The sequence below is a fragment of the Dermacentor andersoni genome, chromosome 4, assembly GCF_023375885.2.
Source record: "Dermacentor andersoni chromosome 4, qqDerAnde1_hic_scaffold, whole genome shotgun sequence".
NCBI lineage: Eukaryota > Metazoa > Arthropoda > Arachnida > Ixodida > Ixodidae > Dermacentor > Dermacentor andersoni.
In genome coordinates, this window is record NC_092817.1 from 30,255,552 (window position 1) to 30,312,582 (window position 57,031).

The 57,031-nt window shown below is 46.7% G+C and overlaps 1 protein-coding gene across 1 annotated transcript; it reads right to left on the minus strand.

Moving 5' to 3' along the window:
• Positions 1 to 351: 351 nt before the first annotated feature.
• LOC126536621 (beta-galactosidase-like) lies at positions 352 to 32,535 on the minus strand. Its single transcript, XM_055074112.1, has 15 exons — positions 32,264 to 32,535; positions 31,264 to 31,427; positions 24,833 to 24,983; positions 21,770 to 21,833; positions 19,025 to 19,119; positions 16,482 to 16,620; positions 15,138 to 15,318; positions 11,884 to 11,927; positions 10,589 to 10,704; positions 10,058 to 10,135; positions 9,888 to 10,013; positions 7,899 to 8,006; positions 6,674 to 6,805; positions 2,462 to 2,701; positions 352 to 723 (listed from the first exon to the last, which is right to left on the minus strand). The coding sequence occupies exons 1-15, from the start codon at positions 32,423 to 32,425 to the stop codon at positions 508 to 510; spliced, it is 2,016 nt and encodes a 671-aa protein (XP_054930087.1). The 5' UTR covers positions 32,426 to 32,535; the 3' UTR covers positions 352 to 507.
• Between the last annotated feature and the right edge of the window lie 24,496 nt (positions 32,536 to 57,031).

Here is a 57,031-nt window from a genome sequence, read left to right on the forward strand (position 1 = left end):
CGCAAGTTGCATCATGAGATTGGAGGTTGTGCTCACGTGCTATATCACAAACCACTGGCCAGCGCGCCTGCAATGACGGTACACGCAACAGGCCAAACTGTTATTTTGTCGCCGAAAACTGAACTCGCCGCCAAATTTCCTAGATCCCCCCCCCTTCCCTCCTGCCCCTATTTCTTCTCTCAATTAGCTTAGCTTTCAGAGATACGATCCTGCAGGGTGTGGCTTGCGTCGACAACACAGATCTGTTCAGTACGCACCAGCGACACGTAAATACCATTAAACGACCGCCGAGAATGATATTGTCATGACACTGGCACCATAGGCAAAGTTCTGGTCTTCAGCTGTTTGAGAAACGTTGTTATAATTTATTGCGTGTTATACAATGACCGGCTAGGTGTCAGTGTTGGCCGAGGTCCTAAGTTTTCTTGTCGCCCTCCGTAGATGCGCTGTTAACGTTGCTCCAATAAATATACGTTGCCGATACACAGATGAAGGGTATATGTATCACTAAACAGGCCAGCGCACGGGCGCGTTCATCCTAGGTTCGGAAACGAACTCGACGCTGCCGTATCCCGTAGACTCTGAGTGAACGGCCTCCAACTCCACCAGGACGAGCAGGTTTCCCTCATTCTTGAAGATCTGCGCAGGCACGTACAGTGTCGTTTGCGGACCGGCGGCAGTCCAGTAGCGACCCAGGTTGAAGCCGTTGAGGAACGCGACGCCCTGGAAAGCGTACACGACAAAAGTCACTGCTCAGTGCTAGCCACACCCATACTGTTTTAACTGTCACTTATTTCAGGGATGCAGAAGTGGGCATTGCAGCGGCTCTAGTGGCAACGAGCACATCATGCTCGTTGCTTTAAACACAAACAAAAAGTCGGCAGCCACAACACCAACTGAGCGCTACGTAATGCAAAGCATTGTTGCTTGGTAATAGAAGGGCACTATCGAACCGTGGTGATTTTCTGAAGCGAAATGTGCTCCGCAGGTTCCATAGCTGAAATGTTTATGTGGCACTGACTTGCTAGAGATAATGATTATGATGTTAGAGATGAGATGATGGCATATGCACATCACCTGACACAAGTGCTCAATGCCCATCGGTTCACAGATTGTGGTTTCGACCGTATCTTGTCCGGTTACATTACTGGTGGTCTCACTAGTGAAGTTATGTAGCATATAAGCTTCGTCTTGGAGTTTCACGCACGATTAGTCTGCAAGAGGATAATTCGCGATATCTGAAAACGGCGATGACCACACGTGCGCCAGTGCGTGGTGCACCGACGACGTAGTCTTAGTTCGCCAGTTATGCTTTCTCCTGATTCCTGCGAAATGGCTACTCCGACGCTTCCAGCTCTATACTGCAGCAACTCCGGGAACCTTGGCGCAGGCAGAACAGGCCATGGTACCTGAGAGTTCGAAGCAGCACTGTCGCAGAAGAAGATCAACGAGTTAGCAAGTTAGTTTCGGGCCTCAAAGCTTGAGTTGGTGCTCATCCGGCATTGACAAGATCATTGAAATAGTATTCTCAGTGCTCGAACTTGGGAGGGGACGGGTGGTGCCTTCCTATATCCAATTGTCACCCCTTGTGCGGGGATATCGCGTGAGATGCTTTCAACTTATTTCTATACCTGATTCAGAGGCAAAAGACCATCCAATACCACTGACGTAGAGGACGCCACAACACAGTGTCACGAACTAGTCAGAATAGTGAGAAAGGGCACCACGCAAAATTCCGTACTCTCCGGCACTAAGATCACGTCTCGTCATCACACTTACGCTGTGCAACAAACCCGAAGAACTTCAACGACGACAGTGTTAGGTGATATTCGAGGGTGCACGCGTGGCAAAGGTAAAAGATTATAAGGTGTATAAGATAATGATGCATGTCACTACGAAAATACGAGGGTGATGTTGCTAGCGATACTGTATTAACTAATCCTATAATCAAGAGTAATGACAGCCTACTGCTAGCACGCGGACTTAGAAGGTACGGCTGACTATATCGGCCACTTGATGTAGACATATTGCGATATTATAACGGAGGCATTCAACCTGTGGCGCTGGACGCATGGGTGCGCAATAATTGCGCAAACTGCAAGAAAAAAAGAAAACAAAGAGAAATTCGACCCAAGAGTGTGGCTGTGGACAACCATATTCGCTTAAATGTCCTTCACAGCTGCATTTTATCGAAGACAAACCTCAGTTTTTCTGTAAACATTCACCCGCTGCACGCAATGCTAGACGACTTCCGGTCACACGTCCCTCACGCTCTTGGCTAAGAGTTTATTTCTAATGTACAAAATGATACGTAATACGCATCGTGCTTAGAGCATATTATTTGCACACCAAAATAAGGCTTCTTTGCCAAATAAACGAGGCTAGCTGAGGCTGCGACACTAGAAGTCTATCGGGGATGATCTTTAAGCGATGAAGGGCACACGCCAGCTCAACCCGTCACCTTGGTCCACTGGTCCAGCAGCAAGAAGCTGTCGTACAAGCGTTGGCTCTCATTCAGCGCGAAGGTGGTCGCGTACACCGAAAGCCCGCGCGCAGCAGATTCGGGCGGGTCACGGTCCAGTCTGCGAAGTAGGTCGAGAGCACCGGGCTCCCGCAGCCAAGCGGCGTTGGAAAGGCGGATGGGCCGCATCTCCCAGTCCTCCAGAAGCCTATGGTTCAGGGTCACGTTCTTCACGATGCCCTGTCATCGAGCGGCAGTTTCAGAAGTACGCTAAGTCAGGCTCAGTGAGTGGTCCATGAACGAAGGAACATGCAAGGGCGAGAAGATAAACAGAAAACAAAGAGGCTGACTCCGACGGTATTAGCTTCTCGCCCTTAGTTCATTAACACACGGGACAATGAAAAGCCCTATGCGCAAGAAATAACGCGCGTTTGGGCCTTTTGTGCTGCGCGAGGTTGCAAGCACGCAGGAGGAGGTGTCCAGTTTGCTGTATTCAGCTCGCGAACCATTTTATTGAAACAGCGATTTTACGGACACGCAACCCGACGCTCCTGTTACGCGTCAGCCCTCGTTCTTCGAGCGTCCACATCATTGCTGTCGCAACAGAAACGCGCGCGTGTGCGTGCGTGTGTGTTTGTGTGCGCGTGTGCGTGTGCGTGCGTGCGTAGGCGCGCGCGCGCGCGCGCGCGTGTGTGTGTGTGTGTGTGTGTGTGTGTGTGTGTGTGTGTGTGTGTGTGTGTGTGTGTGTGTGTGTGTGTGTGTGTGTGTGTGTGTGTGTGTGTGTGTGTGTGTGTGTGTGTGTGTGTGTGTGTGTGTGTGTGTGTGTGTGTGTGTGTCTGCGCGCGCGTCTGTGTGTGTTTCCTGCTCCATGGGCGGCAGGCCTAAGGGCGAGCATGGAAGGGCGAGTCGAGAAACTGATAGCTTCACGGGCGCAGTCTTCTCGCATGCCCAATGCAGGAGGTCACGTTAAATGGTGAAGGGAACGGCAGCGCGGAACGTTCCCTTGGTGCGCTCCCTGTAGTCATACATGCGCCTTCCTATATAGCTCCGGAGCTCCTCATCACGCCAGCATTCCTTCCTTCCCACAAATTGAACACTAAGAAAAGTGTTCTTTTTTTCCTTTTTTAAACAATGTTTCACCAACCAGCCCAAGCAGCCGCTCTAGTGGTACAAGAATCGGAGCGCTGAGAAACCGAGTGAAGTCATCGCTGCGACAAAGGTATTTATTTATTTATTTATTTATTTATTTATTTATTTATTTATTTATTTACACATAGCGCTGAACAATATTTTGGTCTAAGCAGGAGGGGCAAAAGAAACCGTTTTTAATATACCAGCCGACAACTTGAGAAAGTTGTTCGGCTATGAACCGTGGCTTCTTTGAGCCCGTATGGTACGTACAGATAGTATGTTGCAGACTGTATTGCTAGCTAGCACATGACATGAGCTAACTTGCTCTAAAGTCAAAGAAATAAATAAATAAATAAGAAAGCGGTTGCTCAATGAAAAGAATCGCGCAATGTTACCGTATTGTTTAGTCAGCGCCTATTTTCTGACTGAGGTCCTCAAGTCTGAGACAATCTGACATTTTGCTTGTTAGAGTAGCAACATTTCGAAAACTTAGATGTCTTTTCTTCTGCTGCTACGTTTTGATCGTATTCTCTTTACAATATTTCCAGACATAAATGCAACCGACTTATTTAAATTTCATTCTTTAACATTTGCTCGCAAATCAAAGGAAACTATCCGCAAGCATATAGACCTGTACAAAATGCAGGAGACTTCTCCAGTAAAATATAGGATGACATGGCCTGAATACACCGTCGATGTATCTATCACTTACTATATACAGTGCAAAGCGGAGGAGAAGCGCACGCGATGCACCGTTGCCGTCTATGCACTGTGCATCTGTTTTTGGTGTGGTGTCTAGCTTCCCTGCTTCGGTTGTCTGCCACGCATTTGCTATTCCACCTCCACGAAATCGATCCCAAGTTAAATAAAAGTAAAGACGTTGGTTACACTTGTGATAATCTCATATTCAATAAAGTAAATGTCGCATAACTCGAGCCGAGTTGGACGTGTATAACCATTGTATGATTTGCGGCATAATTTACAAGAAATTGACACTTTGAGTCTGTTACGTGTTTCACGCGCAACGAAAAGTGCTGCTTTCAGTCCATCAGGCGATTTGCATCATCGTCGCACAGCAACTCCCGTCACCTTTAAACACGTGTGCATACCCTGTGCCGTTCAAAAGCAAACCTGCCAACTGATTAGAGCGGAATCGACATCTGTTGAGCAGAATCCACCTGTTTGGAGGGGTTGGTGGTGATATGCAAGTCTTCAATATGCAAATATTGTAGTAGCCTCAATATGCAAATACTTACGTTACTTCGAGAAACACTTGCCACAGCTGTCCGTTTTGCGCAGCTTGTTTTTTGGGCGCAGGCGACGCTACTCGGCTGGGATCGAGCGAGTATAACGCTCATTTTCATGCAATTTGGACAAAGCAGCTATCGGTTTGCAGACACCTGAAAAAGCGTCCCCGCGGCGTCTGCGTGTGCGAAAATCCGAGTACTGCGCTTTCGCTGCGCTCGTCCTACATTATACATGATGAAAGCATCGGCTTCGCGCCACAAGAGGTGCATACCACTGTGTCGATGCGTAGACTGTGTATAGGCTTAGGTGTCTCTTAGTGACACTCGCACCTCGCCGTTCGTGTTCTTCAGGTTAACTTTAGGCGAACGCAACGCACGAACTGAACTCGGTGGCAACTGTTTCCCATTAATTAGCCTGTTAAATATCATGCCACCATGTGTATGTGGCGTCATTAGTGACGTCATTACTTCCGCTTTCTACTTACAAGTTTCCAGCAATTTCGCCAAAGTCATGCTCACGTGGCGGGTCTCTAAAGTCTACGATTCTGTGCTTTGTTGTGCGGTAATCAGTGAATTCCAATTATTCCAGACCCTTCAGTAATTCAACTTGTAACTAAACGTATGCTTTGATATCATATATGTAATGAAACCCATGAATTTTGTACTGTTATGTTTTCTTTTTCTGATTTATTTAGAACTTTGTCCCCGGCCACCTCAGTGATTTCTATTTAATTCTAATTATTCCAGACATTTCAGTACCTTAACTTGCAACTACACCTATCCTCTGATATTATGTCTATAATGAAACCCATGGATTTTGTACTGTACTGCTTTTTTTTCTTTTTACTTATATTAAATTTCATCCCCGGTCGTCTCAGTAATTTCTAATTATTTCTTATTATTCCAGACACTTCAGTAACTCAACCTGTAATTAAACTTATGCTCTGATATCACATCTATAATGAAACCTATGAATTTTGTACTGTACCATTCTATTTCGATCTTTTCCTGATTTATTTTGAATTTCGTCCCTGGTCGTCTTAGGAGGTGAAGCGGAAGTGCCGCGCAAGAAACAAGAGTGTCATTCAGTGCTCCTGCCACCAAAAAAAAGCATACTGCCTCCCAGAGTGTGACCTTTGAAACGACCGATTAGAGACGCCGCGGGACATTAGTCTGCATTAATATACGTAGGAGGCAATTAACAACTTCCGGCTCCACAGCCTCACCACGTAACTTGTCCTTGTAGTTGTGCAACAATATCCTTAAAGGGGTGATATTAGGTTACTCGAGAAGCACATAGTCTGCATTCCGGTTCAGCCAACCTAGACAATTTTTAAAGCTAGAAATACTACATACAAGAATCTCCTCTGAAAGAATAAAATACCAAACAGCGACAAACTGAAATAATGACGACGTAAAACCTCTGAATAAATTTCCTGCACATTCATTTTGTCCTGTTAAACGCAGTTCTTGCCAGTAATTTTTTAATAGCAATATTCAGTATTTTGATGCTTGTGCGAAGCTGAAAGCAAATTAAGAAAGCTTAATTGTGGGGCTTTTACGTGCCAAAACTACGATCAGTTTACATGGCACGCCGTAATGGTGGACTCCACGTTAATTTTTGCCACCTGGGGTTCTTTAACGTGCACACAATGCGCGGTACACGACTACACGGGCACTTCTGCATTTCACCCCCATCAAAGTGCGGTCGCCCTCGTCGCAATTTGATACCACGACCTCGTGCTCGTGTTTATAGTAGCTAAGCCACCACGACGGGCGAAGCTGGAAGCACTGCCACCGCGGTTGACGGTTTGGGATTCTGCGCGCGACTGACCTTGCTGTCACTTATGAAGTTTCCGAAGTTTACTCGTCCTTGGTTTTCCACGAGTATTGAGAGGGTCTGGTTGAGCTTGGCATCAATAAAAGTATCAAGTACTTTCGATCGCGAAACAATTCCTGCGAAGGCCTACATGAGGAGAAAGAAAGAAAATACTATCAATGAAGTAGGATCTTGTGAGACCAATGTCGGTTTGTGCAATACACATAATTCAATGAATGAATGAATGAATGAATGAATGAATGAATGAATGAATGAATGAATGTGGGATACAAAGGCGGGAAACTGCAACTTTACAGCTTTTTTCTCATTTTCTTTCGCTTAAATAGTTGAACCGCGCTTCGTGGTCAAAGGGCTTCTGGAATAGATGCTGCCGAGGGTTCAGGAGTGGGACTAAAGGGACTAAAGGGACTAAAGGACTAAAGTGGGATCGAAATATTTATCGTCAATGTGGGGTATGATTTTAAGATCGCAAATTAGAAGGATGTATTTAATAATCTGGATTAAAATCTGTTTGCGCAAGGCAAAGGTGGATAGGGTCAAGTGCCCCTCACTATGTGAGTTTCAAATTACAAGCATGCTGTCCCTTAAGCTTTTGTGCGTTGCTAGATCCGAACCTCAAAGAACAACATCGTTTGTCTTGGGTCGGTGCTCATCGCAAACTGTCTTTACACCTGGGAATTTCCACACGAGGTCATGCACATTTAGAGGCACCTCATTGGCGCCGGAAATGTGGTCGGTGATCCCAAAATACAAAAATTTACTGACGATTACGATACTCCCTAATGCGAAATTTGAGCGCAGCTCTATACGTGTTTTCACTTTGCGATGTACTGGCTGGCGTGGACAGTCTGTCTCGTGCGGCACGTTGCAAACGGAGCGAAGTGCGGCGCGACTGCCTCGCTAATCTCGAGATCGCGAGAGCCAGCGCGGGGGTGACGCGTGGTCGCGATTCACAGCAGCCGCCGCCGACGGACCGACCAGACGAAGCGCGCTACTCTGGCGCCATATCGTAGCCGTCGTCACCGCAGTATACGCTTTTCTTCTCACCCTTTCGCCATATCCTCCCCCTCCGCTTTCCTCCTCGCGTCTTTCGTCCCCCGCTGCGCTCCGCGTTCGCTTTCATCTTTCGCTGCGCTCGTTCGCTCGGTTACGCCGACGCTCGCCGCAGGAACGGGCGCCTAAGAGCTGCGCTTAAAAAAAAAAACAAATAGCTGCTTACGCCGTCCAAGTAGACGTAGCCGCGATCTCGTACACCGCGTACATTCAAATGCGAAGGCACAGTTGGCTGGAAATCGATTCGAGTTTCGTACAACATGAAGCCGTAGTCCTGTAAGAGAAGAAATGTCTGCTTTTGTGAGCGCCACAAATACACGGTAATATTAAATAACCGTCATCAGCCGATACTTTAAGTCCGCTGGCTTCTCCCAGCAATCTTCAATTACCCCCGGCATCTAGCTCTATCCAATACCTGCGAATTTCCCAACGCATCATAACATCTAGCGCCCTCTGTCGTTCTCTACTGCGGGACACCTTTCCTTCGGGGTTTCCCCTTTCTGTGGAAACACCTTATTACACTAATAGGCTATCGTTCTTGTTTACTTTATGTGCTCTACGTATTACTGTTTTCAGTTTGTTCAGTTTTTCTTCTTAATCTCGACTATAATGTCAGCTACAGCAGCTTGCTCTGAATGCATTCAGTTTGTTCAGTTTTCCCTCTTAATCTCGACTAGGATGTCAGCTACAGCAGTTTGCTCTAAATGCATATCTGTCGTGTTTCTGTCACTTAACATGACACCTATAACTTATAAGGGTAGGCGAATATTCGAAGTTGCGAATACGAATGAAATACTACACACTAATTATCCGAATTCATATTCGAAAACTAGCTATTCAGTATTGTCGAATATTACAAGCTAACCAAATATTTCGCATTAACCGAATGTTCCTCGTCTGCTAAACAAAGCATAGCAATTCGTCAGAAGTTCGACGACAAAACTTTTGGAAGCAATGCAGAAGCAAATTGGGTAATGCAAGCTTCGTTTTCGGTTTCAAGGCGGATGTCTATTTAGCAACCTGTTACTTTTGCTTGTTGTCTGTCATTCAGTGTTTTGGCAGTCTAGTCTGTAGCAGGTTTATCTTTTGCGCTACAATCTGCTACGCTTCCTTTGCAATGAGTCCTTTTTCATGCGTCCACGGCACACAAATGATTCAGCAGCTTTTGTTGTTGTTGTCAGAACTTTTTGTCTTTCTGCAAGCATTTGTTTAGCTTTTGGAAATCTAGTGATACAGCAGCCACTCTTTTTTTTTTTGGAACGCTTGTTTGCAACCAGGCTCTAAAGTTGTTGAGCGACAGTTTGCGCAGTTTCTCTCTCTCTCTCTCTTCTTTTTTAGCAGTCACTTATTTTGTGTTTAAGACGGTTGCTTGAATTTGTCGCTAGATCGCCGTCTTTTTTGCGCTATTCAATGTTCGATTCGACATTCGATGCGATATTCGATATGATATTCGATACTTAATATTCGTCTTCGATTCGTATTCGATGCGATATTCGATATGATATTCGATACTTAATATTCATCTTCGATTCGTATTCGATTCGTAGTCGAAAAAGTTGCCGTTCACCCACCTTTAATCATTTATCGTTTCATCGTACCCTGTGCGGGTCCCAGATCAGATGCTTCGCAGGCCCCAAATAATCGGGACCAAGATTCACTTGCGACACTCAGGAGGTTGCGGCCAATTACTGCGCTAGGGAGGCCACGCACTTCCTTTCTGGCGAGGGGGTACCTGTTCCTCGTTAGTTAGGCCTCCCTAATGTGGCTGCGCCTGTGCTAGTATAGCTGAACTGCTCTCGGCAGTTCATCTTTCAGTTGGTGCAGCGCTCACAAAGACTGGGACACGTCTTTGTGGGCGCTCCACTAACTGAAAGATGAACGCGAACCAGCTTGCTGAATTTACAGTTTTAATGCAGTTTATCTTGGTATTTTCTTTCACTTTATGTCTGATTCAAGGCCCCGTTCTTGAACGATCAAGTGGCTTGAACGGGGAATCAGACCTAAGACCTTGAGTGCAGTAATTCGATGCTCTAGCTCCACTCGCCGCCACGACAATTTACCAGGCTACGAATTACACTTAAACTGTCAAAAAGTAGTTACAGAACGATCCCATTCATTGTGCCGAAGCTGTGCCTCTGTCTGAATAGTTTCTTACGTGGCCAACTTGCTCGAAGGTCAATGGGTAGCGCGACGTCACGGAGGCATTCGACGTCATCCGTCGCAACTCCTTCAGGCCGAAAATCTGCAAGAGCACGCACATCTTCGCTCGTGGAACTGTACTCTACACCAGAGAATTAGAGTTGAAGAAGGAAGAGTTTCACTTACGCATTTCAAGACGAGTTTTCCGAGAGCCATCTTCTTCTTCGGCGGAGGGATATCTCTCATCACTCGGTGAGGGAAAAACTGTAACACAGACAGCAGCCACAGGCGGGAATCAGGCAGCGCCAAATTACAGCCTGGTGGCGCAGACTGTCGTGCAGCAAATAACCAGTAATACTGTCTGAAAGCCTACGGGAGTGGTGCAGCGGCAAGGGAGCAGAATGCGACGGCAACACGACGCAGCCTTGTGTCGTGTTTGCTCGGCTCGTGATGTTGTAATTACACTCTGGGGTGTCGGCTGGGTCGATATGCACCAACTATAGATCGAAGCAGCCGTTTTTGCGCTGGCCATGACCCTATAGTGCTCATTATGAAATCTCCGAGGCAGCGAACAAGACGCGACCAGTGTCCCCATGCCAATAAGAATTTGGGTATGCACGCATTAGGTCACAATGTTCTTGCAGAGCACCATGTGTTTGTACCACTAGAATGAGCTAGAATGAGTGTTGTGACGCGGCAATGGAACGTTGGCCTTACCTCAGCAATGACGTCACGAATAGCCTTAAACTTTTCGGTGGCATCGCCGGCCTCGTTGATAGGCGCATCGTAGTCGTAGCTGGTCAGCTGTGGTTGGAAACCTTTCTCGGTGTTGGCTGCGCACATCCGGTGAGACGGAGTTAATGAGCATTGTGTAATCAAGCAAATTGACCCACGCCATAACCAGGAATTAGGGACAGTGCAGTGGAGCTTAATTGGCCGCAACGCTACCCGGCGTTCGTGGGCTCTAATATTCGAAATTCCCGTGATGACGCAAGCAGTAACTTGAAAATTGTGCTCCCTCGTGTCTTGTGTTCCTTCATGTCCTGTGTATTCGCGCTGCATAAACTCAGTTTCAAGACCAGCTAGCCCGTGAATTAATTATTTTGGAACAAGCAGTGATGCACAACACCCTGCGCAACCAATCACTATAAGCTGATCCGACTTGAGGCGAAAAAATACGTATAGCGCGTCGGAGCACACTCATGTTGATCTTATAAGCGAGTTCGGTCTTCGATCGTCGAAAACACTCTGTGAAGTCTCCAATATAAGCACTGGCTCACTAGCAGGCTTATATCTATCATGTTTAGTTTGGTATCGTGATTGTGTTATGAAGATAGCAACTTTGAATGACCTTTTTTGGTCATTTCGAGACATGCGGTCACGACGAACTGAAACGAGAGCCTTTGAAGTTGTAAAACCTCTGCAATAATCTAGCCAACGCCGTAGGTTCTTCGCAAATTGCGCTTTACATCTGTTATCCTGTTAATACACTGTTAGATAACTCTTAGTACAACTGTTATCCTGCACGCCCATTAAAATGGCACTATTGACGAATACAATGTGGGCATAACACACGCAGCTACTCCCCGAATGTCAAGCGTTTTTAATAGGCAGTTTCAAAAAGAAAGGGACGTGCGTGCGTGCGTGCGTGCGCGCGCGTGTGCGTGTGGAGTATTCGAACGAATCAAATATTCCACCATTTTGTTAGTGAATCCGCGAATCAAATAGAAATTTTATAGCAACTACGATTCAATTCGCATTCGAAAATTTCGATATTCGTACATCCCTACAATTAACCGAAGAACTAAGTAACCGTACAAGTATTAAGGCGAGTAAAAACGGAAACGAAGAGACGCACATAAACAGGAAAAGCACCAATTATGTGTGTTTTTCAGTTCCGTTTTTTAGCACCTTAATACTTATACCAGTATGTCTGGCCAACTAACTCAAACAAACGCTAGGCTAAGTACAGCTGAACTACAAAAGAAAGACGACGTTAAAAGCAATCTTACCGCCTGCTTTGAATCCAAAATTTGTTCCACCGTGAAACATGTACCTGTAATGGCAATGGGCGTACATACATATGAATACGAGGGAAATACACTTCTAAACACAGACACACGCACAAAGTAGATATTCTATGATTGCTTAAGAAATCGTGCTTATATAACATGTTTCTCATTTCAATGCAGGTTGCTATTTTACTGCGCTATCAATTATAGGGCCACTCTAGAGGAATTTTCGACGTCGCCGTCACCGTGAGGTTACGTATAAAGTCCAGGCGCGATAAGATCATATCGCGCATCGCGCCGTTTGCTGTAGGTGCGAGGAAAAAAAGTGTGCGAGGGTGAGCCGAGAAGTATGTTGGGTTGGTGTGCGGCGTCTGCCCGCTCGCCTTGTGTTGTGCGCACAAGGCAGGGGGAGGGGGGGGGCAGGTGAGAGCGCGTCTCCTCTTTTAGCCGGATCGTTGCTGCCCATGACTCGGCTCCGCGCACCGTACGTTGGAGGTAATCTGCGACGAGCTGGAAGGCTAGCTGAACTGAGATGGCTTTTGGCTTCGTCTGCGCTGTGTTCTCCCGCTCTTAGTATTGACGATCGAGCAGTATGATGTCTCGGAGACTCCTTAGAGCGATAAAGACCGCACGAAGCTTTCGCTCGCCGCTGCTGCCGCTCTTCATCACATTAGCGTTGTGACAGCGAGTGTCCGCGGTCATCGAGTGGGATCTGTTTGTTTACCTATGCACGAGTGAAACCATACTAGCAATTTTTTAGAAGAAGGGCAGGTGCATCTATATGAACGGACAACAGCAAGAACATCCGAGGATATTCTTGCTGCACTATATTTCAAGAGTCTTTTTTTTTTTTACATATACGTTTACAGAGTGGAACGCCCTGCCTGTTACTGTTGTCTCCATGCCTTGCGACATGCATACGGCTGCGCTCTGGTAGCACTTGCACATAATCTCAAGGTGAGTTGGAACTCTGTAGATTGAGTGTTTGTATACTGCGGTAATCGCACTATGCATTGTACCTATATCTTTCTGCCTCCTCTTGGCGTTGTTCTAGTTGTCTCCTCGTGCGTTGCTCCTGCGTTTTTTTTTTCTTTTCAAATTACGATGTTCCTTTGTTTTGCGCATTTTTCTGTCGAACAGCCTCCTGTGCAAGAAGGCTTTATGACGAATGTAGGTACTACTAAATAAAGTAAAATAAATTAATTTATGCGAACGTTTGCTGCAATTGGATGTTCAATGTATAATTATATTTTATTAAGTCTATAAATTGGTGTATTGTGCTCCTACTTTAAATACTGTACAGAGCCCCCCTCCCAGCCTTACTCAATGATCCCATCGCGGAGTCTGTAAGGTGCTGTAACTTATAAATAAATAAATTTATACGGTCGATAAGACTAGGACTCTTATTTCGGGCAGTTATCTAATACTTTACTATCGCAATCAATACTTCGCCTTTCGGGCGAAAGTGTGAAATTTTCTTACTTGGTTTTTTTTTTACTTAACCTTACCGCATCCATTATTTTCTCTAAAGCCTCCCAGGCATTTTCTAGACATTATTACTTTAGGCGATCTTGTTTGTCCTCGCCACCGCCAACAGTGATCTCGCTCACATTTTTTTTATAAGTTGGCACAACACCGCTCCAGATTTGCGCCACCGTTCATCCTAACTCACTCGCGAGGCAGTAAGCCTCTGAGAAACTTGAACAGGCGCACAATGAGAGGCACCGTAAAGTGGAGGTGCCCGGATTAATATGACCGATCGTGGTAGTCCGACAAGAGGCTGTTCCTGCTGTCCGACGGCGGACAAATGTCCTTATACGCTGTGGCAGTCGGCATGGTCGCCCGCCCTCCGAGCATAATAATAATAATAATAATAATAATAATAATAATAATAATAATAATAATAATAATAATAATAATAATAATAAAAATAAATGAACATGTTGAATTCTAGAGGAACCCATCAGTATTGTTCACTGCAGTTCGTTGTCATTCATCGATTCCTCGAGTACGAGTGATACAGCAGATGCAGAACAAACGTATTGCAGCCGCGACGCGCGCTATGCAAGAGCGTACTGCTTTAACACCACCGCATTACTTGTTACTGAAAAGCTTGCGACATGTTCATTCATTCATTCATTCGTTCATTCATTCCACTCTCCAAGTCAAAGGACATAATGAGGGCGGTGATCAGGTGAAAAAGATCCAAATGTTGAAGAATTATTCTTTTTTTCTCGAAGGAAACTGCCGTTGGAAACCCGTTGGAAGCGCGTTGGAATTAGTAGATACATAAAGAAATATAGAGTTCAAATAGAAGCACAACGAATAAAATGTGAAGTGCACTCAACGCCCCACGCTCAGTTACCACGTTTCTCTCGCTGCTGAAAGAATTGACCGTATACATGCAGCAAGGAATCAGCGAGCAAGCAGTTAAACCTGTATAAGCGGTAATATACTTGTTCTCAATATGGTGATATTAGTACGCCTGGGGATCACAACTTGTAGATAGGCTAGTTGGTGGATGTTATATGCAATAATCTCAGCGCGAAGGAAACCACCGTATGCACGGACGCACGCACACAAGTACAAAGAGACACTGTGCAAGCGTGTGTGGTGCTTTGCATCCCGCAAAATTTGCGTATGTTGAATAATAATGTATATGCTGACGCGGGTTGTTAGGGTCCTAAGCGCACACATGCACACTGTGTGTGCGAGCGCTCTCACTTAACATTTTTAATAAATTGTGTAATTTTCGGACGAAAGATAATCGTGAGTCGACAGGTTGCCTCGACCTGCCTGATTAGAACCTCTGCAAGACACAAGACTTTATCACAACCTGCTAACTTCCGCTCCGACACCAATTCTGTACGTGCCAATTTCGTTACCTCATCGCTGTGAAAACCTGTTCGACAGCGCCTTCTGTCCTTTGGTGCTCGTTCTGTTACTCTTAGACTGCTAAGCAGCCCCCCCCCCCCCCCTCCCCCCGTCTGGGTCATCCATAAATCCAATCAGTCGGTGAAAGCTTTCACGAAAGGAGTGCGCTTCAAAGGAAGGCACTTAACACGAGAGGAAACACACACACCAACACACGCGCGCACACACACACACACACACACACACACACACACACACACACACACACACACACACACACACACACACACACACACACACACACACACACACACACACAAACGCGCCTCTCCCTCGCATGCACGCGCAGCACGCAAAGGCACACAGCCGCGCGCGCTCACAGGTTAAAGGACGCCTTCATTGCGAGCAACGTACGGATCCTCTGGGCGAGGCGGGTCGCATTCACCAAGTGATGTGGTTTTCCCCAGTGGTCCAGCCAGCCGACGTACAGCTCTGAGTTCATGAGAGGGCCCGACATCTGGTGGCGCGACTTGCGAGCAAACGCATGCCTCGGGTCCGTGCCTGCATTGACCGTTAGGCAGACGAGCCCGCGGGATGCCATTTTGAATCGCACTGCTGCTCTGACAGAAACGCTTCACTTACCCGAAAACCACACGGTTATCCGTAGCCATTTTCTTTATTTTTATAAACCCTTTTGTGCTTGCAGCAAAACAGAAGAAAAACGAACGATTACAAACACTGTGGGTACGCACTACGGTACGTCTTTGATAGCGTAATTTTCATTCACACGCTGCAGCCTTCATTCGTATAGCAGCGATGTGAAATAAGTCGAGAACCAGCATACTGGGTTTCATACAAAGTTGTAAGTCTTGGAACATTACTTGCCAGTGACCTGTTTACTTCTACTCTGCATAAAAATAGCATGCCAGTTTGCACCGAAATGAGTGCAAATGTCAATAATAGTGAGTAACAATGGTTCAGATGTCAAAGGATGCTTTCGACGGCAACATTACAAAAGCAATTTGTATGACCGCCGGGCTTGAGGTGAGTATAGCCGTCGGCAATGTGTTCTTCTGGCAAGCTTATATGTCCTCGATACAAATAGTTTCAGCTCAAGCATGGGTCGAGTCAAATTTAACGCATCGCGGAGTCATTTCATGCCACTTCTGTGCGTGTAGTCTAACAAAGTTACCCCAGTAATGTGAATGGAGTCACATTCCAGGCACCTTATTTATCAAATCTTCAAGTATTGGCGAGCACTGAAGTGTCTTAGGTATTTCGCCGGCACTATACGGCACACGGTCGAATACCGAGACCAAGAGAGGTATGATGTAAGTATCCACGTAGCGGACATGTCCCGTTAAGCTGCAGCAAAAGTGCCGATTGGCTGGGCTGGGTGTAAAAGCGAGAAGGAAACGGACGCCTACACCCAGTTTCATTCTCATTCGTTCAGCTCAAGCCAATCAGCGGTGAACACAAGTGTACACAAGCACACACGTATATGCACACAAGTGAGTGTATACAGGACAACATCTCGTGTTGGGAATTTCCTTGTGTGCGCCTGTAGTTATTCTAAGGCTGCAATTCTCGGGTATAAAAAGAACACTGGTCTAAACCAAGATACACTTGCTAATGCGCTCGCTTCGGAGCTAAGAGTAACCCATAAATGCGAATCATTAAAGCAAACAGCGCATTGACTCTAACAGAGAGCATCGAATTCTCACCGGTGCCGAAATTGACGGTGGTGAGCACACCCCCGACGCTGCCGCACTTGATCATGTTGTCATTGATGCTGTCAATGGTGAAAAGAACCACGTCCCGCCCCAGCTGCGCCCATGCCAGGTCCCGCAGGTGCTCCATGTACTAAGCGTCGCACGCTTTGTGGAAGCCGTATTCATTCTCCACCTGAACGATGAAGTACGGGGCGAAATCACGCGGTTAGGTTTAATCAAGACGAGGAACGTAAGTTGAGCGTTGGCCAATAATTATAGCAGTATCATTGAGGAGGAAGGAAACAGCTGTGAAGAAGAGTGCGTATCAAAACGAATATACAGAAGTTTACTATTACAAACGAGTAACAGGTCAACATGTTCAAATGATCCTCCGAATTATTCGAAAAACACTGCAAGACTATTTTAGCGTTTTCCCGAACAGAGAGCAACATGGTAATTAACATATGCTTCTGTTGTTTGTGGTGACCATTCTTTTTTCAGTATCGCTCACATCGCAGTAACATTCAGGTGCAAGGGAGTCACCATGGCTGCTGTTAAAACACCAAAAATTGCTCTTATTGGAGGCGTGACGGCAGAGATGGAAAGAAGTTTGTGTCTGCAATCAGGAGCGATGATCTCAAATAGAGTGTCATTGAAAAGAAAACAATCAGGAGCCAAGGACAGAATTTTGTGAATAGTGCTCAGCTACGTTAAGCATAATGTGTCATAGAGTTGGGGGAGTATACCTAAAAAAACTAAATTCTGAGATTTCGCGTGCCAAAACCGCGATCTGATTATGAAGCACGCCGTAGTTGTGTACTCCGGATTAGCAGTGGGCAACTATAGGGTTCTTTAACGTGCACACAATGCGCGGTACACGGGCGTTTCTGCATGCATGACATTTTTGCTATCAAAATACATATTTTGAAGCACGTGCAAACAAGGTTTCTTCGCTGTAACCGGCACCGCGTCGAATCCCGCATTTCGAATTTTATAGAAATTCTGCGGTTTTGCGCGCCAAGATTTCATTATCAGGGACGCCGTAGTGGGGGACTCCGGATTAATGTGAACCACCTACGGTTCTTTAATGGGTACCCGATGGACGATACACGGGCGTTCTTGCATTTCACTCCCACCAAAATGCGGCTGCCACTGCCAGGATTCGATCCCACGCCCTCGGGCTCAGCATCGCTACGACAAAGCCGCTACGCCACACCGACGGGTGGGGAGTATATTTTTGTGTTGGGCTAGTTTCACAACAACACCTACAAGAAAGCTTCGCAAAAATAGAAAAAAAAGCGCTATCATGCTGACTTCAATCTGAGCTCAATTAAAAAAAAAAGAAATTCATTTAACAAATTCCGTGAATATATGACGAGAGAAGCTTATACAACGCCATAGCTTTAGGTCAAATTCAGCTTCAGCAAATTTTCTCCAGATCATAGTAAATCGTAAGATTTCCTCATAGTGTGACGTATGGTTACGATATCATAAAAAGTGGCATTGACGTTGCCTACTGCATTAGAACTTCCATTGCGGTGCTCTGTCGCATGCGACAAACAGGACCACTAGCGAGGAAGGATGTACGTAAGCACATTTTACATCCCTGACGCCAGCGAAAAACAAAACCATCCTGCATGCTAATCAATTCAGAGCCTCATTTTAACAGAGCTCGAATCTGCTACGATTCATTGCTTCATTTCACTTGACCTTTATACTATAAGCAAGTCCCACTATCTCTCTTATACACAGTTTTAGGCAATAGCTTTCAAGTGCGCACGAGCACAAACACATTCATTATCAAACAGCCGTTCGGACAAAGCTGGAATATGTGCCGGCCAGCATGGAGGACTCAATCGCTGTATGTCAATTGACGTCACGGAACTTGTCCAAGGTCGAGCACATTGGCACGTACTTATTATCTGCACTTATAGCGTCTCACTACCTTCACCTGTTTCTGTTATATTATCAGCTAGAGAAAAAACTTTTCTTAAAGTCCTCTTTTTCATCTTATGCACCTTATTACCAACAGATACTCTTCATAGCTATCTTAATGGAGGGAAAAAAGATGTCGTCTATCAGAAAGCAGCACAAAGCTGCGAATGAAGAAAAAAGGTATCGTATTTGAAGAAAAATGCATCCTGGTCAGCGAATTGAACCACGGACTAAGCCCTTACAGGGGCGGTCGCTATACCACCGGAGCTAAATTGAAGGCTGCCAGATAACAGGATGAGGATGAACTGATTGAAAACTCAAACCGTAGTATCACTGAATGGGCAAGTCAGTTCTGCAAAAATGAGCAAACTAGAGAAAATTTTATGAAAAGTCGTCTGAAAGATTGTTTATGAAGGTTTATGAAAGATCGTCTCTCAGAAACGACCACGAAGTTGCACAGGAAACTGCACGGGTTTTGTTTAAGTCTCCTTGTCACATGGTATGATTTCTGCGTTTCACATCTACTTCTACAGGAAAATCAGAATCGGCCCCAAGTTAAAGCTTTCCGTTAACAAAAAGTGGTAGCTGGTTCATGCCTACCAAAAGCATGTTGCGCTTACCTGCACCATAATGACCGGTCCTCCGTTGCCGATAAGACGTGGTCGCACTTTTTCGAACACCTTCGTCAGAAAGCGATCCACATAGAAGAGATAGCCTGCGGGCAATGCGACATATAAGGCAGACCTCAACACGCTAATCATGAGACTACAGAGTTGCTGCGGAACTTGTGTCGTTTAAATGGGAACACGGCATCAATGTGCGCACTAATTTAGCTCCGCAGAGATGGTTCTCAAAAGTATTCTCGACATCTTGGGCAGACGTAACCAAAGAACAAGGCGGTGGTCATGAGTCTCCTAACACAGAAGCAAATAAAGCAGCTGAAGCAATACTGAGAATCCAGTGGCTACACATATAGCGTTAAAACGTTGTTGCTGTTGTTGTTGTTGTTGTTGTAACAGAGGTGCATATGGTTGGTTGAGATTTTGGTTGGTAGAAACTTTATTGGGTGTCCTGCAGATTGAGTGTCCTGCAGGCTCAGGTTTCCAACGTCGGGGCGCCCAGGCCTTGCGTAGTCGCCGCTTCGCGGGCCTGCTGGACGGCCTAGGTTTGGTCAGCAAGCGTGGAGCTATGCAGGGCATCGACCAACCTCGCCGAGAGAGCATCGGGATTAATGCCTTTACTCTTTGCTTCACATTCCGAGAGCATGTGTTTTAGTGTAGCAGGTTGTAAACCACAAACCTTGCAGGTGCTGTCGTGATAGATCTCAGGGAAAAATCTATGATATGCTAGCGGGTTCGGATAAGTATCAGTCTGTAGTTGCCGCCAGGTGGCCGCTGGTTTAATTCTTGGCATGTCTGGGAAAACCCAGATATGCCATAAACATTTCAGTGAACAGATGAGAGGGCGCGCGAGTGAGACATGCAACCAAGAGGACGTTGCCGAAGTACTTGAGCGGAACAGGTGGTCGCTGAAGGCAGCTATTTAAATTGACGAAGTCAGCAGCCGATGATGGCGAAACTAGAAGTGATCGCGTGGGCCGGAGATCATGAACGAATGTCACAAGAAAGGCGGCCACAGATATCGAAGCTAATCGACCACAGCTAAGGCTTTAGTCCACGCTTCCAACCCCAGGAATTTGCGTCGCATCTGCTGATACAGAGCTTCCCCTGCACGAAAGTGTGAAAGCTTTCAAGGCTACACGCCTCCATACGTTAAATGTAACATACGCAAAAGTAACATACCTAAAACTTACATAGCATTGGTAATATCTCTACCAGACAGCCTTATACGTGGCCATAACTGTAAATAAAATGCTCCTGCTTATTAAACATTATCGTGGTAAGATTGCACGTTCGCATTCGTATCGCACCTGCTGACGACAGTTCATGCTACGCTTCAGACAGATAGCAAGCGATGCTTAATGAGACACTGTTCAATGTGAACTTAACAATGTGAAGTTCATCTCGGACGCACGTCTCATTTTCTGTCACATATGACATCCTCGGCTGGCCGTTTCGGTGCATACTAGACCGCTTTCGCGAGCGGCGTTGTCTTCGGCTAGATGAAAGAGGATGCGCGCCCTGCGTTCGACTGGTTCGTTCGGCTGGATCGCTCTCCTCCATCTTGGAGCGCTCTGAGACACTCCGAGACTTGTCGCCGGGGCAGTCAAGATTGAGAGCGTTTCCCCGTTTCCCGCAACGTCATAACAACAAAGAGTCACCGCTGTCGGTGACGGTCCACCGTCAACCTAGGCAACCTTGCCCATTGTATGCAGTCGTCTCAACGAACGCTCGTCCCACCGGCGCGTCCGCCTGTTTTACCGGCAGCGTCGAGAGCTTTGGATAGGCGAAACATCAGACGTTGGCTGTAGTCACGTGGTTTCGCATCTGCCATTTCCTCCTCCGAGAGCGTGTCACACGTTCGGCTTGCGCGCTTGTCCTTTACCTCTGAGTTCGGGGAACGCCGGATCTTTCCGACTCTGCTTTGGCGGATGGAGGCGACCAGTCGAAGATGCCAATAGTTAAAGGAAGGCGGGCTAGACAAGCGTGCCATTTAAGACTCAGCTATGAGCTTCGCTAACAAGCTAACGTCCACTTCCCTCAGTTCATGTACCTTAATTCCTCCAAGCCCACAACCTAAGCCAAAGCGGCAGCATTTTCAAAAAAGAAGTATAGGAAATTGAGAGAAGAATGTTACAGAAGCAGTAACGCGAGGGCTCCTGACGTGGTGGGATTTTGTGAGCACGTTACATCTCAAGATGAAAAGGCTGTCGTTTCAAACGCAAACGTGCAATCGGAAAAAGATAAAACATTCATTTCCAATATGAAGCCAGATGCATGCAGCAATGTATGTAAGTGGCTTAATTATATTGCTACGGAACAGTATTGTCACCAACTGTATTTCGGAAAAGAGAAAATTTCTAGAAGACCATTGTATCGTTATCAACGACGAAAAGCCACTCACGAAATGTATTTTAAGTGCCCCGAGATGACTTCGCAATCAAGGATGCAGAAACAAAATAGCTAGACGATGTTACACCTTTATCTGTGAATTTACATAAACAATGTAAACAAAACCGTTTTTCACCACAAAAAAAGAGATGATAACTTTGTCCACATAGATGTAGATTCTGCTTTGCAAATAAAACCGCAGTCTTAGAGCAAACTATAGGTTTATTTTTAGAATTCGTGACATACAAGCTGGTATAATATGTGAACTGAATTGAAGGAGCATTGTACTATTGAAATTTCTTTAAAAAATCATAAGGGCATTTAGTACGCGCAACCACACACACACTAACTCACTTTTGTCAGAAGTTCTAATCCGCATTGAAGATCCATTTCTTAGAAGCCAGTATGGAAATCCACCCTGCAAAAAAAAAAAAAAAAAACACGCCTTCATCAAGCAGAGCCCTCAATTCTGCTAGATATTCTTTCCCTTGACACAACGACATGAGGGGCGTTCAATAAATTTTCGCTTTACGTAGAAGCGAGAGTTTGTGATAAGGAACACACTCTTATTTTTTTCCTTCCGTCCTTCTTCCCTTGAACGTCAACGCACTTGAAATATCGCTTACTAAGCTCTCTTAGACCTGACGAGAAAAAGATTTTGCTGCGCTTACGAAAACACTATTCGATGGCTTCTATGAGTTTGCTCAGGGAAGTCGTTATCATCATCACGAAATCACATTCCTAAAATGTGCTTTTCTAAGTTTAAAAATAAACATTAGTCATGTGGCCAAATGTCCAGAGAACAGGCAGGGTGGTTGCGTTGATTCGAACAAGTATTTCCGTGCAGTGCTTTCTGCAACGCGAGATGTACGGGCTAGAGCTTGCTGATCCAGGACACCTTTATCTTTGGCAGCATTTCTCGGAGATGTTTCTTTGTTTTCGCGAAAGCGTCAAATGGCCCATTGAATGATAAAAGCCAGCATCTGTAAGCCAGCATCTGTAGTCTGTAGCAGCGAAACGGCACCTAAAGTCCGATTGGCTGCGACGCCACGTCACAAGCGCACCTCGAAGGAGCAGAGCGGGTGAAAGGGAAACATGCTGCCTCGATAGCGCGCCAGGTGTTGCCTGAGGGGAGAGGGCAACGCCGCGATGCAACGTCACCCTCGCTCTCGCTCTCGGAACCCGGCACACGGCCGGTATCGCTCTCTCTCAATCCCACTAGGCTTAGCTGTTGCGATTGCTTGCCGGCCTTGGTGGCCGCTGCTGCTTCCTTAGTTTCTTGTCGCGTAGGACGTTGGTGCCATACGGCGTTGGCACCGCAGGCTGCTGCTGCTGCTTGCTGGCTCGGACAGCACATACCCCTATGGTACATTACTCGCAGCGCAAAACTCGAAGGACCACTCAGCGGCGTTCAATTGGACATTAATGTTTTCGCATTCCCAACTCATAAGAAGTGCTTAGGTGTCATTGGATTTTGTTTATATATGACTTGACAGAACTAACTCAGTTTTCGGCATTATGGGCACCTGTTGTAGTTTTGGCTGGCAGATAATCAATGAGCAGAACAAAGAATACTACTCTCATTCTAAAGAAGCTGTTGATATGACTTTTACCGCTGAGGCTTATTTTACAGCCGAAGAATTCCGTGATTCTAGACGGCTCTCTTGACGACACTCGGATTCTCAATGGCAGAGCCACGTTTAATCTCAATTCAACGGTCGGTCAATAAAAAGTGCTCTCATCAGCGTTCGTTGTGGCTAACATTTCACTCGACCTTCGTTTCGGGTGTCAACATTTTCGACACCCAGCTTGAACAGGCCGTGAACATGCATGGTGAAAAACAGCTCAACTTCACAAGGACAAAGAAAAGACACACAGTGGCGCTGACACAAAGTAATTGTAGATATGACATATACAGGGTGTTTCCTGATATTTTTTTTAGACAATACAAGTTTTTTAATAAAAAAATCTCTAAGGGTAGTGAACGTGGTGTTCTTGCAGAAGGGTTCCTAGGCGAAGCGGACATCCTCTGCCGCTAATAACGTGAGCTTCTGAAGACTAATTGACGAAAATTAATCATTAACCTTATTATTTGTGTCTTGTGGGCAGTTGTCTACTTGACAAATTTGGAGGCAGTTACATTTGCCAATTTTCTAAAAATCTTATTTTATATTATATATATATATATATATATATATATATATATAAAATAAGATTTTTAGAAAATTGGCATATATATATATATATATATATACGGCAGCATACAACAATCAAGAAAAAGAAACGTTGTCTGTACGCAGTTGCGCTGTTTTCCAACATACATCAGCACCAACTTGCCCAATTAATTCAGCTAGCAAAGACATCTGACACGACCAAATCTTCGTGCAACGTCGTTCAATACGGGCCCACTGCTCATCAACGGATCTTTATAGTAGCCTGGACAACCTCACGCCCATATTCCGTGTGTCCCAGCTAAGGTTAGCTAAGCTGTTCAATAAAAACGAAAGATTAAAAAAAAACACGGCACAAGATACAATTATAAAACATATGATTTTTGGTTGGCAGAGGTTTGACGACCCAACACCGTAGGTTGTAAAATTGTATGTTGCATGACGTCTATTTCTCTCTTTTTTTTTCGTCGTAATGAATTCTGATTTTCGGCACATGCATTGAGCAGGGACTTCAAATGGGCGACCGGTTCGAGGGTTATCTTCTATGCTGTCTGCCATGCCTAAACAAAGCTGGTCATCTTTCCACAGTCATTTATCATGGTGCGGATCCCTCAGACATTCTTCATGCGCCTACGAATATTTGCCAGCGCTGCTATCTCCTTCATCAAGTTGCAGAAAAATTCATACGCGTCGTCACCTTTGATCATTGACAGGATTGTATGAATTTTTTCACAATCCGTGGAATGGGGGGAGGGTAAGAGCCTCAGGAGTTTAAATGCTACCGCAGTAAAGATGTTCAGAGCTGGTAGGAATCGCTGAAATCTGCTTTTATTTATTTATTTATTTATTTATTTATTTATTTATTTATTTATTTATTTATTTATTTATTTCCCCGTATGTGTGCTATAGCGGGAGAGCATGTTACCTTGTTGAGTAAAAGCTAATGGCGGCTTTCATATTCAACGACGCATTGTTAGAATGGCTATAGATGAGTAAATGTGCCATCCGGCCCGGCAAAGCTCGTGTAGTGCAATACTATTGCACATAATGACTAGAACTTTGTGCTATACTTTCAGTAGTCCAGGCGGCGAGCGTTGGAGAAACGCGAAGTCAGGATTCACAATGCCGAAACGATTATGATGCTGCGGTAGCTAAGAGCGCCGTAAACGCGATGTAAGAGTGACACCGGTGGCCTCCCCAAACTACTGAGCCTATTGCACGTTAGATTCTGAGAAATTCGACTCACAAAATCTCGCTCGGCGCAGATGTACGGACCTGGTCGAAGGATGACCATGAAGCCCAGCTTATGGGCTATCCGCAAGAAACGGACCAGGTCCTGCTGGCCTTCGAAGTCGAAGTGGCCTTCTTCGGGTTCATGGCTGCTCCACTCTACGTAGCTGTGCATTTGGGCAGAACAGCGGTAAGCAACCCCGAATCGGCGATTCGAAATGCTGAAGTGGAGAATGGAATTCTTACTATCCCAAACAGTTGCACCAAAATGCAGACTCAGTCAAGCACGCCTAGGTGTTATACTTGAAGCTCAAGAGGACCAGTGCGTTCAGCTGTTAGCAAAGAATCCGGAAAACAATAATAATCGCATTCAACAATTATAGCTGCATGCCAAAATTGAAGACCAAGAAAAACAAACTGAAGCGGTATAGTGCTTATTATTTTTTTTTTTTGTCTAGGTTTCTTAATGATTGGTTGCGTGCGAAAACAAGTGTCACTGCTTATAGAATTTTCGTTGCGGAAATAAAAACCTTAGTCTGGCGAAGGAGCAATTTGGTTTGTAAACTTCAGCGGCGCGATGATGCTGTTCTGTAAAACATTGCACAGCATCACTCAGTCAGCATTGGTCTTAGAGTGCAGAGATCAAACAGTAGAATTTTATTAAACTTCTTTTAAACAAGTGCGCGTGTGTCCCTCTCCACTTTCTCGTTTTCTTTCCTCCTGACAGCTCGCGCTTTGGAGCGCGCCACGTTAACCCACAATATCTCCGGGATCACCCCCCAACACCCCACTACTTTCCTCATAGCGGCTAACGCTACGTAGAAACTGTGTGACGTTGTACGGACTTCAGAACCAGCCCTAGCTATTAAGCAGACTGGCAAGGACAGCTGCGTATCTTCACAAGAGAGCACGCACACACGTATGCGCCCGCTTCGGAGCTTCCAGTACCGTGCAAGAAGGAACTGAAGATTTTACTCAACCAGTCGACCATGCTAACAATTTTGTTACCGTACCTCTGCTCGGACAAATATATCCCTTTCGGCCCTGGCGTCGTCAATTGATCCCACAAAGTAAAACGTATTTCTCACGTGTAAAACCAAAACTGAAAACAATAATTTTTTTGTGGGTTGTTCCTCCGAGAGCCCTATCGCTACTGCGATCAGCAGCGGAGCATTTTGTGGACGCTCACGTGATGACGACGACGAAGTGTTTGTTCGTACCATGTCTGAGCAGCCTTCGGCTAAGTATCGACTTTCACAATGTATAACTTTTGAAGTCTCGGGTATTTGTGGCTGATATTTTTATACTTATTTCCTACTGTTAGCGTAGGCGGCATGCGAAAAATTGTAGGCCTAACCTGCATACTTCTTCTGTTGTGACCCTTTGTTTACATGTCCACTTTTGACGACATCAGGGCTTAGTGGTTGTAAGTCGTGCGTTCTTCGCTTTAGCCGTATTCTCTTTCATATTTTTTTGGTGCATCAATAATGGCGGCCTTATTTTAGTCGTGCCATGCCAACGCTCACGACGCTTGCAAGAATGCACGGATAGTCTCTTTGAAGAACTGGACGACGGTAAATTATCAGACGTGGAAGGTGAGTGCGACGAGTCTGGCGGCAGCGGTGACGAGGGGGACGACGCGCTTGGAACCACAGCGGAGAGCGAGTGTGACAGTTGAGAGGCTGATTCGGAAGAGGATAGCACACAACCAATGGCAAGCGGCTGGGCGAGAAAGCCTTTCAAGGTGCCAGAGACCATATTCAAAGAGGCCGCTCACGAAGACCTTCACATGGAAGATGAGATATTCTCACCATTTGGTTATTTTAGCCGTTATGTCCCGAAGAGCGTCTTTACTGAGCTTGCTGAGAAAACATATCAGTATTCTGTTTTTCAGTTTGGCACGTGTGTAAGCACTGATGAAGATGAAATCAGCCGCCTGGTGGCTCTCCATCTGATAATGGGTGTCCTGAAATATCCAAGGTTTCACCTATATTGGAATCCTGCAATGAGAATTGCTAACATTGCATCAAGCGAGATCTCGCGCAACCGCTTCGAGAAGCTGCGCAACACTCCTCACATTGTTGATGCGAACAAGCCGGACATCAATGAGAGACTCTGGAAGGTGAGACCTCTGCTCAAGAATATGCAAGCAAGGTGCCATGATCTCGAGGTATAGGAGCATCTGTGCATTGATGAGCAGATTGTCCCTTTCAAGGGCCGTTTGGACATAACGCAATATGTGAAGGGCAAGCGTCACCCTTGGGGTGTCAAAGCCAACTCGCACCAACGCTAGGGCACAGCCGTGTGAAATGGACGGTTGCGCAGGGAAAGTTCGAATTTTTTGTGAAAAGTGCAAAGTGCACCTGTGCTTGACGAAGTCCAGGAATTGCTTCAAGGACTTTCACATAATGAAATAATCAATTTTGTGCTTAGTTTTTGTTGTAATAGCCGCATAAAAATAAAGTAATTTTTTTTTCATTCCTACACCCACTGAGCCCTGATGTCCCTTTTTGAGGACATGAAGCCAAATCGGTAATTACTTCACGCACAAGCTTTATATTTTGTGAGCATGTCCTTTGGACCTTCAAATTGAAGAAAATGCAAGGGGAAAAAATCTGCGGCAAAAACAAAAATTCCAGGGCTGAAAGGGATATTTTGTGTTGTGTCACCAGCAATGCTAACTTATTTCATAATCGCCGCACAGTGCCTTCCATGCACACTGATGTCGCGCGTCGGCTTCAAAATGCAAAGCATTACCGCGCGTAACGCACTGAAGCAAAGTAAAAAGAACGAGCCGTTTGTGTAATTATCTCAATGGTCTGCCCTGCTTAATAATTCAGCGTGAGCTTTTGAGTCAATTACTAGACCCAGTAGAAACTTCAGTACGGAGCTTTTGACATCTTGAAACAAACTCATACGAATGTGAATGTTGTATCAAGAGTAATGCAAGTGTAAGCGAAACCTTACTTGTGTGAACTGGCCCATGAGGCTCAAAAGAAACGTGATAATGTAAGTGACCGTTCCTATATACAAAAGGCATTATTGTCACATTCGTCATAGAAGTTCCGTTACGATCGCTGCCACAGGGGTACCTATTAATATCCTGATAATCACAGACAGATGGAAACGTGAAGTGAGCAACTGTGCACGAAGGAGGGATGTCGCTGGAGCCAACAGTTAAACAAGGGTTGTGTCTTCGTCAGGGCAGCAACTGTTTTCCTTAGCAGAGGTTGCGTGTGCGTAGCTCACTCTAGCCTACACTCAACGCGGGAGGAGGAGAATAGCCTGGTGTGTAGAGTAAGGCGAGGGAAGTTTAGTACTCAAAATAAGGAAGGGGGGAGAGAGAGAGAAACGGAAAGAAAAGCAAAAGGGGGTGGTGACTACCGCGCCCTCCCTTGTTCGACAACATTTAGTAATTATTCGGACGTTCAAGCGCGTTCCCGCTGCTGGCGCAGCCGCCGCCGTGCTGTCGCGCCATAGACGGCGCATGCGCGGCCCGCGCGCGGAGGATTAGACGTTTTCCAGAGACGTGGCTTGCGTTTGGGCGAAAAAAAAACGACCAATCGAAGAGGACACGCTGTCAGTGCTACGCTCTATGGCCTTGGTGGCGGAGCAAGGGCGTAGCGCTCCACCTTCCGCCGCTGGCATAAGCGTTGGGCGCACGCACACCATAAGCACACATGAATAATAATAATTTTTTTTTTAATTATGGGGTCTTACGTGCCAAAACCACTTTCTGATTATGAGCCACGCCGTAGTGGAGGACTCCGGAAATTTCGACCACCTGGGGTTCTTTAACGTGCACCTAAATCTAAGTACACGGGTGTTTTCGCATTTCGCCCCCATCGAAATGCGGGCGCCATGGCCGGGATTCGATCCCGCGACCTCGTGCTCAGCAGCCTAACACCATAGCCACTGAGCAACCACGGCGGGTAAGCACACATGAGTGCTACTGCTGAGAGCTGTTGTCTGTATACAATGATAACGGTTCTCTGCGTAGTCGAATTTCGGCGTTGGAGGTCGATGCCGCCGAAGCACATGGGAAGCACCTTCGTTCGGCACTACGCTAGCAGCGTCGCAGACAGTAAACGTCAAGCAAACGTTATCTAACACCGTCGGTTACTCGGTCTCATCTCGTGCACCAAAGAGGTGCGACTCCTGCAACGCCACCGATAGCGCTCCTCATCACGCCAGCGCAAGGCGCCTCGATAGTGCCACCCCGCTGGTATCGAGGCACCCATGCCAGCGTTGTGAGGCGCCTGCAGCTGCCGGGGCGCTGTTCTTCTTGCATGTTGCATTGCATGGTTGCGTCGCGCCAACATGTCGAAGCCGCGCATAGTTCGAGCACCGTACGACGATCGCGAGTTTAAGTGCAACACTAAACCTTGCTATCGCTGTCAATGAGTCGCCATTCGAAACTGCTTTTCAACGCGAAAGCATTATATGCCCTATTACGCGAAAACATGGTACTAAATATGGCCGACAGCGCAAAGAGTAAAAACACGTCAAAAAATGCTAGGATTGGCGTCGGATTTCTCAGAGAGGTTGCTGTAAACAAAGTAAATTAATGGTTTTGAATAGAAGATTTGGTAAATTTCGGTCTGGGTGGCAATCGAATCCAGCTTTCGGGTTGCGAGACAAGCACGCTTCCCCGAAGCCACGGCGGCTCCTCGAATTTGATTTACTAAAAGTATACCTAGTGCATGCGTCCTTGCACATGTTACGTCGCAGCCACCTGGCCGACTAAAGGTGCGGCCTAGTGCATACGTCATTGGGCACGTGACGGCACAGCCAATGGGGAGGAGGCGGCGCCACGTCACGAGTGTATAACATGAGCGCTTTCATGGCGTTCCGAGGTCTACAAACGGTATAATGATTTCGCATTCCCACACGCAAGCAGTCTTAAGTGTCTCTGCCTTTTTTTTTTTTTGCAATAGCAATTATACGAACGCTACAGGCGCATTCCCGCCATCGCCGTTGATGTCGTGGTAGTGTTGCGGTATCTATACTCCGTTTCATACATCAGGTGCAACACTGTGGAGACTAGAGATACTTGTTGCAGTGGCTTCGTTCGCACTTAGAAAGAGTTCGGTGGTTTTTAACCGACTTTTGTGAAATTGATCTTTATGTAAGGTCAGTTCTGAATGAAAATAACAATATACCGTTAGGAGGAGACAAACAGTGCGCTCATTCGGCTGCTAACACGTTGCTTTATATCAGTTTCCTTTTCGTTGTTTTTTTATCTGCATCCCGTCGCGGCAGCCTCACGTGCATGCTCGCGCGAGCAAACGCCGCTGGCGGCCAGCGCAGCATGGGCGGAACGCCCGGAGTGATAAAATTTGGAGAACGTACTACTTGCATAGCTTCCACAGCGTTGCACCTGATGTGTGATACGGAGTACAAAGCCCCTAAAGGTACCGACGCGCATGCGCGGATCGCGTGTGGAGGGTTAGATTTCCAGAGACGCGATATACGCCCAGTGCATTTGGGTGCAAAAACATGGAAAAAAACGACGAAGCCAAGCCGACGCGCACACTTATTCCGGGGTCCTCACCCTGTTTATGCTCCGCTTAATGGACCCTGGAGGGGAACCAAGGCAGCGTTCCACCCACGATTGCTGGCATGAACGTTGTGCGCACGCTGCTGAGTTTATATGTGCATATATGATGGTACATAAAGTGGTCTGAGCGGAATGGACAGCACACGTCAAGCTAGCTACAAACAGTGGCGCTTTTCCTTCGGTCTAATTTCGTGCACCATTGAGGTGCAACGCCTGCAACGCCGGTGGCGGCGCTCCTCATGATGCCTGCGTTGTGAGACGCTTGGTAGCTGCCAAGACGCTGTTTCTACTACAGAACAGCAGTTGTCTCGCGTGCTGTGTGGAGCTAACATGCCGTCCCTGCGTATTCTACAAACACTGCATGAGGAGCTTCAAAGCAACGCTATGTATACCTTGATCTCGCTGTTAACTCCCGCAATCACGTCCAGCGCCTTGAGCACACAAAAACGTGATCTGTGCAATTCGCTTCCGTTACTTCAGAGAAACCGTTGCGGCGGGGTACGATTTGGACACCTGCTGTCCTGGACGTTCCTCATGTAAGTGTTGCGATAACTTGATCACTGCTGTAGTCGAACGGACAGTGCCACCTCTCGCGAAAAATTTAGTTAAAGTCGCGCTTGCTCTATATCTTCGCCCGCGGCACAACAAATATATTACAAATCATTCGCCTGCAATATGTTAAAATTCCACCACATGCGTAATTTTAAACACCAACGACAACGAATAAAGTTGTGCCTCTTTTGCGCTACTTTTGATACAGCCTTGAGAACTACTCGTTGGCAAAGCTGTCCGCGTTGCTGAAAATGCTGACCAAGAAAGAAGTACGAAAGAAGTGCTAAAAGCAATGGTTCCGCTAGTCCAGCGGCCACAACATCAGAACTGCGTACGTTTCGACCGTGTTCAGGCCGGAGGCTTGCATGGTGATCAGTCTGTCCTCCCACAGCTCCGGAAGTACCCGGAAGTAGTGCATGGCACCGGACATTATCTGCACAGGCTTGCCTTGCATCACAAAGGAATTGCTTCCAAAATCGACGGCGAAGGAAAGCTTTGCCTGGAAAAGAAGCATGCCCCGTACCCGTTAAGCGCATACGCATAGATAATATGCAAAGTCGGAGCAGCGTTAGGCTCACTCGGAAAACCTACAACGTTTAGGTCGACGCCTCGGCCAGGGAACGACCTGTAATTGTCATTATAATGTTGTTCGCCATGATAAATGCTTCATTTATACTCTGCGCTACTGCGTGTAGCATCTGCATTTTACAAATGCGGGTTTTTATGCACAAACATGCATTTCACTTGAAAAAAGGACGCGGTAATGCTGCGATTACGAGAACGGCAGCATGTACCCGCGCAGAAACTATAGAAGAAAGGAGACGGGAAGAGGAAGACCACCATTTATTTCATCCCCCCAATTTATTCGAGCGAACCGCATGAAACCGTCAAACAATGTGGCTCAGGGAAGTACAAGAAAAATGAGCTGTTTTTGTAATTGCATTAACAAAATCAATTCACATGAAGGCGAAACTTCCGATAATATTCATATTCAATAACAAAAATAATGCAAGTAAAAGTGGAAGAGAAGGCAATTTTGCGACCGACAAGAACTGAACATAGACTCAGCATACACCGCTTGCGGTAATCACATGCCAAGTGAATTAAATAAACTTGTGTCTGCACCCGGCCGAAGGAAAAAGAATCACATGTTTAGGAAGACAAAATTCTTCAATAAGTGTCTTGCCTGAAAGTGGTGTGCTGCAGCTGTTATGACGAGAGGCACCGATTAAAACAAGTGACATGCAGGTTCGAACGAAACGGGTTAGCTCTGCAGTTAACGCCGACCTTCTCGAGACGCACGCAAGCAATGCGCGAGCGCGATATAGTACTCACATATTTCGGCGTGAAGACCTTGGACCAAAGCAAGCAAACGATATAAGAGCCGACCAAGACGCTTAACAGCCGTATGCAAGACCTAGCGCGTCGGCGCACCACCGGTACGCGGATGCTCTGCTTCAGGTGCTTCTGCATCTGGACAGAATGATGCACAGACATCTTAATGAAACATCGAAAAAGCCAGATCCATAAGCGACAATAATGAATAAAGAACCTGCAAGCACTACTCGCAGCTGATATGACTTATTCAGAAGAAAATTTTTAAAGAAAGTCACGACTCTCCATGCAACGGTAAACGATGGTGGTGGAGTTGGGCGGCTTCTGCGTCGCCTGCAGGGGCAGCCTTACGTGGCGGTGGACGGAAAACGGTTGTGTGGATGAGGCCTTAGAAGGACTTTGAGATGCCATGTTTAGTGAAGCTTTCTCTGTGGCTCCGTAGCATAGAGTTTCATACAATAATTGTTGTAGGAATCTCTATGTTCCGAAGCTTCCGCCCTCTGGTCGGCGGTGGCGCAGTCTTGCGTTTCTGCAAGGTGCACTCACAGCCGGACTGGAACGCGCACGGAGAGTCCAGTTCAGTCGTGGCCTTGATTGCAGCCCGACCTGACCTGGTTTTGAGGTGCGTGGGCGCGTTGTTCTCGTCGCTCCGTTTGTGTTGGAGCAATAGGCAGCACGAACGTCACTTCGCTCGCTTCTGCTGCCACGCTTCCTCACGCCAGCGTTCTGACAGCGTGTGACCGCGGTCATCGAGTGTGATGTGTTCGTGCTTGCCTGTGCGCGCGTGACATTACGCTTGTTAATTTAGTTAGTAAGCGAATCCTTACTTCGTATAGCTGTCTACTGATTTGCTACCGCAATCGATGTTTCGCCTTTCGGGCAGAACTGCGACTTTTATACCTCTGTGTCCCACTGCCTCAGCATGCCTCACTGTAGGCAAGACCATCTTCTAAGGACGATGTGCGGCGGAATGAACAAAGCGACAGTTAAAATTGAGCGTTCAAAATGCCGTATGCACGTAATGCACTTCATCGAACACATGCAGTCCCGGTGATATGCGTGCGCCTTTAGCAAATAGCATATTCTTCTGCCGGAAGACGCACAAAAAGGCGCAAGACAAGAAGTTGGAGTACGTCTAACAAAAATAAACGTGCTGGGATATGCACTTGCCAAAGTATGTCCCACGTTGGTCTCCTGACAGGTGGCAGTGGTAATAGTTGTTTTTGGTGCCTCAGGGTTTGGTTTGGTTTGGTGCCTACGGATATGGCTCAACCCACTACAGGGGATCGGCTATGAATCGGACGGCAGTAGGCAAAAAGGGAAGAATACTTTAATAGAATTTAGTACTAATTTAGATATGATATTAAATGAATACTAATCGTTATCAATTTTCAGGCTGTATTATTTTAAAATTTGAAGTTAAAATTTTTCTGTACATATTGAGGAAAGTAAAACAGTAAAATTAACATTGCAGTCTTTTTGTTTCACTTATAAAATTAAATACGGCATCAAATACATCCCTATTACAGTGTCCTAGTGTCGGCGCCCCAAGAGGCAGTATCACAGGGAGGGTAATGCTCAATCCAAGTTAGCGAAAGGGACCTTCCAGAAGTTGTTTTCTGTGCACATCGAACCTACGACGCTCTATAAAGAAATGTTCCATAGTTTCAGGTTCGTTGCAATAAAAACAATGAGGGGAAGGTGCCGGACCAGAGCTGTGGAAATAAAAATTAAGCAGTGGTATTCGGCAACGCATTCTCGTGAATGAAACACTAAATTTTCTTGTTGGACACCACTTGCTGTGCCAAGGGAATCAAAGGTGCTGCAAATAGGTGTTATTTAATATACATGATTTCTCACGTTCTTCTTGAACAAAAATTTTCTCAATCTCGCAACCGTGATGAATGCCGAAGGCTTCAAGATCTTCAGTACAGGGCCTCTAAGAGATGCCGCCGCCAGTGCGTCCGCTGACTCATTTAAAGTGAGTCCCATGTGTCCTGGTACCCATAACAAATGAATGAGGCGTAAATGTTGGGGGATAGATGAATGAAATTCTCGGAGAATGGTAGATGAATTTGGCACTGTTATAGCAGAACAAACGGATTAGGAGTCGATTATGGCTACGGCTGAATAAACAGATGAGGGAAGTTTTCGTAGAGCTAGGATGATAACCAATAACTCTGCCCGAAATATTAGTGTAAAGTCGGGCAGTCGAAGAGAGAAAGACAAATTTATTGATGGCGAAAAAATGCCCGCCCCTGCCTTCTCTTCACTGACAGAAGCATATGTGGCTATTACTGATATTTATAGGGAGGTTATCAAGGTGATCATCTAACAAACCTTTTCGGTATCTAATAGGCAGGAGCTTAGCGTTATTAGGAAATATATTATCGAATTCAACGCTTACTGTCGCATTAGGTAAATTTGGGAGAACCACATCACGGATTGATACTTACAATGGTTCTAATAGCTTCTGCACCAAAATTAACTGGGGACGATGCAGTCGAAACCATTGATTCGGAAAGAATGCTGTCGGCTCTCGAATGAACACATAGGAGTAGCGTCTCTGGGGAGAAGGCAGGTGAGTTTCATGATAAAGAATATCATTCGCTACAAATTTCGGAAGGCCGGGACATAGACGTAATGATTCGCATTCTAAAAGAACGAGGAGGCGTAATTTATAAGCAGGTCCTGCAGAAAGTAATACGCAACCAAACTCGAAAATGTGGCGGACATACATAAAAGTAATACGCAACCAAACTCGAAAATGTGGCGGACATACATAAAAGTAATACGCAACCAAACTCGAAAATGTGGCGGACATACATACAATAAATAATCAGCAGAGTCTCCCTGCGCATTCCAATATGCCTGTTGCTGACTCTTCCTAATAAACCAACAGCCCGTGCTCCTTTAGATGCGATTTATTCCATGTGTGTCCGTCAATTAAGCTTTTCTATATAAGTCATTTCCACATATTTTAATGATTGTACCTGTGGAATTATCTCCTGATCATACGTCAGTGTTATCCGGACAGGAAAAGTTAAGGGGAAGACTATGATGGCACCTTTGTTGACATTTAGCGACATTTGTATTCCCTTAAACCACATTTCAACCTGATTCGAAATACGACTGCAATGCTTTATAAAGGCTATGTATATCGCTTGACCCCGAAAAAAATGCAATATCATCAGCGTATACATATACCTGCACGTCACGGTGCTTAGGAATATGACTCAGTAAAGTAATAAATAAAATGGAGGAGAGTATTGCACCTTGAGGAACACCCCTTGTCTGTTTGTAATATTGAGAAGACGCACCGTTTTGATAGCAATAAAATGTACGTCCGCTCAGGAAGTTACGAATCCATGCAATTATATACTGTGGGAAATTCACGCTTTCAAGTCTTTCAATCAAGATGGTGCGCTCGACACTGTCATACGCCTTCGCAATGTCTAGTGTCACTAAGGCCGCGTACTGGTTGTTGCGGCGAGTGAGTTGAATTCGATTCTCCAAGTCAACATCAGCACACCAAATTGAGCACACAGGCCTGAATCCTGTTTGATAGTCACTTAATATTTGGTTGTCGCCTATCCACCTTTCGATATGACCATACAATACTCTCTCGATTAACATTACAAGATTTGAAGCGAGTGAAATAGGCCTAATGTTATCTATCGTGTATCCATCGCCCTGCTTTTTAAGTAGTGGAATTACTTTGGCAACTTTCCAATTTGGATAAATCTATGCATTCCGAATTGAGAAATTTATAAATTTAAGCAAATCCTGGGAGACAATTTGAATATTATTTTTATCATTGCTGTAGTTATGCCATCAGGACCTGGAGCTGAAGCTGGCAGTGACTTTACCACTTTCGCTAATTCTTTTAATCTGACTCCTGCGAATTCATCAGCTTGTTCAAGTGCCGGCATATGATAGTGCAGAAGTGACGTAAATGAACTCTCCAAGCGTTTTTCAATCTCCTTCAGTAACAGCACCGATTCCGTGGAAGTTAAACTAACAGATTCTACATTTGTTGGTGCCGAAACAATCTTATTTGACCGTAGAAACCTAAATAGGGATTTTTTATTACTGGATTGTGATACAAAACTGCAATGTCTTGCTTTATAATTATCTTTCGCTTTGTCAACTGTCTGCCTGAATGTAGCTGCAACAAATGTATAGTCATTCCAGTTACGTGGACACTGATTATACAGTAACTTTTTCCATGCTGCTTTTCTTCTTCTATATACGCGTTCACGGTTAGGATTTCACCAGGAGGAATAAGTACCACATTTGGTTCACTGCATACTGAATCTAGATTTCGCATAACTGTCACTTATAACATGACGCAAATTAAGTGCCTTTACTTCGTCACTTAGTCCTTCCTGTTTATTAAAATTTGATCGCAATGAATCTTGCAATTTGCTATAATTAATATAGGTGCGGACATGCTTATTGACCAAATTAATTTGGCACGCACTTTCAAAAATCATTGGAAGGTGGTCGCTGTTTGTGGCCGAGGTGATAGCAGACCAGGACAAAATGACACAACCCGGACTGGAAAAAAATCAGGTCTAGCACCAAACGCGACTTCCCGGATATATATGTTGGAGTTCTCAAATGTACGCACTTAAGGTCATTTCATGAAGTCCAATATAACATTTGTTTGCCACAAGGATCGGACCGATAGTCCCATGATACATGGTGAGAATTAAAATCGCCAGCTATGATTATATTCTTTCTGCATGCTGCAATCGCGGCATCAAGAGTACCTGTACTGATAACTCCTGTAGGGAAATAAACATTGGCTACCAAAAACGGAGCACAACCAGGCAGCATTACCTCCGATGCTAGCACCTCACTTTCTGCAAAGAATGACTGGTGACTAATCTCCAGAAGCTCGCCGCCGCTCGCTTTCCCCCATGCAACGGCGGCGGAGCCCTTTGCGCCAGGAAAAATAAATATCGCAGTTCAGGAGGCGATAACTGCGGTGCCAGCGAAATGTATAAGGCCTCACACTTCCCCGAAGAACGTTATTGAAGTCGCAATAGAAGGAACATTGACGCTAGCACTTGTCGACACCGGCGCTGCACTTTCAGCGATAGATGCCCGTATTTTCCGCAAGATAGGAAAAGTGACGACGCCGCTTTCTGGACTGTCTCTTCGAAATGCCAACGCGCAGCACGTCGAGCCATCCGGCGCCTGCACTGCTCGTGTCGTAATTCAGGAGGTCCTCTATATCATCGTGTTGGCATCATGTTCACACGACGTCATATTAGGTTGGGACTTTCTCTCCACACATCATGCGATCATTGACTGCGCCCGCACTGAAATCGAGCTGTTTCAGTTTTCGACCGATATTATCACTGACCATAAGGACCATTGTCGCAAGATCGCTGCTTCAGAAGACACCGTTATACCTGCCTGGTCTTCCACTCTTGTCAGTATCTCTTGCGAATCTGTAGATGACGGCACAGTACTCTTCGCTCCGTCCGAACTCTTAGTTCGCCGCCGTTCACTACCACTGCCGTTCGCCGTCCTCGAGTTAAAAGCTGGCGCCTCTCTCATGTGCGTCTCAAACCCATCGGCTGAACCAATTACTTTACGCCGCCGTGAAAGCCTTGGCAGAGCAGAGCCACTGACCTCATCTTCAATATTTGACATTATGGACGACTCCACTTATCTTGCTGCACTCGAAGCATCGCCTCCTCAGTCACTGCCGCGTTCTTTTACGCCAGCTATTGCCAGTGACCACGACGACGCAGCGCGGCGAACTTCTTCGCTTGCTCCAAGGCTTCTTTTCGTCTTTTGACTGCCAAGCAACATCACTCAGCCGCACAACGACTGTTTCGCACACTATCGACACTGGGAGCCATGCACCGATTCGACAGCGTCCCTACCGAGTATCGGCGACTGAAAGACGCGTTATCAATGACCAGGTGAACGATATGCTCAATCGCGGTGTCATCCAGCCTTCTAGTAGTCCTTGGGCATCACCAGTCGTCCTAGTTAAAAAGAAAGACGGCACCATACGATTTTGCGTCGATTATCGAAGGCTTAACAAGATTACCCGAAAGGATGTATACCCGTTGCCACGTATTGACGACACACTTGACTGTTTGCAAGGAGCGGAGTTTTTTTCCTCCTTAGATCTCCGCTCTGGCTATGGCAGGTGCCCATGGCTGACGCTGACTGTTCGAAAACCGCGTTTGTAACCCCAGACGGCTTGTATGAATTCACGGTAATGCCGTTCGGTCTGTACAAAGCGCCCGTCACCTTCGAACGCATGATGGACGACATCCTACGCGGCCTGAAGTGGCATACTTGCCTCTGCTACCTCGATGACGTTGTCGTCTTTTCTCCTGATTTTCCGACCCATCTTCGGCGTTTACATCAAGTTTTGACCTGTCTACGGGATGCTGGTCTCCTGCTTAAATTAAAAAAGTGCCGATTTGCAGCTCGAAACTGACTATATTAGGCCACGTTGTCTCCAAAGAAGGCATTCTTCCTGATCCTGCTAAACTTCGCGCCGTATCCGAATTTCCGAAGCCCACTAACTTGAAAGCACTACGCAGCTTCATTGGCCTATGCTCTTATTTTCGACGTTTCGTTCGCAATTTCGCTACTGTGATCGCACCACTAAACCAACTTCTCCAAGGCGACAATCAACTTTCTGCTAGGTCGGAAGCCTTTGATGATGCCTTTACGACTCTTCGTCACCTACTCACGTCTCCGCCAATCTTGAGCCATTTTTATCCAAGCGCACCTACAGAACTTCACACTGACGCCAGTGGTGTCGGCCTTGGTGCCGTGCTCGCACAACGCAAGAACACTAATGTCGAATACGTAGTCGCCTATGCCAGTCGTGCCCTCACGAAACCTGAGACCAATTATTCAGTAACAGAAAAAGAGTGCCTGGCTATCGTATGGGCTCTTCAAAAATTTCGTCCATATCTCTACGGTCGACGCTTTGACGTGGTGACGGATCATCACGCTGTTTGCTGGTTATCCAACCTAAAAGACCCGTCGGGCCACCTCGCTCGGTGGGCCCTCCGAATCCAGGAATATGATATCCGTGTCGTCTATCGCTCTGGACGCAAACACGCTGACACCGATGCCCTCTCGCGCTCCCCAGTTACTTCAGACAGCAGCACTTCTACCGACAGACATGACGTCTCACCACTTGACATCCTGGACATGGCATCGGAGCAACGAAAAGACCCATGGATCGTCATGATATTCGACTTTTTGTCAAATCCTCCAGCAACTTCGGCACCTCGAGCATTACGCCGACAGGCGCAGCATTTCACAATCCGGGACGGACTTTTATACCGCCGCAACTACCACAATGACGGCCGCAAATGGCTTTTAGTAGTGCCTCGCCACCTACGACAAGAGTTCTGCTCCACTTTTCATTCTGACCCGCAGTGTGGTCACGGTGGAGTGTCAAAAACTTACACACGGCTTCGCCTACAATATTATTGGCGAGGGATGTACACCTTCGTCCACAAATACGTACATTGCATTGCCTGCCAGCGACGCAAATGTGTCCCGCATCTCTCCACCGCACCTCTCCAACCACTTCCATGCCCAGCTCAGCCATTTGACCGTGTCGGCATTGTATATATATACGGGCCTCTTCCATTTACTGGCGCTGGTAACCGATGGATTGTTGTCGCCGTAGATCATGTGACACGGTATGCTGAAACCGCCGCCTTGCCTGCCGCATCAGCAAAAGACATCGCCTCGTTCATTCTAAACAACTTCGTTCTCCGCCATGGCGCACCTCGTGAACTGTTGAGCGATCGGGGCCGCGTATTCCTCTCGGATGTCCTGCAGTCACTCCTATCTGAATGCCAAATTATTCACCGCACTACTACTGCTTATCATCCACAGACCAATGGCTTAACAGAACGATTCAACAGAACTCTTGGTGATATGCTATCAATGTATGTTGCATCTGACCACTCCAACTGGGACCTTGTACTTCCGTTCGTCACTTACGCATATAACACTGCCTCTCAAGCCACTACCGGATTCTCACCATTCTTTCAGCTTTACAGCCGCCATCTCTCCAGCACCATTGATACGGTTCTCCCGTACCGGCCGGACCCTGCTGAATGCTCACCTGTTTCTGAGGTTGCTCAGCACGCCGAGAAATGCCGACAACTGGCCCGTTCTTTGACGTCTGCTCAACAGTGCCGCCAAAAAGAACGCCATGACCTCAATCCTCCCCCTCACCCCTTCCCCGTCGACTCACTCATGTGGCCTTGGGTCCCACCTGTTGCTGCTCCTGGCCTTTCGTCCAAGCTCCTCCCGAAGTACCACGGGCCCTACCGCGTGGTTGCACAAACATCACCAGTGAACTACGTCGTCGAACCCGTATCGCCATCTTCCGATCTGCTTCGTCGGGGGCGAGAGACTGTGCACATTGACCGGCTGAAGCAGTATTACGATCCGCCCACCTCTTCCTAGTTCGCCAGGATGGCTACTCTTCAATTCCAAGGGTGATTGTGACGAAGAAGATCGGCAGGCTGAAAAGCCCCGTTGCCATCGCGTGGCACGTACCCAGTTTGTTCGCTGGCTGCGCCCTACCTGCTTGTGCTGAGTTTGTCGCTGCGGCTCTACGAGCCGAATAAACCCCCCTTTCCGATATATATATATATATATATATATATATATATATATATATATATATATATATATATATATATATATATATATATATATATATATTTAGCCATATCTTATACGGCAAATATGTTGGAACCAGTTCCGCAAAACACTACAGTCAAACCTCGTTATAACGAAGTCGCATCGGACACGAAACTACCTTTGTTACATCCGATATTCGTAATAAGCACACACGCAGATATCGGCCAAAAGGAATATCGCGGCCAGGTATATGCGAAAGAATCGAAAGCCGGGTGTCTCCAAAGGGCACCTTTCAGATTTTGATGACACATCCGCATGATTCTGTTCCGATACGAGGCACGGGAACAATTACCTGCGCGGTCCAACCAAGCAGGACACCATCAGACTTTTCGGACACCGCGTGCGACGGCACAGACTGGATCGCTTCTAGTATACACGGTCTTTAGTCTGGCCTGTGCGTCTGATCCCACGCTCGATCTCAAACGAGGTTTATACGAGTGCAAACACTTTGACGGCGAGATCTCTGCGACGGATTGGCACTACCCAGCAAACCACAAATATCCATTGGACGTACCACAAAAGACCAGATATCCCAGACATTTAACGACGTCTAGTTCACATCTATAAAATATTCCGCCAGTACATAGCAGTCAAGTATCATACAAAGGGCGTCGAACGTTTTTTGTAATTGGGGCATCTCTTGCACGTCCAAAGCTTCGCGCATTGATCGTACATTGTGCGTTGTGACTATACACCGTTCCATACTTAGCAGTCAATGCTGCGGAAGCTAGGCAAGAAGTTCGGCCAAGAAAACTTATCACTGTGCGCGTTCCGTCTATGCTTCGCTGCGTGCCAACAGCGTTGCTCGCGCGAGCATGCACATGGGGCTCCTAGCGAGGAGTTGCAAATAAAAAACCCTAAAAGAACAACACAAATAAAAATGATCTAAAACGACGCATTAATAGCCGTACACCACGGTGTGTTTGTTTCTAAGTATTAAAACTTGTTTCATTCAATACTGAGTCTATATAAAGAACAGTTGCCCACAATTGCGGTAAAAAAAATGGAACTATATTCAAGTGCGAACGAAGCCACTGCAAGAAGTCCCTCTAGCCTCCACAGCGTTGACATGCTATGTATAGAAAGGAGCTTATAGGGTGTCCCACGTGACTTTATCCAAACTTTAAAAATATGCAAATGCCACGTATCTGAACAGAACCATTGCAAGGTAATGTTTGCCATCGCTTGGAGATACTCTGATTATTTTTTGCATTCCGCCTAATCACATAATTAGCATTGATTAGTTAATCATTGACTTCTCAAATATTATATTAGATGAAAAGTGTCAATGAGAAAATTGTAGAGCAAGCTGAAAAACTCCCGATACAGGTTTCTGTTGCTCAATACGTGCGAAAAAAAAGTGTTTTTCCAAGCGTGAAAGAGGCCCGAAAATACATGCAACGTGCCTCGAGCGGCCAGTCGAGCGTCAATTATGGAAGTTTGAATAGTAAGGAGTGGCGTTTATTTTATTCAAAATAGAAAACTGAAGAGAGGGGATAGTAAAATGCACAGAAAATATCTTCGAAAAAGGAAAATGATAAAGCCTATTGCAAATCGAGCCGAAGATACTTAAGTACGAATAAAAATGAGATGCATACAGAAGCAAATATTTTCAAATGTGAGCTATTTCTACCAACAGATGGCAAGCTCATTGGTATGAGGCCCGAACTTTGTCACAAGTGAGAGAATCTCACAACAGCTGGTAAGTCAACCTCAGCTGTCCTGACATACTCTCAGCCCGCCCACAACACCTCAGTGTTGCATTTCACTGCTTTTCAGAGTTTATTTTGGTCTGGATCAGAGACACCTGCATTTCGGCGTCAGCCAACACTTTGCTTTTTAAGCTCAAGCTCCTTCAAAGAAGCGGCAGCACGCCTTCGCTTCCCGTTCATTCCTCAATGCATAGGTCCCTTGTGTTCTCGTGCTTCTTCCGCTACGTGTTCGCCCCACGGACCATTTGAAGCAGCCTCTTAGTCAGTTGTATAGTCAACGTGTGATTTTTTGGACTTCCTAAGGGCCGCGAAAATGTCCGAAAAATCAGGCAGTTAAAAAAAAAATGAATGGATGTCTCTTACCGCCCTTAAGGGCTCAAATCGCCACAGGCACGTCCGAAAAAGCCATGAAGGCCTGCCGGTACACTTATTAGGCATATCGGTGCACGTACTGTGACAGGAGACGGTGGGCGCACGCGTGTATAATTATGGAATACGTACTGTGTCCCATGACAATTGCTCCTTCCCACTCTTAAGCTTCACCGCAATACTTTACGTGCGCTTCACCGCGTAGCATCACTATGCTGAGACAAAGCTACCTTTCGGGAACCGGCATTATGCAACGCATCATGCTTTTTAAGCTTCGAAGCCTATCGCGAGGATTACGGAGGCAGAGTCAGTGCCACTAGTGACAGCAACGAATTCTTGCAATGAAAAACACGGCATCGAATGGCAAGAACCTCAATAGTTATATAGAACGTCGAAGCAGTTAAGCCTCGCCTTGCCTCGGTGGTAGCTATGGCTGCCAGCGGATCTGCGTGCGAGAGCGCTGGTTCGCGGCGGAGAGATAATCAAAACCGCCGTATTGGCGTTGCTTAATGCCGTTTCGAGCTTGCGGTCTCGGCAAAAAGTCCGGAAACTCGGACGACGAAGGGTTCTTGCGTCTGAAATTGCAGACCTTCTTATACATTGACTCTATGGGACACGTGGTAGTGCCGCGAAGCCGTCCGCATTATCGGGCATTTGCCAAAAATAGGGCGTCCAAAAAATCGGTCGTTGACTGTACACTGGCAACTCCTCCAGCGGACGACACAGCGTCAAAGACAATTCGTTACGAATCATCTCTTTTACTAGAGCCAGCAGTAGGGCGACTTTCGTTCCCTTTCAATAAAATGACACCTAATTTTCCCTGATTGAAGCACAAATTCCCCGAGTTTTCCCTGAGTATTTCCAGACTATTTAAAATCCCCGAGAATTCCTGGTTTTCCCGGTTGGTAGACACGCTGATTAATACGTACTTGTAATGTTGTTTGGAGAAATAGAGCGCGTATAATATATAGTGCGCGCCGATGGACGCGGCACTGGTGGCGGCCTTGCGCAGCACAATCGGTAAAGGAGCCAGCCGCGCGCCGTAGTTTTCTGCGTCGTTGATCGTGCTTCTCTTTCTCACCAGCGCAAAGATATTAGAGCTGCAGATCCACCAAAAGAAACTAATGTAACCCCTGCAGCACGTAGCCCCACCGACAGTCCTACAGGCGAGCATCCAGAGCACTGCAGCAATGTAGTAGACATATCCCAGAGTCTAAGCCCCGAAGTAGTTGATCTCCTGAAACGTGGTCTAACGTTCTGTCCGACGAACAACGCAGTAAACGAATACGAACTCCACAAAGATATAACAGAGTTTTCACGATGCATGCGCATCAAGGAGTTCTTTTTCGATAGACCAGATGTAGGGAAACAAGATAGAGACTCTCTTAGACCACCTAGCACGTGGACACCAGAAACCGAACAGTGCCCAGACCTCGATTTATACCTAAAACTGATATCAAAGGAAATTCTAGAGTCAGCGCGGCATTGAAACGCAAAAATTTGACCCCCGCTCAACACCAAATCCTTAAAGAACTTGCGAAGAGGAATGATATTGTAATAAAACCAGCAGACAAAGGCGGCAGTATCGTAATCTGGCCTAAGAAAAGTACAAGAATGAGGCCTCTAAACAACTGAGCAACCACACCTATTACAGAAAACTCAACTCTAACCCAACTTCAGATTACAGCAATATTGTGATAAACACAATAGCGGAGCTCCTGCCCAGGGAACTAATCACGCAATTTGAATATCGCTTCATGATGCCCAAGAACAAAAAAAGCAGCCGCCTTTTACCTTCTTCCTAAAATTCATAAAGTTCCGGTCGAAGAAATATTTACAGCAGAAATCTCAGGTCGGTCTATTGTGTCTAATAACAACACACCTACTGAGTCACTATCTAAATTCTTAAATCACCACATGTCAAACATCCCCACCACCCTCCCATCTTTCATTCAAGACACGCCGCACTTTCTTCAAATTATCCACGGCATCAACGCCAACCAAATCCTTTCCGACCGCGCTATTCTAGGCACTTTGGATGTTTCTGCCCTTTACACCAACATTCCCATGAGTCAAGGAATTGAAGCCGTTTCTAGATCCCTCGCAATCAATCACCAAGCGCCCGCTCCTGAAGTTTACTTATCGCTCCTTAGTTTAGTTCTAACGCTCAACTATTTCGAATTCGATTCTATTCACTACCTGAAAACTTTCCGCACTAGCATGGGTACGCCCTTCGCTCCTACGTATGCGAAATTTTCATGGGACAGCTTGAAGCAGACCTGTTGAAATCCTACCCTTTAAAACCTCACGCCTACCTTCGTTACATTGACGACATATTTACAATATGTGAACACGGCACAAGCGCCTTAACCGACTTAATTAGCCATTTCAATCGCATTCACCCGAGTATTAAATTTACTGCTCACCACTCTCTTAGTCAGATCAACTTCCTGGACACGACGGTCTACATAGAAAACGGAAACTGAGAACGACACTTTACCGGAAGCCTACGGATAGCCAGCAATATTTAGACTACAACAGTCATCACCCGCGACATTGCAAGCAAGGAATTTTTGTCGGACAAGCGAAACGAATAAGAAGAATCTGCAGCGAAGAGCACGATTATATCCACCACCTAAATGACCTTAAAACAACGCTAGCAGAAAGGAACTATCCCCAAGTTGCTGTCGATAGAGCTTATGACGCCACGTCAAGATTGGAGAGACAGTCGGAATTGGCGAAGAAACAGCCCACACTAGAATCTGACAGACCGCCGGCCTTTATAACAAAATATTCTAATGTCCTATTCTAACATCCTACGAAAATACCACCCAATATTATCAAGTAACGAGCGTCTGAGAAAAGGGTTCCCAGATGTACCTAGGGTTACCTGTCGTCGAAACAGGAACCTTAAAGAATTGTTAGTGCACGCAAAAGTCAGCCAACAGCATTCCCCCGTAATAAAAGCATGTCGTCGCCCCAGGTGCAAAACCTGCAGGCACCTTCAAAGTGACATTAAAATTAAAAGCACCGCAAATAGTTATACACATGAAGTAAAATCTAGCTTCACTTGTACAAGTTCGGATGTGATTTATATGCTTGAATGTTCCTTCTGTAAGAAACAATATATCGGTGAAACAGGACAATCAATGAACGTCAGATTAAACGGACATCGCGCGGACACAGCTAAAAAGCTTCCCAAAGCCGTCGCCGGGCATTTCAACCAACCAGGTCATAACTTTGATGAACTTAAACTCTACATCTTACAGACAAATTTCCGTTCTGAACGAGAAAGAAAATTCAGAGAATCATACCTTATCCACAAGTTCAAAACATTGCAACCAATAGGCATAAACGTTTCAAAGAGAGCTTTAGAATCTATTCGCTATACTAAATTTCAAGCGATATAGACAACAACACTTAATTTGGTTTCTTGTCGCATCCTTTTCTTTTTTTTTTTCCTTTCTTTTCTTCTTTTCTTTTTTTTAAGCCGGCGTGTCAGACGCCGTTGACACGTGATTGACAGACGGGGGAGGGGGGGTGAGGGGGGGCGCCTTGGCCTTGTGCACAGCATTCCGTTACCCTCAATTCGACACGCTGACACACCTTCCCTCGTTGCCGCACCCTCCCGCCTTACACCCTCTCTCCTTTAGAAACCCACCTACTGTGGCGAGGAAAGCATACGTCGCCTTGAAGAAGACAAGTCCACTTGTCGAAACGTTGGCTCCTGCTTTCACCTTATTCTCGTTTTGCTCAACTATACTTGATGTATTTCGAAAGGCGAAGCTGCAACTTAACTCGTCCAGATGCAGTTTGGCCATCGCCAAATTGCTCTTCTGGGCCATCTCGTTGACGCTTCCGGACTACAGCCTGATCCCGACAAAACTCGCGCTGTCCGAGATTTTCCGGTTCTGAAGACAGCCGCAGACGTTCGAAATTTTGTAGGGCTATGCTCGTACTTTCGTTGTTTTGTTCAAGATTTTGCGGTAATTGCTAGATCCCTCACTAATCTCTTGAAGAAAGGCGTACAATTCTCGTGGGGTACTTCAGAAGCCACCGCCTTCTCTCGTTTCGTCACTCTTCTCACCTCACCACCCATTCTCGCTCACTTCGACCCTGATAGCCCTTCAGAATTGTGTACAGATGCCTACGGTCATGGCGTACGTGCAGTCTTAACCCAGCGTCAGCGTGGCCAGGATCACGATATTGCTTATGCGAGCCGCCTCCTATAGCACCATCGGAGCGCAACTATTCCATTGCGGCGCAAGAATGGCTTGCTGTTTGGGTGGTTGCGAAGTTCCGTCCTTACCTTTACGGTCGCCCTTTTTCCATAGTCACTGACCATCATGCTCTCTGCTGGCTCTCATCGCTAAAAGATCATACAGAGGTGCTATGCAGGATACGCCGAGTTTCTCGTTCACCCGAGTTTTACCCGAGTTTGCTCGACGGCAGTCAGTGAACGGAGATAGCGTGAAACGCTCAAAAGCTGCTACAAAATATATGTAGACAAAAAGCCGCGTATGACAACATGTGCGCACCCTGCGCGGCACGCTCTTCCACGTTTCCAGCGCACAAGGCTGCACAACGAAACGCGCCTGCGCCGCGTCAGAAATGACATTCTGCCTCCTCGCCTGCGCGCCATCGTGGTGATGCGCGGCCACCCGAACTTTGTGCAATAAAGCACGACGATTCCTCAAGCGAGAATGTGTTTGTGCTCATAAACCCCAAATGGATCGCAAATGGGTCGGTGTGTCGTACCCAGTGCGTTCTTGCAGTGCAGTGAGAATGCGTACATTTTTTTCGTATCGCTAGACGTCTAGCTCGCAAGACTGTCTGAGAGCCCCATGAAGTCCAAGCAGAGAAAAGCAAGTAGAAGGCAGCGATAAAGGTGACCTTTTTTTTAAGATCGCGCAAGAACTGGGCAGCGGCCGGTACCCGCGGTTGATGAGAATAGCTCATTTGGCTGGCCTGATAAAGCATGTTTATTTTCATAACAGCCAGTAAAAGCAGCCGATTCGACCCACGGCCCAATTTGCGAAATTCGTTATGAACTTCTTTCAACATGACTTCGGGAACGGTAATGCATTGAGACATCGCAATTACATTATTTTGCTTAGTATTGGTGCGGAGCACGCGCGTCCTAGCAGCCAGGTTGCGCGCAGCGCGGCGTGGTTTCGCGAGAAAGGTAAACAAGAGAGGAGAGCTGGCCCGAGAGGCGGAGCAACGACAAGAGCAACGCCAACTTCCGGCTTCACTTTAGCTCCACGAAGAGTGACGTCAGGGCCTCTCCTGAGTTTCCTTCCTCCGTGGGATGTGATGATTTGATAATTTGAAAGTAGCGACACTCTACCCCTAACGGCGCTTTCCTCCTCGATTCTCCTCGCCCGCCGGCTGCGCACGGCGCGCTTTTCCTCCTGGGCTCCAGCGGACGGGCCGCAGGACTCTTGGAGGCGTGTTATTTTGGGCCAGTTGCGCGCCCCAGTGGGGTTGAAAATTTTGAGAAATGCTAATAACAGCATCGATAATGCTGGAGGCAACGTTTATGAGGAGGTGGGTTTTTCTTAAAGCCGTATGAACGGGGTATACCGATGTAAAGGGAGCTTTAGAGCCCTTTATAATCTCATACAGCCGCGTATAAGAAATTAATGATTAGCAAAGTAATGATGGATTAGTGATTGGGTTAAGACGAATTCGGGTGTATTAAGGATGATTAAGGTGAATTAACGTCGATGAAGGTGCATTAGGGTGAATGAAGGTGCATAAAGGAGGACTAGGTTGGATTAAGGTCGATGAAGACGGATTATGGTGGATGAAGGTGCATTAAGGACGATTACAGTGGATTAAAGTGCATGAAGAAGGATAAGGGTGGATTAAGGAGGATTAAGGTTCATTAAGGAGGATTATGGTGGGCTAGGGTGAATTAAAGTGAATGAAGGAGGACTAGGGTGGATTAAGAAGGATTACAGTTGACTAAGGTAGATTAATGTGGGTTCGGCTGGATTAAGGTGAATTAAGGACGATTATAATGGATTAGGGTGGATTAAAGTGAATGAGGAAGCATTAGGTTTGATTAAGGAGGATTAAAGTGCATTAAGAAGGGTTAGAGTAGATTAAGGTCGATGAAGGTGGGTTAGGGTCATTAAGGGGGACCTCCGTGGATTAAAGTGAATGAAGGAGGTTTAAGGTCGATGAATGTGGATTCAGTGGATTAATGTGCATTAGGAGGATTATGGTTGACTAATCGGTCTTAATACTCAATGAACCCTAATTCCCCTTAGTCCACCCTAATCCACCTTAATGCTCCTTCATCCACCTTAATACTCCCAATCCATCTTAATCCAACCTAATCAACCTACATCGCCCCTAATGCACCTTATATAGCCTACCCTATACGGTCTTAATCCTCCTTTATCACCCCTAGTCCATCATAAGCCGCCTTCATCCACCTTAATCCTGCTTAATAGTCCCAATCTAACTCAATACACCCTAATCCACCTCTATCAAACCTAATCCAGCTCCATGGTCCTTAATCTACAGTAATCCATCCTAATCAGTCTTAATCCTCCTTTATCAACCCTAATTCACCTTAGTCCACCTTAATGCTCCTTCATCCACCTTAATACTCCCAATCAATCTTAATACAACCTAATCAGCCTACATCGCCCCTAATGCACCTTAGCCTACCCTATATGGTCTTAATCCTCCTTTATCAACCCTAATCCATCATAATCCGCCTTCACCCACCTCAATCCTGCTTAATAGTCCCAATCTAACTTATTACACCATAATCCACCTCTATCAAACCTAATCCAGCTCCATGGTCCTTAATCTACCCTAATCCATCCTAATCGGTCATAATCCTCCTTTATCAACCCAATTCACCTTAATGCACATTAATCGACCTTAATCTTCCTTAATCCACCTCCACCCACCTTAATCTTTATTCATGCATCTTAATCCTTCTTAATGCACTCTAATCACCTTAATGTTCTTTAATACACTAATCAACCTTAATCCTCCCTAATTCACCCTATGCCAATCACTAATTATTCATTAATTAACTTGGGTAATCATTCTCTTATACAGGGGTGGACATGCTTTGGGTCACCTCTGGCCTTCCTTGGGTCACGTGATACTTCCAGTTTACAACGCGACCTTGAAACATAGAGACCTAAAAGCTTTTACCTTAAAACTTAAAGAAAGAAAACTCGATGTTGACCAGCTAACGCTCATCACCTGCAATACCACGGGTATACTTGCCGCTAATTTTTTCAGGGCGCAAAGCAGAATCTATAATGCTGCACGTCTGACTGAATAACAACGGTTAGCGACGTGCGAGGTGATGGAGCCGCCCCAGAATATTAAGCATACTGAGGACAACCGCAACAAAAACGCTGGTGAGCAGGCCAGAAGAATGAAAAAAAAAATGCAGCATTACGGGATGCTTTGCTACGAGCTATAAGAAAGACGCCTCAGCTCTAAAACGCTTTTCTTTGTCAGAACAAAGTTCATTCGGCCAATGTCATGCAGCCAATGCTTCCTGCGCAAGCCGTCGCGCTTTCCTTGTGGTATCATAAAAACGGCATAACCATCTTCAGGCTTCTTGGTGCAGTTATACGCGCAACAGCCTGGCATAGCGCTAGCACACAGAGCAGGATACAGCGTACAACGTTCGCTACGCGGAGCTAAAGCGCCGAGCCAGCCGTGCTCAGGACAAAAATGGCGCGAACGAAAAAGAAAAACACAAGCAAAACTCAGGATCTGCGCGTTTCTAAGGGCAACGGCAGGGAGACCAATCTTCGTGCAGAAAAACGGGGGCAAAACTGTTTGCCGCGGGGGAACGCGCAAGGGGTGAGGAGGAGGCGAGGAGGTGGTGCGGCGGCGGCAGAGTTCAAAGAGTGTCACTACTTTCAAATTATCAAAGTGATGACGCCACGACAGCGTTCCCTCGTGGTATAATGCGAAGCGTACTAAATTACAAATTAGTCCAATACTGCTGGCTTTTCCCCGTTTTACCTGTTGTATGGCCGAGAACCGACGCTATCACTAGACACTGTGCTTCCGTCCACCACAGCTTCAATTAGCGATTATGCCCGTGATGCAATCGCCCGTCATAACCGTGCTCGCCAATTTGCGCGCACTCGTCTACAATTAAGTGTCCCAAGACAAACAAGCAACGCTATGACCTCTGTCACCGTGATGTCCATTTTGTGCCCGGCACCCTCGTGTTGCTTTGGTCACCATCCCGTACAGTTGGCCTTTGTGAAAAACTGCTTTTTTGTTACACAAGCCCATATCACGTGCTTCGCCAAGTGACCGATGTCACCTATGAAATCGTTCTAGCCACGCCCACTGCGTCCTCCGCTGTGACAACCAGTGACATAGTCCACGTCGCCCGACTCAAGCCCTACAACTCTCCACGTGCCTTGAATATTTAACAGCGCTGTGACGGCGCTTTTGCCAACGGGGGGTAGTATTACGATATCATCGAGAGATGTTAGCCGCCGCGAGAACAACCATGAAGTTGGTCTGTGCCCTTGGCGCGAGCGAGGGTCGGCCTGGCTGTCTGGCTCCAGTGTAAATAACCTTGTCTGTGTCTTTCCGCATGGAACAATATGTACATACAAACTAAAAATTTCGAGGGGTTGGCACCTCTTTGGCTAATAGAGCGTATCGTGCACTAAAAGGTGTAATCTTGTTCAGCGCTTGCGAACAATTGCCAAGGTAGCTCGCGACCAGCAGACAAAAAAGCAAATGGAACACCTCGCGACATTTGCCTCCTGCGTGCGCGAGGTGTGACTTCACTGCAGAGCTGGAACATAAAGCGGACCTATGCGCAACTCTGCTCCCCGCGGGAGCGTATACAGGGACACTACCATTCTGTTCACGTCTACGAACTGTGCAGTCTGCTGATACATAGCGCGCGTAACACATTTTTTTCCTAAATTGCGCCCAACTGACTGATACCACTTTTTATGTACCTGTCAACTTGTCAGTTTGCACTTGGGTACCCATATGTAATTGGTCCATGCTGTGGGGATGCGTGACTCTCACGCCTCCCCTGAGATCTAGTTTTCCCGCATAGCTCGTCTCCTGCAGGGCGGCTTCGCCTGCCGCGTGGCCTGGCGCCCGCGGCGGTCGGAGTGGTTGAAGCGCAGTGCGAGAGATGGCGCTAGTGTTGCGCTGCGGGGAGGTTACTTGGGCGCCGCGAGACAAGGCGCTTCCTCTTTCCCGGCGGGTCGGCGCACGACGTGGACGTCCCGCGCGCGCGCGGCGACCCATGCTTCTGCGAGACCGCCTCGCGTGGCCGCCTTCGAACGCGCCACCGTTGGCGTGACCCTACACGCGAACGACCAGGCGTTGGGATCCAGCATGGGGGGCGAACATATTCGCGCGCTATCGGTCGCGGTGAGTCGGACTTCTAGATTTGTCGCGCGCCCATCGGCATGTTTTGTGGATGGCAACTCGTCTAGCAGGCATTGATCTATGAAAGGTGCAATAAATGCCCTTGACTGTTTGCACTACTGTGTTGTCGTTCCTTTGTCCCAAGAGTACGGAGAACCCCCATCTCCCACATCTGGCTGCCCAACGTGGACCTCTTGGGGCATCGGACGACAGTTTTAAGTTTTGCTTCGTTCGAGACCTTTGTTTGAACCGAAGAGTAGTGCTAGCGTGGATTTTGATCGCTAGCGTTGGCGACGTGCTTTCTTGAGAGAGGCGACGCTGGCTCTAGTGTGTTTGAACTTGTCAACATGCTAAGCCTTTTCGCAAGTGTTTTTTAATGACATTCGTCAGTACGAGAGCCACGTGGTCTGCATCCTGGGAGAGCGAGGCTGAGCGCCCGCGGAGCAGTGGCAAGCCTGAAGCGAGTGAGTACGGAAGCCTCGTGGGTGGTCCGAATTTCTTATGTAAATAGCTTCTTCTATCTCTTTGACTCGGATGAAGTCGCGGCTCTGGGAGCCGGGTGGCCGCGGGCCACAGGTGCCACTACGGGCTGACTGGTATTGCGGCCTGGCACCGGGCGCTCCGACACCGTCTGGGACGGTGGGCGCCGTCAACTCGGATGCTGTGAGCACCGAGCGCAGTAGGACCACCTCACAGAGCTGACGTCTCCTCGCCGCTGCCTGTTTTGCGGTCATTTTGGGTGTTGTTTTTGGATGCCGGTTGTTGTCAGGGTAGCAACGCTTTAGGCCTAAGGCTTTACGAAGCTGCCTGTCGCACGTGGAGGGACACAACCTGGTGGACCGTGGCGTTGAGGTGTTGTAATTTGCTTCCCTCATTCTATTTAGCCTCGCACGAATTGAAATTACTCGTTCGACTCAAGGAAGCGAGCTTCGTTCACATGAACTTAGCATCTGAGTAGCCACCCGATCTTTAGCTAGCCGAGTTGAACATCGTACCACGTGGGCGATGCGCATGCAGAATTCCTCTCCCTTGCACTACTGTAGTGTTTGCCGAGTGTGTTGAGTCTACGCAGCGTCATTGGAGTCACCCCTGGTTTGCCGTCACCTGCACATCGTCTGAGCTGCTGCCCCGGACTACGATCGAGCCACCCCGGGCGATGGTGTTGCTGTGGCCAGTTCGGCGCGGCGACTTCGGCGGCCTCCTGTATCCAGCTCACAACCCTCGGCGGCGGACAAAAGAGCCGGCGGTCACCGACAGCTACGGCGGCTCTTGCCAGCAGGGCGCGTCGGCGCGAGCGACGCTTGCTCGTATCGACTACTGCGTCGTCGTCTCCGGAGTCCTGCCCTGGGATCGTGCCGTCGAGTCGCAAAGCTGCTGCTGTGACCGGCGGACGTCAGCGGTGTACCCCAAGGACAGTCGGCTCGCATGTTATGGACAGCGTGTGGACACTTCCCCAGCGCGGTCACTGTTGCATGTACCACCTTGTTCGCGAAGCACGTGTTGATGTTAGACTGTGTGAAATGTTTCGCCGGAATATGTAGTGATTTAAGGTTGGGGGGATGTGGGGATGCGTGACTCTCACGCCTCCCCTGAGATCTAGTTTTCCCGCATAGCTCGTCTCCTGCAGGGCGGCTTTGCCCGCCGCGTGGCCTGGCGCCCGCGGCGGTCGGAGTGGTTGAAGCGCAGTGCGAGAGATGGCGCTAGTGTTGCGCTGCGGGGAGGTTACTTGGGCGCCGCGAGACAAGGCGCTTCCTCTTTCCCGGCGGGTCGGCGCACGGCGTGGACGTCCCGCGCGCGCGCGCGGCGACCCGTGCTTCTGCGAGACCGCCTCGCGTGGCCGCCTTCGAACGCGCCACCGTTGGCGTGACCCTTCACGCGAACGACCAGGCGTTGGGATCCAGCATGGGGCGAACGTATTCGCTCGCTATCGGTCGCGGTGAGTCGGACTTCTAGATTTGTCGCGCGCCCATCGGCATGTTTTGTGGATGGCAACTCGGCTAGCAGGCATTGATCTATGAAAGGTGCAATAAATGCCCTTGTGACTGTTTGCACTACTGTGTTGTCGTTCCTTTGTCCCAAGAGTACGGAGGAGAACCCCTATCTCCCACAATGCGTAACAACACACCTGCAGTTTTGCAGTAGGTCGGCGGAAAAACAGCAAGAGCGAACGAGGGAGAAGCTGGATCCATTAATGGTTTTCCGCCTACTAAATGTAGACTGCAGATACGTGACCAGTTTGCCAGCAGCCATTAGGTTCTGTCTGCACTGTAAAAATATCGATTAACTTGCGTGGAGCGCAAATTCACAGCGAACTAGCGACAGCATGCAGTTTGTAGATGTCCGCGATCACTTCACACGGCGTACACTGTGAATGCAGCGTTCCCGCTGGCCCCTAATGCACGGTCGCGCCGGAAGACGGAAAAACTTCGTTGCAGGTGGGCAATTAGCTCTTGTAGCTATTAGCGCACTTTACAAGGCAGCAATTCATACGACACTTTGCAAAGCTCCACTAACAGCCTGACACGGCTCAACTCATGGGTCGGCTGCAGCACTGAGCACGTGAGACGCGTTCGCTTGCTCCCGCACTGCGGCGCCCCTGGCTCATTGCACGTTCCCCATAAGTCTGAACCAACGACGGGTGCTTATTATTGAGGTATAGAAGCAACATTACGGCAAGGGTAGAATTAAGCAAAAACGATCGAGACACCGCATTCGTCAACAAAATTTAGCGGCTAGCTAACGTGAGCTCCACTTCATGCAAATGGGGTTCCTGGCGTTTGTCTGCGGGACGCACCTGGCACGTATGTGGACCGGGTTGTCCAAAACACTGGTAACATCGTGTTCATACCCGTTCCCACAGAGGTCTGCGTCTTTCCTACAGCTGTCCCCGCAGAAGCAGTCTAACACCTGAACAAAGGAGAAATCGCAGCCGCAAACTTCAGTAATTCTTGCCGCAAAGGGTTGCTGACCCTATTTCTCACTCCTGACCCCGTTTTACTCATGAAACTTCACTGCCAACTGAAGCTTTATGCTGATGACTGTGTACTGTACTCAGAAATAGACAATATTACTGACCAGGAGTTGCTGAACGATGCTTTTCAACAAATTGTCTACTGGTGCGATGCCTGGCAAATGTCGATTAATTTCGAGAAAAGTGTTTTTATGTCTATTTCACATAAGAAGCTTAAACCAACATTTCCGTACAGTATTAATGACATAATTATTTCCGAAGTAACACATTACAATTATCTCGGAGTCTATATCACAAATGACCTCACTTGGACTAAGCACCTTGAATATGTATTAGCTAATGCTAACCGCAAGCTATTTTTTTTAAGGAGGGCTTTGAAACTTTCTACTCCCACTGTACGCGTACTCACATATAAAGCTGTAATTCTGCCGATCCTAGACTATGCATGTGTAATTTGGGGCCCTTCTACTAAAACTGGCACTAACAAGTTAGAAATGGTGCAAAGAAAAGCAGCTCGTTTCATTTGTAACAGCTTCGGACGCACTGACAGACTGACAGACCTCTTAACAAAAGCAAAACTGCCACCATTAATGCAAAGAAACCGTGTATCAGGACTAAAATTCTTTTTTCAACTTATTAACGGTCATTATAAGAGAGATCTCACGGGAATAATTACTTTTTCATCTGGTTATGCTACTAGGCAACGACATAGCCGAACAATAACCCCATTTAGTATGCGTAATAATTGTTTGAAGTATTCCTTCTTTCCACGAACAGTGGTTGAATGGAATCATCTAACCAATGACCAAGTTTTAAAGTCATCACTTTTGGTGTTTGTTTCAAGCATTGAGTAAAAATTTATCTTGCTGTGCCACTGCTATTCAAGCTCTATTGACCTGATTTGCTATAGTGTTCTTTACATATGTATTGTTTCCCACCCTGCTAAAATCCCCAGTGGGGATTGCAGTATTGATGAATAAATAAATAAAGAATGATAAAACTTGACCATAAATAGTTGCTGCAAAGCATGCGTTTTATTTCAGTCCAATTAAGAATTCGACTTTTGCCGTTTAAGTATAATAGACCAGTTAAAACATACAAAATTACGCGCTTATAATTTTATTTTGTGGTTACCGCCTTGTTTAGGTAACAGGGAAAGTTTGAAGTCCGAACTATTTGCAGCCTCGCAGAGGAACAGCGAGTGGCGGTTATGAGGGCGTGGGCGGTGCTTCACTGCAGACTTTTGCATCCCACTATAGTTTATAAGTGCCGCTACAATCGAATGGACCAAAAATTTCGGTTTCTTGGTTAGTCAACATAGCAACTTTGTTTATGGCCCTAAGTTATTGGCAATGAGTGCGTGGTTTATGCGCGAAATACAGTGGGGCGTCTGAATTTTCAGCTACTGCCGTTATAAATTGGTTCAGGACAGGTGGCAGTACCACAGGCAAGTCCGAAAAAAAGAGCAGTCTGAGAAATCGGCCGGTAACATTTTTGCTACCAGAATACGTATTTTGAAGCACATGCAAACAAGTCTGCTTCATGTGTAATCCCTCATTTTCAGTTTTAATTCTGCGGTTTTACGCGTCAAAA

Coding starts and splice junctions, on each gene's coding strand:
- LOC126536621 (XM_055074112.1), bottom strand. CDS start 32,425: ATGTCTGTGCATCATTCTGTCCAGATGCAGAAGCACCTGAAGCAGAGC. Junction 8,007..9,887: donor CCTTCGAGCAAGTTGGCCAC/GTAAGAAACTAT, acceptor CTTCTCTTACAG/GACTACGGCTTCATGTTGTA. Junction 724..2,461: donor TGCTGGACCAGTGGACCAAG/GTGACGGGTTGA, acceptor TACGCTTTCCAG/GGCGTCGCGTTCCTCAACGG.